Source organism: Nicotiana tabacum, chromosome 20, assembly GCF_000715075.1.
Source record: "Nicotiana tabacum cultivar K326 chromosome 20, ASM71507v2, whole genome shotgun sequence".
NCBI classification, from domain to species: domain Eukaryota; kingdom Viridiplantae; phylum Streptophyta; class Magnoliopsida; order Solanales; family Solanaceae; genus Nicotiana; species Nicotiana tabacum.
In genome coordinates, this window is record NC_134099.1 from 7,219,180 (window position 1) to 7,291,268 (window position 72,089).

Consider the following 72,089-nt stretch of genomic DNA (forward strand, 5'->3'; position numbering starts at 1 on the left):
CGTTAAAAGGCTGTGTTTGCAATATTGACTTTTCTAATTTGAAAACGATAAAAAGAGTTATAAATAAGTTAGGTGATGCTGTTTTGTCATAAATAGCCGAATGTTCCCGAAAGGGACGCCGGAAGGCTGACTTGGCATAAACAGCCACCTTTGGGTCATTTTGAGATATGGACCCACACAGCCTTAAAAATCTTCGTCCCCGAGGCGCTGAAGGGCCGTGTTTGCAACACCAGGTTTTTATTATAATTTGAAGAAAAAAAACAAAGAGTCGGCGGTCAGGTGAATACCGTTTGAATTTTGTCATAATAAGCCGAGCTAGCTTCGGCCGCGTCTTAAACCGTTCTTGCCGAAACAGCCTTAGAATATCTTTCAGTTGTCGAAAGGTTGTTTTCGTAAAAGAATGGACAAGTTGGTAAAAGTGTCATAAAATAATCCTCCCCGGCCTCAAAATTCATATGAGAATTGGAAGGGGCCACATTTGCAAAAATAACCATTTGGTTAAAATTAGCAAACGGAGGAAGGAAGTTGGCCATTTGTTTTGAAGTTTACAAATCTTTTAATAAAAACACCACTAATAATAATAAATAAATAAAGGAAAGTGTGGGAGAATTTTCGGAGGGGCACAATTGCCTAACTGCTTAGGTGCACTGTATTTCTGACATATGATTGTCTGTCAAATGCCCTAACACTAACGTGATGCCTTCCCTTTGCTGTGTTCATATATAGAAAAGTGGTTGGTTGTGGTAACTCCTCCCTGCAATGCAAAGTCAAAGGACGATGACTCAGAACCACAGCACCGAGTGGGTCGGTACTGATGACCGACAACAATTGGTCGAACGGAACAACGAGTTGGTAAAAGAAGTGAAAATGCTGAGACAGCACGTGACCGACATGTATCAGGCATGGACGACTGGGAGCGCACCACCCCCTCCACCGCCAAGCTTCTTGAACTCTGTCTTTACCCAAGCACCCAATACCATAACGGAGGATCCCCCATACTCTCCATACCAACCCACTTATGGCAGTTTTTCCAGCTACCCGAGTAGCTCCATCACTCGTCAACACTGCTATCCTCCCCAACGCTACTATTCTCCACGAGATTCCCAAGAACGGACTTTACTGTACAAATACCCAACTCCACAAAAGGCCTATCCACCCTCACAAGCCTACCGAAAGCCCCCGGGATCTGGTTTCCGGCCCAATAAAGCATTTAGGAATGAGAGGTTGCTGAAACGAGAAAAGGCTATCACCCCTATCGGAGTATCTTATGCAAGTCTGTTCGAAAGGCTAAATCATATTGGCCTGATGGAGCCGCTCCCCGCATATACTCTAGATCCACGTGCAAGAAACTTTGATCTGGCAGCACGATGTGCATACCACTCCAATGTCAGAGGGCACAACATTGAGAGCTGTCGTAATCTGAAAAGGGAAGTAGAAAAATTGATCCAAAAGGGGCGGATTGTGATCGATAACAGTGACATAGAGCACTCGAACCCTATCGATAACTCGTTGACGGAGGTTGATGGTATTGAAGTTGGTAGTGGTCTTGGCAGTATTGAGGCAAAGCTCAGTGGCTAAGATGCCAGTTTTTGATAAAATGGGAGGCCGCTCCGTTCCTTGGTTAGCAAAAGAGAAGCTGTTGGTGGCTTATTTTGTTGTCATTTCTGTTGTCCGGATTATTCTTAGGGTTGTAATCCGAATATTGTCTTATGTCAAACCTTCCTATCTTTCCATTTTGTCATATAAGTTTGTTTAAGTTTCGTCGAGGCTGTGTTAGAATTTTATTCTGGTTGTTTTGTTTGTCTTGTCATTCAAACCATTTCACCAGTAATCTAATGCAAAATCCCGTCCTTGTTAGTTCCAGTCGTCTTTTTGTTTAGTCCTTTTATCATTTCATTCAATGCCGATTCTAGGGACATGACATGCGCACCCAGTTTGGGCCTAATCTTAAAAGTTAATCATAAAATCCTGGAAAGGCGATTCAGACCATTTAAAGGAAATAAGGACGGTTGAGATTATTCAGAGCTCGAGTCATATGGAACTGGGGCAAGTGAAACACAAAGAAAAACCGTTAAAAGCAAGATTCGCCAAATTGGCATGAGGGTCGCCCAACGGTGCTTTAGAAGTGACAAATGAACAAACAAATGTTGAATATAATTGTCAAGTCCAGCACCACCAGAAGAGACTACGAATTTAAACTGTATTGTTTGCACTTGGCATGTTTTGAAGACCGGAATGACGAAGGCATTTTGTTCTGCTACCCAAACACTTTATCCTTCGTTAACCCCTTTTGAGCCTTATTTATTTTCCTTTCATACCCCACGTTCGGAATTAGTAGCAACGAATAGAATACGCAAGCGCGGCAGGTAAACAAAAGAAAAAAAAAGAGAGAAAGAAAGAAAACAACAACGAAAAAAAAAGAGAAAAAAAAAGAAAAGAAAAGAAAAGAAAAATGATAACAAAAACAAAAAGAAAGCCACAAGAAAAAGAGGAATTGGGAACTACGTTTGACCTGATTCCTCAAAGAGGATACGTAGGCGCTTCACGGCTCGGTCATAGTTTTGAAAAATGAAAAAAAATCAATTAATATATCCCCAAGCAAGAAACTGGGGCAAAGGTTGTGTTTGTTGTAAATAAATCTAATGCCGAAGGTTGTAACTAATAACCCAAAATTAATGTATTTTTGAGCCTTTTTATACCCTTTCTTTCTAGCCCTATCCAAAAACCCACATTACGGTCCAAAGAAAGACCTTCCGATCAGTCTTCAAAAGATGCCAAGTCAGACAAATGAAGAGTCTTACCGGCGAACCTAACATTCTGTTCCACAACAGAAAAGACTCTAATCTCCAGCAGAGGGAGTCATACCGGCAACACTCCAAATCCCCAGCTGGAAAGTGACACAAATGAGAGAGTCTTATTGGTGAAAACCTTCACAGGCACCGTAAGGCGATGAAAGCTGAGAGAAAACCAGAAATGAGAGAGGCTTGATAGTGAAAACCCTTTGGGCACTACAAGTCGAATAGGATTGAGAATCAGATGGGGAATTGCCAATTCAAGATCCGGAAAGATGATTAACGGCGGAGGATAGACCACATATGCATGTCATGACCATTAGAGTCGGTATCTGCGTTTGATAGGTTTTTATTTATAGTTTCTTTTGTTAAAAGGTCGTCTTTTTCCTTTTGTCCTTTTATTCTGTTCCCTTTTTATCTTTTACCTTTCATAGAAAAATCCCCAATAGAGTCTGCTTGGTCAGAACAAGTGTGAATTGACTTCAAAATAGGCTATCAGCTTTCCAAAATGAGATCTGACTAGTACATCCAAGTGGTTTAGTCAGCAAGGAACAAACGCGAGGCTAGTGTCAACAAAAATATCCCCAGCAAAAGGGAATTGACAAAAGGATTGACGAGTGTCAAGAGGGATACCCTTGCCAAAACCAAGGTTATAAACCTCAAGGCCAAGGCCCGTGAACAAAGCAAGGAAAGCAGTGAGCATGAATTTGTGGGAAATTCATACAAGACTAAAAGTCGGGGAAATGCCAGTTTCCGAGCTATGCCACAAAAGAAGAGGGATACCCCCAGCACATAATATCATCCCCAACAAGTTGTTGAACGCAGAGCAAGGAAGGAGAAAGGGAAAGCTATCCCAGTAGGGGTATCACAACCAACCACCATGTTTTAAACTAACAAAATTTTGTTTGATTTGAAGCAGGTAACGGAAATGGCATTGATGCCAGAATTGCATGCCACAAGGGATATTATCAAACTGGGGCAGAAAATTTTCCTTCCATTTAGAAAATTTTCTGGAAGTCAGGTACCCCCAGCTGATAACATTTTACCCCCCAACAGGTAAGTAAATAATTCCCCAACAGTGTTATCCCTAGCAGTTGCGAGGAGTCCAACACAAGGTTGGAAAGTCGGTATCCTCAGCGGTTCCTTTCGGGGAAAGGCAAAACGACTCTCAAGGGAGGTAGTCTTCGAAGGAAGAAGCTATGCAAAAACAAAACAAAAAAAAGAATAATAAAAAAAAAGAATAAAAAAAAAGAAAAAAAAAGTAAAAAGATAATAATGAAAAAAAGGGGGAAAAGTCATCCCCATCTAAATAATCCCCAACAGTTTCGAGGGAAGACAACACAGGTAAGTAAACAATTCAAAAAAAAAAAAAGCGAAGGTTTCATTAATAGGAGACGCCCTTCCTAGTTTGAAATCATTTAAGTTTTACCCATAGGAGACACATTTCCTCCTAGGTTTGTTTAGTTTCACCCATAGGAGATGCATTTCCTCCTAAGTTTAAGTTTTACCCATAGGAGACGCATTTCCTCCTAAGTTTAAGTTTTACCCATAGGAGACGTATTTCCTCCTAAGTTTAAGTTTTACCCCCTAGGAGACGCATTTCCTCCTACGTTCGTTTTAGTTCCACCCATAGGAGATGCATTTCCTCCTAAGTGGTTGTTAAAAATATATAAAAAAAAAAAACAAGACCTAGTCTAATGAACCTCCTCCTAGGATCAAAATCTTAGTCCGATGAATCTTTTTCCTAAGATAGAGACCTAGTCCGATGAACCTTCTCCTAGGATCCAAATCTTAGTCTGATGAATCTTTCTCCTAAGATACCAAAAAACAAGACCTAGTCCAATGAGCCTTCTCCTAGGATCAAAATCTTAGTCTGACGAATTTTTCTCCTAAGATAGAAACCTAGTCTGATGAACCTTCTCCTAGGATCGAAATCTTAGTCTGATGAATCTTTCTCCTAAGATACCAAAAACCAAGACCTAGTCCGATGAGCCTTCTCCTAGGATCAAAATCTTAGTCTGACGAATTTTTCTCCTAAGATAGAGACCTAGTCTGATGAACCTTCTCCTAGGATCGAAATCATAGTCTGATGAATCTTTCTCCTAAGATACCAAAAAGAAAAAAAACCTAGTCTGATGAACCTTCTCCTAGGATCAAAATCTTAGTCCGATGAATCTTTCTCCTAAGATACACAAAAAAAAACGTTTGAATTTGAAAAAAAAACAACGATTGAAAAAGAAAAAGAAAAAAAGAGAGTCATTTTTAGTTTTCTTAAAATTATCAATGTTTAGTTTTCCTAAAACCAAGAGCCCGCCTGAAGAGAGGAGTGGCGCTTATTTTTAAAGTTGTTTAAATCTCGCAAACCTAAAGAAAGGAATGGCATTTTATTTTCAAAGTTGTTAAAATCAGGAGCCCGCCTGAAGAGAGGAGTGGCGTTTATTTTAAAAGTTGTTGTTGAAATCAGGAGCCCGCCTGAAGAGAGGAGTGACGTTTATTTTAAAAGTTGTTGAAATCAGGAGCCCGCCTGAAGAGAGGAGTGGCGTTTATTTTAAAAGTTGTTGTTGAAATCAGGAGCCCGCCTGAAGAGAGGAGTGGCGTTTATTTTTAAAGTTGTTTAAATCTCGCCAACCTAAAGAAAGGAATGGCATTTTATTTTCAAAGTTGTTGAAATCAGGAGCCCGCCTGAAGAGAGGAGTGGCGTTTATTTTTAAAGTTGTTGTGAAAATCAGGAGCCCGCCTGAAGAGAGGAGTGGCATTTATTTTTAAAGTTGTTGTTAAAATCAGGAGCCCGCCTGAAGAGAGGAATGGCGTTTATTTTAAAAGTTGTTGTTGAAATCAGGAGCCCGCCTGAAGAGAGGAGTGGCGTTTATTTTTAAAGTTGTTTAAATCTCGCCAACCTAAAGAAAAGAATGGCATTTTATTTTCAAAGTTGTTGAAATCAGGAGCCCGCCTGAAGAGAGGAGTGGCGTTTATTTTTAAAGTTGTTGTGAAAATCAGGAGCCCGCCTGAAGAGAGGAGTGGCGTTTATTCTAAAAGTTGTTGTTGAAATCAGGAGCCCGCCTGAAGAGAGGAGTGGCGTTTATTTTTAAAGTTGTTTAAATCTCGCCAACCTAAAAAGAGGAATGACATTTTATTTTCAAAGTTGTTAAAATCAGGAGCCCGCCTGAAGAGAGGAATGGCGTTTATTTTAAAAGTTGTTGAAATCAGGAGCCCGCCTGAAGAGAGGAATGACGTTTATTTTAAAGGTTGTTGTTAAAATCAGGAGCCCGCCTGAAGAGAGGAGTGGCGTTTATTTTAAAAGTTGTTGTTGAAATCAGGAGCCCGCCTGAAGAGAGGAGTGACGTTTATTTTTAAAGTTGTTTAAATCTCGCCAACCTAAAGAAATGAATGGCATTTTATTTTCAAAGTTGTTGAAATCAGGAGCCCGCCTGAAGAGAGGAGTGGCGTTTATTTTTAAAGTTGTTGTTAAAATCAGGAGCCCGCCTGAAGAGAGGAGTGGCGTTTATTTTTAAAGTTGTTGTTAAAATCAGGAACCCGCCTGAAGAGAGGAATGACGTTTATTTTCATCAAGAGTTGTTGAAATCAGGAGCCCGCCTGAAGAGAGGAGTGACGTTTATTTTTAAAGTTGTTTAAATCTCGCCAACCTAAAGAAAGGAATGGCATTTTATTTTCAAAGTTGTTGAAATCAGGAGCCCGCCTGAAGAGAGGAGTGGCGTTTATTTTTAAAGTTGTTTAAATCTCGCCAACCTAAAGAAAGGAATGACATTTTATTTTCAAAGTTGTTGAAATCAGGAGCCCGCCTGAAGAGAGGAGTGGCGTTTATTTTTAAAGTTGTTGTGAAAATCAGGAGCCCGCCTGAAGAGAGGAGTGGCGTTTATTCTAAAAGTTGTTGTTGAAATCAGGAGCCCGCCTGAAGAGAGGAGTGACGTTTATTTTTAAAGTTGTTTAAATCTCGCCAACCTAAAAAGAGGAATGGCATTTTATTTTCAAAGTTGTTGAAATCAGGAGCCCGCCTGAAGAAAGGAATGGCGTTTATTTTAAAAGTGTTGAAATTGGGAGCCCGCCCATAATAACAGAGGAATACATTCAGTCTTTACTTTCAAGTGTTGAAATTGGGAGCCCGCCCATAATAACAGAGGAATACATTCAGTCTTTACTTTCAAGTGTTGAAATTGGGAGCCCGCCCAGATAACAGAGGCATACATTTCAGTCTTTACTTTTCAAGTGTTGAAATTGGGAGCCCGCCCATAATAACAGAGGAATACATTCAGTCTTTACTTTCAAGTGTTGAAATTGGGAGCCCGCCCATAGAACAGAGGCATACATTCCAGTCTTTAAATTTCTTGACAGGCGCCCACCTACATAACGAGGCATACATTCCAGTCTTTAAATTTCTTGACAGGCGCCCACCTACATAACGAGTGGAATACTTTTAAGTCTTTAAATTTCTTGTCAGGCGCCCACCTACATAACGAGTGGAATACTTTTCAGTCTTTAAATTTCTTTTCAGGCGCCCACCTGTATAACAAGAGGAATACTTTTTAGTCTTATACTGCAGATTTTGGAAATCAGTAACCCCACCAGAAGGTAGAAGGTTACAACAGGAATCCCCAGCTCCGGGAAGCAGAAGGCTACAACAAAAATCCCCAGCATTCAACCAAGTTATAAATAGCAGAAGCTCGCCTCAAGAATGCGAGTCAACATCTGAGATGGTCAACAAAAGCTAGTCACAAAAACAAAAAGAAAAAAAAAGAAGAAAAAGAAAAAATGAATGAATCCGAAGCACGGAAGTGGAGAACGGATGGGATCTGCTCAAGAACTAGCGCCTACAACTAGCAAGTATCAAGGTTCAAATCCAAAGTCTGTATGAAGCACCATTCAAGACTCAAGACCAAGTTTCAGAAGACTTGAAGATAGGAATCCTTGTAACTAGTAGCTGATAGGCTTAGTTAGTCTTTTTCAGTTTTCATTTTTTGTTGTAATGATAGGATCGCGGACCGGAACCTCAACGGAACGGCACCTCGATCGGCTCTTCACCTCGGTACACTTCACCATCTCTCTCATTCCCGAACTACACGTGGCCTGATTCCTGTATAACCAAGGATATGTAGGCAGCTCAGATACCAGGGCTCGGTCACATTCCCTTCCTTGCCTTAGTGTAGTCCGTCCAAATAATGGTCGGGTCAAAAACATGTCTAGTCGTTCTTTGTCGGAAAACTCTTCGTGTTTCCAGTCAAAGAGGGGCAGTTGTAAGCACGTGATTTTTGACCCTCCCCGAGGATTTTCACATTTTTTTAGCATAAATATGTAATTGGGTCCAATATAGCCATTTTTACTATTTTTACTTTATTTCGTTGCAAAAAGAAAAAATCACAAAATACATATATAAATTTTAGTTTATGTATTTCTCATAAACTTGAAAAAATACAAAAATTGTACTTTATTTTGGTACTTCATATAAATTCGAAAATTACAAAAATATATAGTTCTATTAATGTTTGCAGTCATTATAATTTTGAAAAATACAAAAAAATATTACTTCATATTTTATCTTTATATATAAAAAACGAAAATTACAAAAATAGTTTTATTAATATTTTGTAGCTATTTTAAATCTTGAAAAAATATTTAAAAAAAGATATAGTGTTGTTTAAATATTAGTCTTATTTTTGGTAGTTGTTTTGCTTACATAGGGCTAGTTAAGCAACGTTTCCTATTTCTCGGGTCCGGGCAAAAGAATAATATTCGGGTTCAAACTACCCGGTTTTAGGCCTAATTTCGGACCTAGCCCATAATAAACCGAGTCCAGGACACATGGGGAATCCCACCACGCGTGGGGGACACAAACCTTGAACCCCACCACGCATGGGGCTCATTTTTCTTGGCAAAGGTTATAAAATACACGGACAAGGCAAATGGTTAAGAGGAGGACTTTGGAGATTTTGAAAAAACTGGACTTGGAAAATTTTTGGTGGGGAAGGGACTACTGTACATCTCCTTCCTCCTTTGAAAGAACGAGAAAACAAAAACCCTACTGCCTCACGTAAAACCACCATCAAACCCTAGAAAACTACCATCCGCAACCACCACCACCCCCCCTCGTCGGAGCTCCAGCTCCAGTCCGTCGCACCCCTCGTCGTCACGCTCAACACCACCTGCCCCAACGCCATAACCACCAATCTTCGAGGAAAAACCAGTCCCACCCCCGTCGCAGCCCCAGTCCCGTCGACCTCAACCAAAAACCTAGCAGACCCGTCAGCCACCCCCTTGTCGGAACTCCAGCTCCACCAGTCCGTCGACCACCAAGCCTCCCCAACAACCTCTGCTGTTCGTCGTTCAGCTCCATCGACCACTGTCCAAACGACCTTCCACAGCCTGCTTCTTCCTCATACCCGAACGACCCCTTCTGTTGCATTCTCTCGAGCCAACATGCTGCGTTGAGAAAATCCAGCAGCCAACATCTCGTGCGTTGACTGTTTTTGCCGAGCTTTCCGTATCCATTGAGGTCGCCGTTGTTCGTCGAGGTCCGGTATGTCGAGGTTGTCCCCAGGTTTCTTCGTTGTTCCTCGTGCAGTGAGGTTCGGCTTGAGTCCCATCGGGGTCGTGTTTGTCGCCCTGAGTTTGCCGAGGTTCAAAGGTTAGTAGACCTTAAGTATTAGATAAGAAAATGTTACGTTAAATGTTCGAAGATGCAATATAGAAATTGGTATGATAATTTTCTGCTTATGTTTTCATCGTATGCATTTTTGCTCATTTTGTGTCATGTGATTCTTGTTTATTCGATGTCATTCAATTAAGTTGGACTACTTGTTTTAGGACACAAGTTTGACGTTAATTTTTCGTCCTTTCCTTCGCTTAGTTCATTCGGACAAAATTATTATTAGTACATGCTCTTACTACTCCCGAAACACTCATTCACTAGACTCATTTTATTAAATTTTGACAAGTTATGAGATTTTAGTTGTAAAGAAGCCGGAGGGTTTAGTATTGTTAAAGGCGTAAAAATGGCATCCCTTTAAAAATATAAAAAATAAAAAATAAATAATAATAAAAAATAAAATGAGACGAGCCTCGCCAAATAAAAGGGACAAATTGCGGGGCCCTCACAAAATATATGTATTAAATACTTAGATTCTGGAATGGGCCGTTTAACAAATTTCACGGCCCTGCCCCAAAATAATAATGCGTTAGTTGCTTTAGGCGCGTCTTAATAATTTATTTTTCCTAATTCGGGTGCACATTGATGTGACCCAAATCCAAATCTAAACGGAGTCAAAGTGTGTCGACGACCACGGGTACATTGATTGTAACGTGGTTCGAGATACATTTTTATAACGTTGCAATTCTTGATAAAAATAACAGTAAATGATAAAAGCGGTTAAAAGATAAAATTTGCACATAAGTTCACATTGTATTTAAAATCAGATAAATAAGCCAAATATAACAGTTGAGCGACCGTGCTAGAACCACGGAACTCGTGAATGCCTAACACCTTCTCCCGGGTTAACAGAATTCCTTATCCGGATTTCTGGTACGCAGACTGTAATATAGAGTCATTCTTTTCCTCGATTCGGGATTAAAATTGGTGACTTGGGACACCCTAAATCTCCCAAGTGGCGACTCTGAAATAAATAAACCAATCCCGTTTCGATTGTTCTTTCATTGGAAAAAACTCCCGTGCGCCCTCTTGGGTGCGGAAAAAGGAGGTGTGACACCACCCAAGGTAAGTTCTAATGGTGATTTTAAGTTCATTTCAATTCCTTAACATCTTATTAACATGGGTAAACCCTCCATATCATTAGATATTCGATTGGGGCATCATTGTTGAGGGAAAGAATCCTAGAAATCGAATTCAAGGGGATTGAATGTCAAAAAGGTAATATCTTCACCCTCTAATTGATTGTAGCATTGGATTCGTAATTATAGACTCTAGTTCATGAGATATGATTTGATGAGTTTGATAGAAAAGCATGAACGATTATAGGTTTAGAGTGTTAATTGTTGATTATTGGTTAAGGGTATTGTTTACCTTATGGGTGATAAAGAATGATGTTGATTATAACAATTTGAGACTTTAGAATTTATCTAGGAGCAAGAGAATAGGTTATTGGGTGTAGAGACACTATTAATAAGGACTATGAAGCTTTATGCCACCAAGTGTTTGAGAAAATGCCTAAGTGACCAAAACATGAGTATTATTGCTAATATGAAATCCTTTTGACTTGTATTGATATAGATTGAAGTTGAAAGGGTTGTCGAATGTTGTATTACGCTCAAGAGCAGGAAGTTAAGGTATATGAGGCTAACTCTTTATGTTTGGGAATGTTAATGATTCTCCCTACACTACGTTTCTTTTACTACGTTAACAATTCCCTCAGAAATATAGTTAAGCCTAGTTCCTTGAATATTTTTAGAACTTATATTCTCTAACTTCATATCTCGTTCACCACTTTCATTCTGAACGTTATGAGCTCAGTGCGTATTCAATATAGACTTGTGTTTGATGCCCCTGAGTCTTAGTATAGATTACTTAGTATACCATAAACAACTAAAATTTCAGTGTTCATAATCAATTCAAAAATACATGTCTCAGTCTATTCCTATTCAGTATTCCAGTATTGTGTAATTCAGTGTGATCCAGCATTCCAGTATCATGTAATTCAGTGTGATTCAATATTTCACTATCATGTATTGCAGTTTGATTCTCAGTTCCTGAATGTTAAACACCTGTATTTGGGCCTGAGGTCGTAGTTTATATGCTTTATCATACTTGGGCCTGAGGCCATAGTTTATGTTTTACGCATGTTTGGACCTGAGGCCGTAGTTTATGCTTTATGCATTTTGGTCCTGAGACCGTAGTTATGTATAAGTATACTTGGGCCTGAGGCCGTAGCTTGTGCACATATATATTGGGCCTGAGGCCGTAGCTTATTCAGATAAACAGGTTGTTCATCATTCAGAAGTGGGAGTATTCATATCCTTACTTCTTTTATCATTTCAGTTATCAGTTCTGTTACCAGTTATCAATTCAGTTATCAATTATCAGTTCAGTTATCCGATATCAGTTATCATTTCAGTTTCAGTTTCAATAGTTATCATTTCAGTTATCAATTATCAATTCTCAGTTATCAGCTTAGTTTCAGTTTCAACATTTTTAATTCTTTCTTTCAGTTGCTTTACATACCAGTGCAATTCAAATATACTGACGTCCCTTTTGCCCGGGGCTTGCATCTCACAATGCAGATAATGATTTACAGGTTGATGATTCAGAGCGCTAGGACTCTCGTATCAGCTATTTGGTGATCCCCAATTCTTTCGGGGAATTATAATTATCTTATAGTTTTCAGTATTTTCAGACAATCAATGTTTTCAGTACTTCATTAGAGGCTTTATAGACTAGAGTAACAGTTAGATAGAGTTTCGGTCTTTTCATGTTAAGCTATGTTGGCTACAAATATGTTTCAGAATGGTATTAGTATTTCCGCACTTTGATTTATATCATCCATACTTTCAGTATATCAGCATGTATTAGTTTATCTTCCGTATTCAGTATGTTATGATATCACATGTTGATTCAACCAGGCAGTTGGTTTGCTCGGTCACATGTAGTTAGGCACCGAGTGTCATGTTACGTCCAAGCCCAGGTTCGGTGCGTGACAAAACTTGCTATCAGAGCGCTAGGTTCAAGAGTCCTAGGGAGTCTATGAAGCCGTGTCCAGTGAAGTTTCCTTTATATGTGTGTTCCAGCTACTCATATAAATGGTTAACTACCAAGACATCCAGGATTGTCTCATTTTTTTCTACTCTAGATTGTGCCATGAAGCTTAGAGCAAAAGGTAACCTTCTCTTCCTATCGAATTCCAAACTTATTGGATTCCCAAGCAACGCGCAGGAGAAACGTAAGATCCTAGAGAGGATAATTATCGATTGAGGTATAATCATGGAGTATAGGTTGGTAAATATGAGACTTTAGAGGATGTTAAAAGTGGGATGCAATGGATAGTATTACAGATTAGAGCATAACCTTATCAGATTGTACAAAAGCAGTTATCATATCTTATAGTTATCCGTTTACCTCAGTTACCAGTTATACAGTCTTTCAGTTAACAAGTTTATGGTTATTCAGTACGCCAGTATTCAGTTATATGTTTACCAAATATTAAATTTTCAGTGTATTAAATTTCTAGGTGACTTGTGAGTAGGCAGTGATGCATATGGGTTCTCAAAGAAAATGTAAGTAACAGTGATTATAGAGAAACCTTTGCATATTTTAGGTCTGGATTAAAACTCAAGACTCATCGGACGGTACATGAAGTGATTTATTTGATGATGGTATACTCTGAAGGACAAGTTTGTGTATGGTAGTGTATTCATATGTGTTTTACCTCATTAAACAATCTCATTTCTAATTCTTGGAAATAGAGCCACAAGTTGGATGATGATAGTTCAGATGTCAGACCCTAACATTGGTCACTGTAGTTTTGGACAGAAAAGAGCCTAAGGGTAAAATACCTAGGAGTCAGAAACATTTGTTATTACCAAAGATGTGATTTCGTACAACTCATGCAAATGACTAGAAGATATGATGTATGCAATGAGGACCAAGAGCAGCCAATAGTGAATTTTAGGAAACGGTTTTAAGTTGTTTAGATTTATTCAAATCAGAATTTGAAAGTACCATGTTAGTGAATTGCTATACGAAGCAGCTATTATTGTGAGATAAAGGATATGACAATTCCCCTTAAGTTATGTGACTAAGTGTTTACCCCGAATGTTTATAATCTGATATGATTTTGAAGTGTATAGAAAGTTTGGGGTTAGATATTCTAATTTTGTTTAAGACAAATGAAATTTCCCTAGGTATGATCCATGTACATAGTTCAAAAAGAATGATAGTGTGCGAAAAAAGAATATGATCAGATGATGGGGGAAGTTAGGAGTAACCTTATGATTCACTTTAGTTATTCAAAGAAGGAGAAGAAAATATGATGCTAGCAAGTGGTTAGTGAAAGGATATTAAGTAAGTTTTGATTAGATACAATAAATTAGCAATTTTAGCAGAGCTAGTAGAGGTAAGATTTGATCCACTTAGCCAGGTTATCTCTAGTGAGTGGATGATAGTTTGAAATACCAAATGCATGTGTTAGAACCCAAAGAGTTTAAGTTAAACCCGAAGTACAATGGCAGTGGAAACAAAATCAGCTAGCAGTGAGAGAGAAAACTATAGAAGAATACCCTTTAAGAGTTATCGAAAAGGGGTTTCCCCAAGATTAGCAGTGTGGGCAGAGTTAAGTTATTACGATTATGTATGATAGTTATGAAGCTTTCCGTTTATGCAAAGAATTTAGTTTTTTCCTAGTAATAAAGATTTCTTAGAGGCAAGTTGGGAGATGAGTCATCATTAACGTAAAGTGCAAAGAGTTGCAGAAGATAAAGAAAATTGTTAGAATCCCAACAAGAAAAAAAGGAAGGATCCGGAATTATAAGATATTTGGTCTAAGGGGTGATGTGAAAACCATCAGTAAGTCCAGATGGAGAATTAAAACTCGAATAGTAGCATGGGATATGAAAAAAAAAATCAGTTCGGTAATGAGGAAAAATTGTATAATTACCACACGGATTATGTCTAGTATGTGTAAGAAAAACAAAGTGAGTACAATGATCACCGAGTTTAGTTATTGATGGTAAAGTGATCACAGAAAAGCTATAAAATCATGCCCAGTTATGTATCACGAGGGTAGTACCATTGCACGAGACTCTAGTCCTTGGGGTACTGGTTAAAGACTTAGCTTACAACAATTCTATAAGTATTTTCAGGAAACTCTTAAGAAGATAATGTGTGGGAAGTATAACTCGTGATTGAGGTAGATAAGAGAACTCTGGTAAAAGAAGTTCACCAGCCAAGATAGGAGTTCGACTTCGGACTCTAAAGATGACGGAGTTGTTGTCTATAACAGGACTTGTTCCCCCTTAGTAGCCATTGAGAAGGAGAAACAATTTGATGATCCCTACGTGTTACAGTTGAAAGAGGAGATTCACAAGTATAAGACGATGACTTTTGAATAAGGGGGAGATGATAGTACTTTGAGGTACTAGGACAGATTGTGTGTCCCAGACATATATGGACTTAAAGAGGGAAGATCATCTTAAAAGTCCATAATTCTAGGTATTCTTTCTATCCATGTTCCCAAATATGCATCATGACCAAAGAGATTTATTGGTTGAACGACATGAAAAAGAACGTCGTAAACTTTATGGCCAGGTGAAGCATTTTATTTAAACAGTTGAGGACATGTCCTTGATGTTAAAAGTAATTGGGATGATCACATACCTCTCATTGACCTCGCTAAGAATAACACCTAACGTTTCAGTACAAAGATGGCACCGTACGAAACCCTGTATGAGAGAAGGTGTAGATCGCCAATTGGTTGGTTCAAGTAGGTGATTGGGTGTTTCTGAAAGTTTCGCCTATGAAAGGCATTATGAGATTTGGGAAGAAGGGAAAGCATAGTCCCTACTATATTGGTCCATATAGAATCTTGCGAAGGATCGGTCAATTAGCTTATGAGTTGGAGTTACGACCAGAGTTAACGGTGGTACAACCAGTATTTCATGTGTCATGTTATAACATTCAAGTTTCCAGCACTCAACTACTCATGTCAGTTCAGTACTTAGATACTCATGCTAGTTCAGTACTCAGATACTCATGTCAGTTCATTACTCAGACACTCATGTCAGTTCAGTACTCAGATACTCATGTCAGTTCAGTACTCAGATACTCATGTCAGCTCAATACCCAGCTACTCATGTTAGTCCAATACTTAGACATTCATGTTAGCTTAGTACTCTGATATTGATATTAGTTCAATACTCGAGTATTCGTGCCAGTTTAATATTCATATATCCATGTAAGTTCAATATTTACGCATCCATGGCAGACCAATATTCAGTCAATGTGGTGTTCATTCAGTTCACGATCTCAAAAGTTCAATATCCATGTATTCATTCAGTTTAGTATGCAAGTGTTTATGAAAGTTCATGTTTGCACCAGACTCGTTTCAGGTCCGGAGTTAGCGGAAGTTACAGCCAAGATAATCATTCGAGGATGAATGATCCCAAGGGGGAGATAATGTAACACCCCGTACATTTGGCTTAAGTATGAATGAGTTAAAGGAGTATTAAGGTTATATTTTTGACGTGTAAAGTCCCATCGGGATGATTATGGGTGAAAATAGTTGTTTCAAAATCAAGATGGAAAGTGAGGTGCATAAGATTTGACAAAATCGACTAAGTTTGCAGAAAGTCTGTGTTCCAGCAGGTTTTAGTGAAACTGCATAAGGAAGTTGGGAAAAATCAAAGCATGAAAGTTGTAGGCCTTTGAAATAGCTTTCCAACATATATTGTGGAGCCCAAACGGCGCTCTGTGCAAAAAGTTATGCCCGTTTTACAGAATGGTGCATAACCACCACGTTCGGCCGTGTTTTACCGCGACCGCGGTCGTGAGGTAGTGTACCAACTATTTACCGCGGTCGGGACCACGGTGGACGACTTGGGAAGTTGTTTTTTAGCCTTATTTCGTCTCCCACTGCCCCCAAAACATAAAAACTTGCTCTAGGAAGAAAAACTCTCAAAACCTAACTTCTTAAGGGTCCCTCCACCAACCAAGGTAAGTTCTAATGGTGATTCTAAGTTTATTTCAATTCCCAACATCCTATTAACATGGGTAAACCCTCCATATCATTAGATATTCGATTGGGGCATCATTGTTGAGGGAAGGAATCCTAGAACTCAAATTAAAGGGGATTAAACGTCAAAAAGTAATATCTTCACCCTCTAATTGATTGTAGCATTGGATTAATGATTATAGACTCTAGTTCATGAGATATGATTTGATAAGTTTGATAGAAAAGCATGAACGATTATAGGTTTGGGGTGTTGATTGTTGATTATTGGTTAAGGGTATTGTTTACCTTATGGGTGATAAAGAATGGTGTTGATTATGACCATTTGAGACTTTAGAATTTATCTAGGAGCAAGAGAATGAGTTATTGGGTGTAGAGACACCATTAATAAGGACTATGAAGCTTAACGCCACCAAGTGTTTGAGAAAATGCCTAAGTGACTAAAACATGAGTATTATTGCTAATATGGAATTCTTTTGACTTGTATTGATATAGATTGAAGTTGAAAGGGTTGGTGAATATTGTATTACGCTCAAGAGCAGGAAGTTAAGGTATGTGAGGCTAACTCTCTATGTTTGGGAATGTTAATGATTCTCCCAACACTACGTTTCTTTTCTTACGTTACCAATTGCCTCAAAAATATAGTTAAGCCTAGTTCCTTGAATAGTTGTAGATCTTATATTCTCCAGCTTCATCACTCGTTCACCACTTTCATTCTGAATATTGTGAGCTCAGTGCGTATTCAATATAGACTTGGGTTTGATGCCCCCGAGTCTTAGTATAGATTACTTAGTATACCATAAACAAACTGAAGTTTCAGTGTTCATAATCAATTCAAGAATACATGTCTCAGTCTAATCCTATTCAATATTCCAGTATTGTGTAATTCAGTGTGATCCAACATTCCAGTATCATGTAATTCAGTGTGATTCAGTATTTCACTATCATGTATTGCAGTTTGATTCTCAGTTCCTGAATGTTGAACACCTGTATTTGGGCCTGATGCCGTAGTTTATATGTTTTATGCATACTTGGCCTGAGGCCGTAGTTTATTCTTTACGCATGTTTGGGCCCAAGGCCGTAGTTTATGCTTTATGCATTTTGGGCCTGAGACCGTAGTTATGTATACGTATACTTGGGCCTGAGGCTGTAGTTTGTGCATATATATATTGGGACTGAGGTCGTAGCTTATTCAGATAAACATGTTGTTCATCATTCAGAAAAGGGAGTATTCATATCCTTACTTCCTTTATCATTTCAGTTATCAGTTCCGTTACAATTTATCAGTTATCAGTCCAGTTATCCGCTATCAGTTATCATTTCAGTTTCAGTTTCAATAGTTATCATTTCAGTTATCAATTATCAATTCTCAGTTATCAGCTTAGTTTCAGTTTCAGCATTTTTAATTCTTTCTTTCAGTTACTTTACATGCAGTACAATTTAAATGTACTGACTTCCCTTTTGCCCGGGGCTTGCATCTCACAATGCATGTAACGATTTATAGGTTGACGATTTAGCGCGCTAGGACTCTCGTATCAGCTGTTTGGTGATCCCCAGTTCTTTCAGGGAATTATAATTATCTTATAGTCTTCAGTATTTTCAGATAGTCAATATTTTCAGTACTTCATTAGAGGCTTCATAGACTAGAGTAACAGTTAGACAGAGTCTCAGGCTTTTCATGTTAAGCTATGTTGGCTATAAATATGTTTCAGAATGGTATTAGTATTTCCGCACTTTGATTTATATCATTCACACTTTCAGTATATCAGCATGTGTTAGTTTATCTTTCGTATTCAGTATGTTATGATATCACATGTTGATTCAGCCAACCAGTTGGTTCGCTCGGTCACATATAATTAGGCACCGAGTGTCGTGTTACATCTAGACTCAGGTTCGGGGCATGACATATAGATACGGCCATAACTAAATTGTCATAGTTGACTCAAAATTTGCTATTCAATGGATTACAATGGCGATTTGCACAAATAGAATCATTTGGTGCCGCCGTGTAGATTTTGATTCTGGTAAGAAAAGTTTTGGAGAAATAGCATTTGACCAGAATATTTGAAATCACTCCTAAAAATCGCCAGAATTTTATGGTGATTATTTACAATAAAAATATGGCAATCTTCAAAATATTCCATATGGTGATCACTAGGATTTACCTTAAAATATGACAATAGCAAGAAAAATTCTCGCGACTGGCAGGAGCTGTTCAAAATTCTGACTAGAGATTATTTTTTCAAGGCTTTTTATTCCGGGGTCAAAATTCAAACTAGTCCTAAAAAGGTCAAAATAGAAAGGACTAGCCAGTTTTCGGACGGGTCATTGAAAAATAGCCACCATTTGTAAAGTCATTGAAAAATAGCCACTATTTTATTACAATACGGAAAGTTCTAGCATAATATACCGGAGATTGGTGCACTTGTGTATGAACTTATAGCATATTATGTTGGAACTCCAACACGCGAAAAGTTCCAGCATAATATACTAGAGATTGGAGCACCTGTGTATGAACTTCCAGCATATTATTTTGGACCGACAAATTATACTGGAACTCGAGTATATTATGCTGGAAGTCGAGTATATTATATTGGAATATTTTTCCGATTTTGAACAATGTTTTCGTTCAGATTTATCTTTACATGAAAAGTAGCTAAATTTCGATTACTTTTGAAGCTGTGGTTATTTTTGAATAATCACTTGTAAATCTGGCTATTTTTGAATTTCTCTCCTTAAAAAGGTTCACCCAGCGTAATTTCTTGATTTACTATGGGCTCTCAAAAACTATTTGCTTTAAGTTTGAGCCCAAACCCATCCATCCCGCCCAACCCACCCAGAGATTAATGGGTAGGGCTACAAGCATATTAGCTCATGGGTCAATTTGGGTTGAGCCCAAGTTAACCCATTATTTTTTATAGCTCATTCTGGCCAATTAAGCAGCCCAAATATAACCCGTGAAACTCACCCAAAACAAAAGGGATCTCAACCTAACTTATCTAGAAAATTTACCTAGTTGCCCCTATTTTACTTTTTTTTTTTTTTGTATTTTTAATTTTTTGTTCTTTCATTTTTCTGCACCACCCACCTACCCTACCCCTAACCCCCTTCCAAACCGCCTAAAAAAATTTACATTTTTTTTGGTATTTTTAATTTTGTTTTTTTTTTGTTTTTCGGCAGTAATACACCCCCCCCCCCCCCCCCGGCGCGCGCGTAAACCCCCTAAAAGAATTATTTTTTACTTTTTTTTTGTATTTTTTTCTGCACCACCCCCCTCCCCTCACAAACCCCCTCAATTTTTTTTTTACTTTTTTATTATTTTTTTGTTTTTCTGCACCACCCATCCACTCCAACCCCCACCCGTAAAATATTTTTCAACTTACACATTTTAAGGTACAAAGTTTTTTTTATGCAAGATGGGCATGGTTCTAAAATATGGATCAAGTTGGGCGTGTTGGGCTATGACCCATTGTTTAGCGCATCTTGACCCAGCCCATCTTAGCCTAAGTACGCTTTGGGCTGAGTTGCGCAATGACCTATTTATGGGGGATTTGCATCTATACCCCCTTTTTGGGTTACGCTTTAACGTATGCCCGCTTTGCAAAAATAATTGCAAGTGTAACCAATTTTTCGCGTAATTTCAGTATACGAGACTGAAGTAGCAAAGGCAATCACGCAAAACTTCAGCATTATAGTAGACGGGCCTAAAGTAGCAAAGGCAATACGCTGAATTTTTTTTTGTCCTGGATAAGAAGCTGAAGTTATTTAGTTCATTTGTAAGAACTTCAGCACTAAAATAGCTGAAGTTTTTTTGTCCTAGATTCATTAGTTTTGTCATAAAGTTTTTTCAAAAACTTCAGCAGAAGATATTGAAATTATTTAGTTCATTTGTAAAAACTTCAGCACTAAATAAACTGAAGTTTTTTTTATCCTGGATAAGCCTTTTCAAAAATTTCAGCAGAAGATGCTGAAGGCATTTAGTTCATTTGTAAAAACTTCAGTACTATATAAGCTGAAGTTTTTTTGTCATGAATTCATTAGTTTTGTCATAAAGTTTTTTCAAAAATTTCAGCAGAAGATGCTGAAGTTATTTAGTTCATTTGTAAAATCTTTAGCACTATATAAGCTGAAATTTTTGAAAAAGCTTTCTAACATACTAGATAAATAATCACCTTATTCTTTCATAGTGTATTACTACTATAAAATAATCAAATTGCCAACAATATCCAAATCATAAATTTTGGAAACAATAAACTTGAAAAGAACAGAATTATGTAGAAATATTCACAAATTATTGTCTACTAACTTACGTAATTATTTATAATTTATTTTGAAATAATCTGATAAACATACTTATGACAACCATCCCCTGAACTGAAGTTTCATAGTAGCACCAATAGCAGCAGAAGAAAGAAGAAAAAGAAGAAGAAGAAGAGGAAGAAGAAGAAAATGAATGAGGAGAAGGAGGAGGAGAAAGAGGGCTGAAGCTGTTTAAAAAGTGGGTACAAGTTAAAACTTTTTTTTAAAAATGGGTATAGGTTAAATGGGGCGACCAAATAGAGCGCCCCGTGTAAATTTTACCTTATTTATTGACATAACCCATCTTGACCCACTCAAATTCAGCCCAACTCGCCCATTTACCACCCCACTTTAAGGGCCTTTGAACATGATTACAATTCTGATAGTCATGGACTTTAGACGAGAACTCAAGATCCATTCATTTAAGAGACCGGCCCAATGTTCATCTCATTCAAGACTTTTATCTCTTCAAAGTTCAATTTGATGCACCAATTAATAAATACAAGCAACATTTTGATAATTTTATTTTATATTTTTCTTGGGTAGACTGATCCATGAATATAAACAGGAGAAACGAAGACATGAATACCCTCCCCCCTCCCAACACCCCAAACATTTTTGTTTTATTAATACAAGATGAAAATTGTGTGGACATTTTATGGCTAATTTTTTAATATAAAAGCTCATTGGCATAAGGTCATAAGACTACTAAGGAAACCCGCAACCGTTACCCTTCAGGTGTGCATTGTACAATAACTCGTAAAACACACAGGAAATGTAAAATCGCACTAGGCAAGCTCGGTGCGACAAGCTCTGACTGAGGAGGTTGCTGGTGAGGGGAACCAATCTCAGGTCTTCCATATAGGAAACCACTCAACCAACCAACTCAGCCAATCCTTATGGGCATTTTGATCTAATTTTGACACTCCTAATAACAACCATTTCGTGATATCCTTTTATTTTTTGTGAGGGTAGGAATATCAAGAGGATCGAATATTACAAGTGTGTTAGTGTCAGTGGAATAAAATGCACAATAGAGGGCCATGCGATTAATTTCCCAATGATAACCTTGGGCCTGCAATATAATCTGACCGACAATCAATAGTTTACGTAGAAATGACACTAGGTAGCCACCGTAAGAGGCTGTTATTTAGGAATTAGTCAGTATATCTTGAATTTTAGTTTTTTTCAATTTAAATTGTCAGGACAAAAAATTTCTGAATCGACTGTAAAAATTTCAGGAAAAATAGTATTAGCTAATATCTAAATAGCATACCTAAAAATGGCTATTTGTGCACTTGTCCCTTAGTTTACGAGGTTTGTTATGGGCCGGTCTATGATGGGCTTACTGAAATCACGTTCATCTGCATAAGAGGCATTTGCATCTATACCCGCTTTTTGGGTCACGTTTTAACTTGTGTCCGTTTTGTAAAAATATTGCAAGCATACCCACTTTTTCGCGTAACTTCAGCATACGGGGTTGAAGTAGCAAAGACAATCACGCAAAACATCAGCATTCTAGTAGAGGGGACTAAAGTAGCAAGTGTGCTGAACCAAGTGTGCTGAAGTTTTTGTTTGTAATTGCTGAAGTTTTTGTTTTTGTAACTGGCAAACTAGAGCTGAAGTTTTTGTTTTGTAACTAGCGAACTCCAGCACTATAGCTGAAGTTTTGTTTTTGTAACTGGCGAACTTCAGCTCTAGAGAGCTGAAGTTTTTTTTTTGTAACTGGCGAACTTCAGCTCTAGAGCTGAAGTTTTTGTTTGTAACTGGCGAACTTCAGCTCTAGAGCTAAAGTTTTTGTTTTTGTAACTGGCGAACTTTAGCTCTTTGTAACTAGTGAACCTCAGCTCTAGAGTTTTCTTACCTTCATAATGATAGTGTCACGGAAACATGAAAATAGCTGCTTTACTGTCGCATAAAGCATTCAATAGCAAAGATACTTCATCTTATAACTCTCTAATCGGATCAATTATTTAGATGATTAGTTCAACAACTAAACCATCCAAAGGAACCGTTAATCTATATTTGATAAAGCAAAAAACTTTTTAACAATTTACATAAACCAATATGCTGCTGCTAATGCCATGCATTATCAAATAGGATCTGTAGCTTCGTCATTTAACAGATTATCTATTGCCACCATTCAATCAAGCAAGGACCTTTAGTCACGGACTTCTGAAAGAGGTTGAGGGCGGATATAACTTTGAGGAGTAGAAGGAGGAGGAGAAATGAGGCTGAAATTGTATGAAAGGTAGGTACAAGTTAAAAGTTTTTAAAAAAAAATGGATATAGGTTAAATGGGGCGACCAAATAGGGCGCCCCGTGCAATTTTTACTCTGCATAAGTATGAAACACTTCTATAAGTTAGCAATACGGCCATAACAAAATGGCCATAGTTGACTCAAAATTTGCTATTTAATGGATTACAATGGCGATTTGCACAAATAGAATCATTCGATGCCGCCATGTAGATTTTGATTCTGGTAAGAAAAGTTTTGGAGAAATAGCATTTGACAAGAATTTTTGAAATCACTCCTAAAAATCGCCAGAATTTTATAGTGATTACAGGGATTTACTACAAAATATGGCAATCTCCAAAAAATTTCATATGGTGATCACTAATATATTTGCCACAAAATATGGCAATAGCCAGAATTTTTCATATGGGAAATTTCTTGTGATTGCTAGGAGGGCTTATCAAAATTCTGATTGGAGACTATTTTTTTACGGCTTTTCCTATCGGGGTTAAAATTCAAACTATAGTCCTAAAAAGGTCCACCCAGTGTAATTTCTGGATTTGTTATGGACTCTCAAAAACTGTTTACTTGAAAGGCTTTTGAAGTGAATTTTTACACCCTATAGAAAATCTTAGTACCCTATTTATTTTAAATAAATACCATTTTAAAATATTATATCCTATAAATACCTTTTATCCTTTATAGCAAAAAATTTAAATATAGTTACATCCTACAATTAAGGCACCATATATGCTAAATATTATTTTTTTCTCTCCTTTTTTGTATTTTCTCTCACATAATTATCGCGTATCTGCAAACCCCAATACAATCTCTCTCTGTTTGCATACAACCAGACTCTCTTCTCCCAAAAACCTTAGTTTCTTAACTCTTCTCCCACCCAAATTCTCAATTTTATGCTCCGTGTCACCAACGTTATCATCAGAAAACCTTAAATAAGTCATAACAAGGCTGAGGAATGAAAGTGGAGAAGAAAAAAAGAAGGATTTTAAAGAAGTTTGTTTGTAAATCTACGACTTACTGTAGGCGCCATAGCTGCAGAAGTAGAAAGGGAAAAGAGGATAGTCCACTGTCCGACGGGTTCCATTTTGAGAAAGTCTTCCAATGCTTTATGCATCCCTTGAAAACCTAAACCCATCAAAGGGTTTTTGTAGATGTGTTACGGGGCTGACCAGCCGGAATTAATGACTGGCCGCCGGCCGGCGAAGCCATTGGCTTGTTTCTCTCTCTAGATCGCCCAAATCGCCTATTTTTATTCAGTTGTATTCGAATGTATTCTTCAGCTGTATTCACTTGTATTCAGGTTTAATCAGTTGTATTTAACTATTTTATTCAGCAGTAGTTAGTTGTATTCAAGTGTTTTATACAACTGTATTCAGTTGTAGTTAGTTATATTCAACTATTTTATTCAGCAGAAGTTAGTTGTATTTTGTTGCATTCAAGAGTTTATTCAGCTGTATTCAGTTGTATTCAAGTGTTTTATTCAGATGAATTAAGGCGTATTTTGTTGTATTCAACTGTATTATTCATATGCATTTCTCTTTATTCAGCTATAATCTTTATTATGTATCTTTCAAATACAGATTAATGAGGGATCGTTTTAGTTCGTTGAGTTAAATTAGGAGAATATCATGTGATTTTATTTCCTTCCGTTTTTAGCGCAGATACGTTACTGTATTTAATGTTAATGTCGCTTGAATACAGCTAAATACATGTCAAACTTAGCTGAAATTCCAGATTTTACGCCTATATTTTTGGTTGTATTAATGAATACAACAGCCTAAATACATGAAATACATTGTATAAAAATATGAAAGATATCTATAACACGTAATATAGTAAAGGGTATCCATAAATGGCTAATTAGACCAAAAAGATAGTACTTTATGAAAAATTCTCTTATTTATATTGGTAAAGATTAACTCTAGAATGAGAACTCAAGATCCATTCATTTAAGTGATCGGCCCAATGTTCATCTCATTCAAGACTTTATGTCTCTTCAAAGTTCAATTTGACACACCAATTAATAAATACAAGCAACATTTTAATAATTTTATTTTTATATTTTTCTTGGGTGGAGATTGATATCCATGAATATAAACAGGAGAAACGAAGACATGAATACCCTCCCCCCCCCCCCCAAAAAAAAAAAAACCTTTTTGGTTTATTAATACAAGATGACAATTGTGTGGACATTTTATGGCTAATTTTTGAATATAAAAGTTCATTGGCATAAGGTCATAAGACTATTAAGTTATGAAAAAAAGGTTACTTAGACAAGTAATTTCATGGCAGTCAAAATAGCACGGTATAACCAGTTTTCGGACTGATCATTCAAAAATAGCCGGCGTTTACAAGTCAATGAAAAATAGCCACTATTTTGCTGTAACAGAGACCGGTCCAGCATAATATACTGGAGTTTGGTGCACCTGTATATGAACTCCGACATATTATGCTGGACCGATATACTTTGCTGACTCCAGTATAATATACTGGAGACTGGAGCACCGATGCTCCAAACTCCAGTATATTATACTGGACAATTATACTTGTTGGAACTCCAGTATATTATGCTGGAGTTCTAGTGTATTTATGCTGGAACTCCATCATATTATGCTGGAGTTCCAGCATACTTATCCTGGAACTCCAGTATAACATGTTGGAGTTCAAGCATACTTGTGATGGAACTCCAGTATAATATACTGGTGTATTTTTCGGGTTTTGAACAATATTTTCGCTCAGATTTATCTTCACATGAAAAGTGGCTAGATTTCGATTACTTTTGAAATTGGGCTATTTTTGAACGACCAGTTGTAAATCTGGCTATTTTTGAATTTCTCCCAATTTTTAGCGTCATATTTCACCTAATCTTTTAAAAATTATACAGTATATATAGTTACTTATCAATTTAAGGTGAAATGGCAAGATGTATGAATTACTAATATATCAGTATTTCCTCCGTAATTTTCAGTGTTAGGTATATGAGTTGCATTTTTTCATTTGTATTTTTCACATTGCATCATTTCCATCCTGTTGAACTTTCACTAGAAAATGGTTGAGTAAACTTTCAAGTTAATTGAATTTATCAAACTGAAATTTGGAAACAATTCCGATTGTTCTTAAACACAAAAAGGAATAAATAAATAAATAGCCACTATAAAGGCTCGGATGACAAATACTATCACTAAATATCGTAAAAATAGTACAGGCTAGTCAGTTTTCGGACTGGTCATTCAAAAATAGTTAACGTTTGCAAAGTCATTGAAAAATAGTCATTATTTTGCTGCAATACGGAAAGTTCCAGCATAATATACTGGAGATCGGTGCACATATGTGTGAACTTTCCAGCATATTATGCTAGAACTCCAACACGCAGAAAGTTCCAGTATAATATATTGGATATTGGAGCACCGGTGCTCCAATCTCCAATATATTATACTGGATCAGTATATTATACTGGAACTCCAGTATATTATATTGGAGTTCCAGCATAATTTACTTGAATTCCAGTATATTATATTGGAGTAATTTTTCGGATTTTGAATAGTGTTTTCGTTCAGATTTATCTTTACATGAAAAGTGGCTAAATTTTTATTACTTTTAAAATTGTGGCTATTTTTGAATGACCACTTGTAAATCTGGTTATTTTTGAATTTCTCCCCTAATTATCTTGTGGTTGTACCAGCCAAGCCCATGTATCCTACAACAAGAGTCGGTTTTGAAATAGTCATTTCTCACAAATCACTAATAGAGTCGTGTAAATGTTTTATTTTTGAGAAATTTTTATAAAACACTATCGTTTAGTAGTAATTAGTCATCTATAGATACTGTTTGCTATATTACGGATTATAGATACCTTTTCTGTGGTTATAAGATGTATTTGATGTATTTAAGTTATTGTATTCATGAATACAGTAGCAAAAATAGGCGTGAATCATGGAAGTCCAGCTAATCAGTTGTTGTATTCGAGTGTATTCATGGAGTGAAACATGAGATTACAGCTGGACAAATTATTGTATTCGATTGTATCCATGGCGTGAAATAGGGGATTACATTGTTTTTAAAACGGAAAGTGAATCAATTAACATAATAGACTCCTAATATAACTCAACAAACTCAATTATAACACACAAATTTTGTATTTTTCAGTTATAAAAAAGATTCTCTACCGTAAAATACCCGAAAAACATAGCAATCTTCAGAGAAATTATACAATACATCTGAATACATAAATTATATTAATTAAAAAAACATATGAATACATTCACGACATATAGCGAGACAATGAATACAATGAAATAGATTGAATACAGAGGGATACATTGAAATACAATGAGAAAAAAAATCATTGAATACAATGAAATACATGGAACACAACGAGATACATTGAATTACAATGAAAAAAAAAGATAGTGAATACAATGAAATACTTAGAAATACACCGAGATACATTGAAATGCTCTTTAAAAAAAAAGGCAACAGAATCTTCAAATTGCTCAACCCCAAACTTCAGACGACCTATTTTAATCAACAAGTAGCGATGAGAGAAAGAAGAAGAAAATGAGAAATCACAGAAATCAGAAATCAGAGATTCCGATTTTGATATTCGTGGACATGAATAGTACGCCAACTCCAGTATGTTTCTTCTTCTTCTTCTTGATTTTGATTGTTTTCGTAAAATTTCGATTTTGATAAACTCCAAGGCTGTGATTTCTCCTTACACCAAAATTTAGGCTTTTGTCTTCTTCGTCTTCAATTGCTTTGTTTGTGCATATTTGCAAGCTGGCTTATTAAGATTTTGATGGATTTTTGTTTCGTACTAAAATATTGTTGCAATAATCAATATTAGTATTGCCTTTATTGGAGTTATTTTGGTTAAGAGGAAGAGGTCCACGAAATTTTGGGAGAATGGAATGTATCAAAATAGAGAGAGAAAGAAAAAAGTGTAACTGATTAGCGTATTTAGTAGCTTAGGGCTGGGAGGAAACCAAAATTAAATATTTTACTATAAATCTTAAAATGTATCTATAGAATATAATTTTTTTAAATGATATTTATTTAAAATAAATATGATGTTAACCTTTGCTATAGGATGTAAAAATTCCTTTATTTTTCCACACCGCTCTTTAATCCAAATAAATTTTGTCTAAAAAACATGTGGAGAATTGTCCTCAAGTGTATATTTTCAATAACTCCCACTAAATGATAGGAGTTATTTTTCATGACCTCTCACTTGAGTAGGGTATTACATAAGAAAATTATCTAATCACATTATTAACTTGGATAAGTTAAAGGCCAGCCAAGTAGTGGTAAAATGGTTAAAAGAAAATAGTTATCTATTCATATTATCCATTAAAAATGAATTAGATAATAAATTTTTTAAAAATGGGTCAAATATGGATAAAAGTCATATTATCCACTTAAAAAATGAATAACTAATGAGTTTAATTTTACATTTGTAAATTCCTCAAATTGGGGCCGGGTTCTTCAAATTTATGAGACTATAAATTCTTCAAAAAGTATTTATATTTAAAAAGTCATGGATGATATGAATATTTATATTATCCGTCGGTTATCTATTTTCTACCCGTTTGCCACCCTAGGCCAGACCATCATGATTATACCTGATTCCATATTCCAACAAAGTAAATTCCCAGTAATTGTTGAAACAGAAAAAGCCGAAGAAGAATATGTCAATTACCTCAGAATTCAGAATGTGCCAAAAAGAAGAAGAAACAAGGTCGGTCATAAAATAAATGAGATGGAGACAATGATCTAACTTGCAATATTCCTAAACCAACTCAAGATAACGATTGCTAATACTATTAAAGATATTTGTTTCTATTTCTAAAAGTCTTTATAAAAATTAAAAATAGAAGTAGCACTTCAACGAAAACATGCAATTGAGATCGTTGAAATTCGAACTCGTGTACTCCCTCTCGCCCAAATTTATTTGATGTATTTTTCTTTCTAGTCTTTCACAAAAATAATGATATCTTTATATATTTAAAAAATAATTTAATTTTAAATTTTTATTTGATTCGTAATAAGATAATTTATAGTCATATAAGTATTTATGGTTTATATTAGACTATAAGCCCGTTTGGATTAACTAATTTAAAGTAGCTGATAAGCATTAGGTGCTAAAAAGTATTTTTAAGTGCTGAAACTGATTTAGTAATAAATAAGCAGTTACGTGTTTGATTACAAGTGCTAAAATTGATAATAAACTGCCGCAATGTTTGGTAGAAAAGTGATGATAAGCTCTTTTTTTAATTATTAAAATGACTTAAATAACCTTACTACTGTTTACACTTATAAGGACGTAATTTCTTAAGATTTGAGATTTCAAATACAAAATAATCTATTTGTCATTTTATTTTAAATATAAATGTGATTAGATAAAATAATTTTATGATAAATATAATTTATTTTATAATAAAATATAATTTTAAACTATATGATAATAAAATTAATAAATTGACAAAACTTTCTTAGTAGAAATAAATCTAAATAGGACAACAACTATTTGAAGAGAAAAAATAAACACTTAATGCGTATTGTTTGTGGCAAAAAAGCAATACACCAAAAAATTAATATGTCCTCATTTATTACTTACAGTTCAAAGATTAATACACAATCACTTAGATACAAAATACGCAATAGAGTAGAGAATTTGTTTACTTCAAATATTGTCAACGAGAATTACAAACTTGAAGAGACGGACGATTTAGGTTTGAAAAAATATGAGACAACGATCGATATATAGGAATTTTGCTTTCAAACGGAATAGTTTAGGGATAATAGTAAAAATTTTGGTCAAACCTAAAGTGCTTATAAGCTAGAAAATTATAAGCTATGGATGACCAGATTATGACTTTTGGCTTATAAGCACATGTCTTGTAAGCACTTTAACTTTACCAGACACATAGATAAATCGAAAAGTGCTTATAACCAGCTTATAAGCTTCTCTATAAGTTTTAAACGTCTTTATTTCTTTCAAACTCCGAATATAATCAAAGTGCATTAGAGGATATATACAAAATTGTTACACAAATATACGGCTAAATTTGTTATACATGAATTTTATATATATATATATATATATATATATATATATATATATATATATATATATATATATATATATATATTATATACTCCAATGGCTATTTTTAATTTTAGAGATTATGCGGGCGGCTATTTGTATTAATTCTTCTTAAGTGAAGCTGTGATTCTTTATTTACTTCAATCAGTTGTGTCATTAACTCACCGAATACACTGGTTAGACTGTCATAATCCACTCTTCAACCCATCGAATCACTTCGGATTTATTTTTTTTAAATTCAATTTTTTGACACAAAACATAAAAGGAAATAAAAGCCAAAAAGAAAATCCCTCAATCCACATATAGAAATTTATGAACAAGTTACACATGCGAGAGGTAGTTATAACTTCTTCTACATCGAATACCTTTACAATATTAGCCAAAAAAAAGGAATACCTTTACAAAGTTGTTTATAATAATTAGTCATACTTTGTAATTTTGGTGTTGATGCACAAATTCTTTCACAAGAAACAAGTGCATATTTTTTTTATTTAAACAACTAAACAAGTCGACCATTAGTAAACGAAACAAAAAATATTTAAGAAGATAATTAAACATAATTTGCTAATCTGATTCCTTTTATTTTTTTGGCACCAATTTCTTGGTTTGTAAGAAGATAATTAATTTGCTAATTAATGATTTCTTCCCGTGGGTTTGATTTGGACTATAGGGTACAAGAAACTTTATGGTCGGTGCATAAGAGTATCATAGCTCTATTGAATATAAGAGAAAAATATACTAACATGTGGTTATAAATAGCTTATATTAAATTTAATAAATAAAAAAAGAACCTAATTTTATATGGTCCTATAGCTATTTTATTTAAGGGCTGTCAATATCTTTCTCTGTCAAACTCACACAGAGACACCTACATTTTTGTCTCTGCAAATTCTTGCCAATCTAGGGAGATTCTAAGGTCCCATACATAAGTTTTGAGAATTATTTATTTTTCTCGTTTGACTAATTCACAAGATATTAAAATTGTTACAATATTGCATTATAAGTCCAATATTTCAACTTTTCGGAGTGACCGCGTTGGTTGAGCCGAAGACTTTCCAAATGAGAAATCTAAGGTTCGAAATCCACTTACATAACTTCGGTCGAGCTCATCGCACAAGGCTTACCTAGTGCAGATTAACTTCCTGTATGATTTTGCAGTCTATTATATAAGAGCGATATTTATCATATGCGTACCTAGAATAACAATTGTAGGTTCCCTTGTTAACAAAACAAAACAAAAAATGCAATTTCATAGTGAAAAGCTTTTTGATAATACCCACAAGCTTTAATTGATTCGCGAATCCGAATATTATGGGGCTCCAATGCAAGTACCGGACATCGGGTGGGAACCAAAAAAAGAAAGATTTATTCTGTTTTAATCAATCTTTTTCATTTTGTGTCATATAATGTGATTTCTTTATATATATATAGAAATCACATTATATAAGCCTTATATGTTTTCTCAGAATCATATACATCTTCCTAGAAATTTTATTATGTACAATTGTTCATCTAACCGTTTTCAGAGGCGAATGTAGCATTAAAAGTACATGTGCAATTGAACTTCTAAGTTTCAACGCGGAACATAAAATAAAATCGGTTAAAATTAGAATAAATAGTAGATATGAATTCATAACTTTAAAAATATAAATAATTTCATGCTAAAAAATCATAAAAGTTAAACTCATAGGGTTTAAATCCTCGATTCTCCTCGAACTGTTTTAGGTTTAAAAGCGAAAAATTTGAAGTCGACACAAAAATACATTCATCTGAACTTATACAACTCGGGTCAAACGTGCATAATACTTTCTTGAGAGCAATTGATATATACTTTTGAGGTCCTACACACATTAAAAAGTATTTAAGTTTCATATATTTTTGTGTCCTACAAATTAAAACTATTTAAGTTACATAATTAAGAAAGTTTGACAAGGAGAAAACGATTTTTTATGAGGACAACGTACTCTTCAGTCTAACTGTTTTAGATTTATTTATTGCTTCTGAAAAGCAATTCTTATTTCTTATAATGAGGCAATTCAATCACTACCCCAATTAATATCTAAGAATTAATATTAGGTGATTTAAGAACGCGCAACGAATTGTGTGGATTTGAAGCATCATCACTCGCTCATTTTGAAGTAGTGACGAAATTAGGAGTTTTACTAATGATATTAATATATACGTATAAAAATTAATATTAAACTTGTATATATAGTATTGCTTTTCGATGAAGAATGTTTAACTAATAATTCTTCCTCGCATGTATTGAAAAGCCTATAGTGAAATGTATATAGTATATTGGATGGATTAAACATTTAAACTGTAAAAACTTTCGTTCTCGTGTAGTCTTTAGGTTCTTTAGATGATCAGTACAAAACAATTTTGATTTTGGAAGATTAGTGCCGATCATACCTTGTGTTCAATCTTAATTTGCTAGTTAGGTACTCCATCCGTCTTATTTTATGTGGCAGTTGACTCGACAAAGAGTTTAAGAATGAAAGAATTTTTTTAGAATTTATGATCTTAAATATGCTATAAATTTTTGTGGCTATATTTACGAGACAAAATTGTACTCCCTCTGTTTCAAATTAGATGAGATATTATCCTTTTTAGTCTGTTCCAAAATAAATGATACATTTCTAAATTTAGAAATAATTCAACTTTAAACTCTTTATTTTACCTATTTTACCCTTAATGAAAATCTTTATAACCTCACAAATGTCATGGCTCTGCAAAGTTTTTACTCTTTAAGCTTTTAATACTACAAGTTTTAAAAGTCTTCTTTTCTTTTTTTAAACTTTGTGCCGAGTCAAACTACCTCATCTAAATTGAATGGAGAGAGTATTAAATTATTTTAAAATAAATATAAAACTATATCATTCTTTTTTAAATAAACTGTGACACCTAGGTGAACTTATTGACAAAATACGGGAGAGACTATGTATATCAGTACACAAGCCTTAGACTCTAGACACACATTTTAAAGTTTTGTGGGCCTAAGTCCAAAGCGGGCAACATCGCTAGTGGGCCGGGCAGTCACATATGGTATTAGATCCACGTATAACCTTGAACAATGATGGCAAAACTCAGCGAGGATGCTGAGTCCCTAGCTAAGAGGGGGTGTATGTGATACCCCAGTGTTAGGTGTTGTTCTAATTTTCTTACCACATTTGTTCTTCCTATCTCTCGAAGTAAAAGACAACACATTTACCATAATTGGATTTTCTTTCTTATAGAAGGAAATTATAAATTCTCTTATACTTGGCTAGTCCTTTTTCTTGTAGGAAAAGGTTTGGACTTCTATAAATTGAGGATCCTTCCTTCTCATTTAGTAGCATCCACAATGTAGCCATATGGGGTTTGAGAGTCGTGTTTAGGGGGAGAATTTTACGGGACAAGTGTTAGTGTGTCACTTGTGTTTGCGTCTTCATGAGGTTGTTATCTCGATATTTTGTACTCTCTTTTATAGAGTGGATTGCTCATCTCCGACATGGACGTAGGTCAATTGCCCGAACCACGTTAAATATTTGAGTTTCTCTTGGTAGATTTCTCTTTTGTTGAGGCATTTATCGTCGTTCAAGGTTTGCTTTACTAGCTTTCGCATGACACCTCATTATTTTGGTCTCAACAAGGCAAAACAAACATGATCAACCTTTCCTTCAAGAGATAGGAGAATTTTACATCAAATGTATACGAGAAAAATGTTGGGTATATAAGTAAATAAGCGTTAAACTCTAATACGTTTTAAAACTGTGCGAACCTAGGTTCAGAGCGAACAATAACACTAGGTCGAACGGTTACAAAAACTAACAAGAAAGACCTTAGTGTTAGTCGAAAACTTAAGAGATTTAGAAGTGAAAGTGACATATAGACAGGTAGTCAAAGAGCAAGGTCTTCAAAGTTCCATAGGTGCTAAAAGCAAACAAGTTTTGATATTGCTTGATTTAATAATTGTCCTTCACTCTTTAGCTTTCATAGCTATACCAATAGGTTTGGGCAACATCTACCCCCTTTTACTCCCTAATTTCTTAGATCTCTATCCAAAAGGCCCACAAAAAAAAAGGGTTTTTAATATATTAGTTAGTCAAAAATAATCACAGCCAATTAAATACATAAAAAAATATATACTAATTATGTATATAAAAAAATAAAAATAGTATATATACATATATATTTATCGACTATTATTTGGACGCTACAATACTATGTAAATTTCCCCCAAAAAAATCACCTACATCATGCCTGAGCTAGGTCCAGTTACTATCAGTATCTCACCTGCTATCACGTGGCAGTTTCACATACTCACATTCAGTCTACTCTCTTATCCACTTGCTCTAAAACTTAAAAGCAAAAAAAAAAAGAAAAAAAAAAGAAAGAAGGTTTATTGTTTAAATTCAGTGCGTCGACAAAACAAAAAATATTTACACGATAAAATTACTTACACATTTTTTACGAGAAAACTTAATTGATTACTTGATAAAAATTATATATATTATTACGTAAAGTTTTCTTATGTCTTTAGTATAACTTGAATATAAATAAAATATATCACTTCTAGTTCACCATTCACGCTAAATTCAATGAGGTTAATTTTTATATGATGATATTTAATAGAATTTTTATTTTTCAAGTCATCTACTCTTATCGAAGTAATCACAAGATAACTGTTTGTAAAAGCGGGATTAGTAATATGAAAAATAATTAAGGCAATTGAACTGCTAGAATATGTTAAAGTATAGTGTAAAGATTCCTTATACCCTAACCAAATTTAATTTGTTGACAAAATCCCATATATAAATAGGTAACTTTTTTTCTCACTTTCCAATATGATCTATTCCTGATTCCACAACTATTTTTCCACCATCATTCCATTTCTTTCTTTCTTCCTCCACTGCTTTAGTCATTCAAATGTGTTATTAGTCAAGCCCTAGTCTCTACCCTATCCCTCTCCTACAACTTCATCTTTTCCTGCTTTATTCCTCTCACCAAATACATATTCAATATTATGGAATAAAGATCACCTAAAGTTTCTTGATAACTTGCAAATATAACCAAAACCCTAGCTTGATTGACCAACTTTTTGACACTTTGCTACTTAAAAAACCTTATACATGTTTCCCAAAAGCAACATCAATGACCCTTTTTCCTACTCCTCACAAGAATTGCTTAAACATTCTTATACACATGATGCTTATCATCAAAACCCTAGTTCAACTTCAATAATAGTAGAAGATCATCCATTTTTCTTGAATAACTTTCCTTCTCCATTTCTTGATGAACATGAATCCCCATTAAGCCAAATCTTTTCCCATCAACAACAACAACAACAACAAGAGCTAGAGGCTAGTGATCACTATCATGACACTGAAGGTGATCCTAACACTTCAAGATTTGGACGTGCTAACGTGAAAATCATAGAAGACCAGAGTTCAAATCCCAGTGCTGAGCATGTATCGCCATCATCAAAGAAGAGAAAACTAAGTGCAAAGCCTCGAAGGAGAACAGGAAAAAAGGATAGGCATAGCAAGATTTGCACAGCTCAAGGTGTGAGAGATCGAAGAATGAGATTATCACTTCAAATAGCGCGTAAATTCTTCGATCTACAAGACATGTTAGGGTTTGATAAGGCAAGTAAAACTATAGAATGGTTATTTTCCAAGTCCAAGAATGCCATCAAAGAGCTCTCAAGAAACATACCACAAGAGATCAATAATAGTATAGGTGATCAAAACAACATAATGAGTGAGTCCCATATATTGGAATGTGAAGATCATCGAAAATTGAGAAAAATGGAGTTAAAGGAGAAGCCTAGAGCAAAGGCAAGGGAGAACACCAAAGGAAAAATGATGATCAAAGGCCACAAAAAGGGCAAAGAAATGTATGAGGCAAACCCTAAAAATGTCAATAAATTAGGGTCAAACTCTCAATCTCTTGAAAATAAATTTGCTAATGTTGGGATCATGGAAAGTTATTTAGGGGGTACAAGTTCTTCAATTAGTTCTATATTTGATTATCAGAATAGTGGAGTCAGAGGAGGCAATATAGATTATTTTGACAATTGTTACATGGGATTTCTTGAAAATTGGGACAACAAAAATTCCAACATCAGCTGCAGTACTACAACAACAAACGAGGTACAAATCCCATTTGCAGGTAATAACAACACTAGCTCAATTTATTTGGACAATTCCAGGTATCAATTTCAGTTTCTGGACCAAGAAAATCATTTCTCCTGCAGACATTAGGACTGGAATAAACTGTAATTTCATACTCTAGATTTTATTGTGTTACTATATCTTATGTTACAACCTGTTTTTTCTCCTCTTTTTTTTTGTTGATTTATGGAATATGGCAAAGTCTGGTATTTTGAACTTTGCTGCTTGAATGTAGAAAGACAGTGTGCTGAAAATTAATAAAAAAAATTATCTTTGATTAAATTGGATATTTTAATTTCTTCTGTTTCCAGATTTAATATGTACTACTAGTAGTCTAGTACTATACCATTTGTTTATAGTCGGTACATTTTTTCACATATCTAGGTGGATTTAATTAGGTCAAGCACGGCTCTCAAAGTTGGAGATTTTTCTCTAGTATTTTTGAATTTTGTCAGAATAGGATATCCTCCTATATTGTTAGTAGCTTAGCTGTAAGAAATGATTGAAGACTTTGAACTTCATAAACTTTGAACACTCAAGACGAATTAATTACGCCTCAATCTCAAACTAGTTAAGCACAACTATATGAATATTCCATTTTGCTTAGATCCATTTATTATTCAAAAGATTCATTAAAGTTAGATTATATTTACTTTGATTGTCAAATTACGGCAAAACTTATCCTTAACCTGGATTTGGGACCATTAATTTAAACTTTGCAAAGCTCATGCAGATGGAAACTAAATTAAGCTAAGGATTTTGCTAATGTAAGTCAACTAGGGGAGGATGTAGCTTATAATTAGCTATGAACGGATTCAACTGAACATATTATTTTTTACATACATAATGTGTGTGTGTATATATATATATATATATATATATATATATATATATATACACACACACATATATATGTGTATATACTGAAATTTAACAAAATATAGTATTCTGAACTCATTATTTCAAAAGTGTAACAAGATCGTGCTAAAAGCATTAATGATTGAACCCATCAAGTTTAAATCCTGAATTCGCCTCTGACTACAATAAAAAAAATAAAAGGCTTTTTCATGCTGAAATTCGTAGATTTTAGGATCATGATTAGATTTGGTCTAATCCTATTTGCAATTTAGTTGCTCAGATCCAACTTATGTTTGATCTTTGTCCCAAACTAACACTAATTAAGCTACCTTAATTTTTCCTAGTAATGCATGTACCAAGATAAAGGCTTTTTCATGCTGTAGGTTTAGCTTGTCATTTTAATTTCTATGGGAAATTGCTGGTTAATTAAGGGTTGTTATGTAACTTATGATCAAGATTAGATTTTATCTAATTCTATTTGTAATTTAGTTACTTAGATCCAATTTGTGTTTGATCTTTGTCCCAAACTAACACTAATTAAGCTAGCTTAATTTTTCCTAGTATAGAACATGTCTCAGATATATATCTTTTCCTAGTATATAATATACGCGAATCGTGAAAGCAACCACTAATGCTTGCAATATGGTAGACTCTTTATATAATACTCATTAAGGTGCGACCCTTTCCCAAACCTTGCATGAACGCGGAATACTTTATGCACCGAGCTGTCTTTTTATATAATATATGTCTCATATTCCATGATCACTTCTTATTCAAACTGCTGTAAGAAGTAAATCTATACAGCAGAGTGGTATTAATGCGTGGTTTATTATTGCTTGAGTGGGACTTCAAGATTTTCTAACTAGTCTCTTTGTTTCAACAAGTCAAATGCAATTTCTACCCTATGAATTGAAGAGACATTAATGTTTCCTTGTGGTATATTTATTGCCTGGGTCAGGTCCCCTACATTATTTAACATTGACTTTTTTCTGTACCCTCAACGTCCTGCAGTATCTTAATTATTGAGTTGTTAACTTGTTATATTGCCAAAGTAAAAGACACATAGCTCAAAATAATATAAGCAACATATATAAGAGAGGATACAATATATTGAATGAAACTTTATGTGCAACTTTCACTCTTTAATTTCTTGATTAATTAGAGTAAGATGTGCCATCCTTGTGATAAAAAATTTCAAATGAGTGGGTATTGGGAATGCTTGCAACTTTTCTTTGTGTTTTATATCTATTTTAGAGTACTTACAACTGAACGAACGGAGACAATTGGGGCAACGGTAAAGTTGTTTCTGTATGACCTATAGGTCATGGGTTCGAGCCATAGATGCTTGCATTAAGATAAGTTGTCTACATCGCATCCATTGGGGTACGGCCCTTCCCTGAACCCTACGGGAACACAAGATACCTTGTGCACCGAGCTTTCCTTTCCTTGTATTTTTCTGTTTTGACACAACAATTGCTTAATAGTATGAGTTTTGGATTTAAGTTATCTACGTTGACAGCACAAAGAATATTTACATTATTGATGTAAATTAAATATGTTGTCGAGGGTCTTCCAGAAATAACCTCTCTGCATTACTAAAGGTATGGGTAAGGTTTACGTATATACTACCCTCTTCAGACCCCACTTGTGAAATTACACTGGGTCTGTTGTTCAGTAGCCACATAGAGTGAACACCCTTTATCGGAAAATTATACTAAGTATATAAAAGTTATACTACAACGTATATAGGTCAAAAATTACTTTTTGAAAATATATATTAAATTTCGAACATCCTTCGTAAAATTCATGTCTTCGCCACTGTTGTTTGTTGTTGTTGTTATGTAATTTAACATGTTATAACATATTATTTAATTTACTCAATTACTCTACTCTCCAGATTATTAGATTATGTTTGTTATAAACAATTACCTGCTATTGCCGGTAAATTTCTCAAGTGAAAACTCAATATGTATATCAACCATAGCAGTGAAAAGAAATAAATTACAAATACTGTTGCATTCAATAATATGCTGAATAGAAGTATGCAGAAGAACTGACATATTGATCTTACTAGAGGGAAAACTTGTTCCATCCAATTTTTCACCCTTATTTCTTTTGTTGTTCTGATTAAATGACTCTAGTTTTCTGCTATTCTAGTTACTGTACCTCTGAGTTTATACATAGAAATTTTACAGAATGAGGATTGACGGAAATACTTTAGTTCTGCATTGTTATATCCACTGATGTGCACAACAATCAAATACTGTTATTACTACATATATAGAGTTTGTCTTCAAATCTGCAAAATGAAACCTTGATTGTACTTTTGTTTCTCCACTAGCTGCTGATAATTTAGGTTTAAATCTTGAATTAATGGGGATTAAACCTAACAAGCTGTCTAAACTAATACACCTAGTTGGACTTAAGATGTTATAGTACTACTTTGTTTAAGGGGTCGTTTGGTTTGAACACAAGTTATGCTGAGATTAATTATACTGAAATTAGTTATGCTGCTATTATTTTTTATTGACTGTTTGGTATTATTATTGACTTTTTGGTATATTGTATTAATCATGGGGATTATCAATTTTACTGTTTTATCCTGGGATTAGTATTCTATCCTCTAACAGGTATAAGTTATTTGGGTACTATTTTTAATCTTGGAATAATTTTTCCAGGATTAGTAACCAAACAAGGAATAAAACGGTATTAAATTTTTATCCCAAGATTATTTTGCTTATTCATCATACCAAACGACCCCTAAGAGTTCAACTACTATTCACTGACGGTATAAACAATTTTTACACTATCGGATTACTTTTTATTTCTTGTAACAACAACAACATATCCAATATTATCCCACACTATGGAGTCTAGGGCGAATAGTGTGTATGTAGAAATTACCCCTACTTTTGTGAAGAGAGAGAGGTTGTTTCTAATAGACCAACCACTCAGGAAAACATAAGCACCACACTTTTTATAACTTCTTGTAGCAGACAATATATCTTATTTTCATATTATAAATCCCATTTTATATTAAGGTTGTCCTAATGTTATAGATATCTTTTGGTTGATTTGATAGTGTAAAATATTCTTTACACTATCAAAGTATATAACTTAAAACTCTTTTTTTTTTGTTACTTTGTGGCAATAGTTTTCCGAGCTACCTGATGATATATCTGTCAGTAGTACTAAATTATTGGCAGTGTACAACAAGAAAAGGACAATACTATTGCATTAGAAACTAACATTTATTGCAACATTTTGTAAAAAGGAAAAACAAAAAACAAAAGTACTACAAAAAAGAATAGAGAGAATTTTCATACTAAAAGTCAATCTATTGAGTTGACTGTAGTAAATTGAGGTGACCAACTCATTAAATTCATTCAGGTAGAGTCAAAGATCATACCATGTCTTTCAGCAGCAAAATATTAATAATCCCTATACAATTCCTTCTTTGCTGCAGATGCTTTAAATTACTTCTGCAGGCTTCTTACATTCACTTGATGACCTATATCCAATAGAGTATACTATTCTAGATTTATTAGGAAGGATTTGAAATGGAATAATATCGATTCGTATAGAAAAAGTTGGCTTGAGAGGTGAAATTGATAACTAGAAAATTTTCAATTTTATTGACATTTTTTTATAAATAAAAATCTATTGACATTTAATTCAAAGTTTCATTGAGGAATTTCCATTTATGAGCATAGGCAAGTCAATCTAAGTCCTTTTTCATTCTCTAAAGAGCCCGTTTGGATTGACTTAAAAAAAGTAACTTTTCAGCATAAATAGTTTTTAAGTTAAAAAGTAATAAGTTGAGGTTGCCCAGTTTATTACTTTTTGCTTGTTTTAAGCTGTTTTTAACTTATTTTAAGCAGATTTAGTTTGGCCAAACATTGGGGTAAAAAAGCTAAAAAGAGCTTAAAATTTGATTCGACATCTCAAAAGGCAATCCAAACACCCTCTAAAACTAGATCCTGCACGGTCTTAAAGAATCCCTTTATATTGTGACACCGATTAATATCCAGATACATATAACGAATCCTTATTTATATTGTCGCGCCAACTAATATTCCGTGTAAGGCTCATTTAAAAGAGACGTGCTCCATTTTGGTATTTTTTTTATACCTAGAATTTGAATTCGAGACATCTGATCAAGGGTAGATGGTGAAAGTCTAACATGGGAAATGGGATATCATGTTCAGCTTGTCCTACACACATTGTAGTTTTTGCTTACTACTTAATTCCCCTGAACAAGGACAAAAAATTTGATGGACCAAGAAAGGCCAAAAACCTCTTTTTAACTCCACCAACCAATATAAAACACTTTTATTTTAACTTTGTGCATTTTTTCTTCAAAAAAGTTTCACCTTCTGACACTTTGGACTCGAAAAAGTATAACAAGAAAAAGTAGTGTACATTCAGTCTGCAACCTGCTTTAAATGCAATAATTGATAGGAGTAGATGAGTTTAAGTTTTATAAATGGACAGTATAAAATATTTGCAGATAGGGGTACTTATCGGACGGATAATTACGCTTAACGGTTCGGCTTAATGGTTATTTGGGTTATAAATATAGTAATCCGCTAGTCATCCAATAAGATAATAGGGTATTGATATCGGATTAACAATTATTGAGCGGCTTATCGATTAAACCAAATAGAAATTTTTTGAATAATCATTCAATCAATGCCAAACAGTTTCAAATCAATTCCAAATTTTTAATACCATCTAAGATCTAACCAAACGATATTTTTGAATTGAAGAGTCTTCATGACTACTCATACTGTCATATACGGATTAACCAAAATTTTAATACCATCAAGACTACTCATACAGACATACACGTATTAATCATTCAGATTTCGATTTTTGGACTTCTCAGTTCTCAGTTCAAGAGAGAGATGAGACTGGCGACTTCTTTACCTCTAGTGGCGGCAGACAATTGAGAATTAGAAAATAGAAATTAGGGATTTAGCTATTTAGGGTTTTAATAGTACTTTATATACATAGGGGTAAAAGTATAAATATAAAAATTCTTAACGGGTTAACGGTTTACCCGATAAGAAAATTGAGTAATCCGTCCCCAAACCCTTAAACGGTTAATTATAAAATCTCAATCCATTCATTATCCATTACCCCGATAATCCGATACCATGGTCATCGTTTCGGTTTGGTTCGGTTAACGATTTCGATTCGGTTTTGAACAATCCTACAATCAGGGGCCGAAATAAGATAATTACATGTACTCTCTATGATAAACACTAATTAGGGACGTAGTAACGCAAGCACAACTAATATGATATAACAGGTTAAATTACAGTTAGTGTAAAAAACATTTTATTTTCGGTATATATAATTTAAATTCCTAATATAATTATGAATCATTTATGCAGGGGCGGATTTATAGGAAACATTATGGGGCATGTGTACCCGTGACCTTTTCGCAAAATTAAATATTTAATGTACATATTTTCGAAAATTGATAGTATAATATTAACTGTTGGCACCCACACTCTAAAAAGGTTAAACGTTGCGCTTGGTTGGAGGTTGAGTTATTTATCAAGAGGAATATGGATCAATTCTCACTTAGTATATTTTTTTCTCATTTTTTTAGTAGTGCACTCATGTACTGAAAATCCTAGATCCGCATTTGTATTTATGTATTTCACCAAAATGGATTCTGCTTGGAACAACTATTCTAATTCTTAAAGTTGATATTTGGTAGAATATAGAAGCAAATTATAACTGCTGCAACATGTTCTATCAAAGGTTGTTACTACAATTGGTGAAACTCAAGAATCTGTATTATTTGTATGTGTTTGAATATACTCTTTAAGCTCATCATTTAATAACGTTTCCACTGTTCTGTCACATATTGTAGTGAAGAAATATAGCTGTTTTTCTTATTCATGTGTTATCTTAAGGAAAGTAACTTTCTATTTTTATCCTTTACTGTTTCAGACTTGAGTAAAAGTATTCTTGAAAAATTGCTGGGGCCAGATAATTATTTATTAACTTGTTGGAAAAATTCTAGAGAAGTCATTGAAGAGAGTAAAATCTTTAGCTGAGATGATTGTTGGCCTACTTTGTCTATATGGTCGTAATCTTATAGCAGTAAAATGCATTTTTACTTTTCTTTTTTTTTTTTTTTTTTTTTACTGTGGGTGAAATGAATGATGAATCGTCCATATATAGATTATAGAGATGCACATGACAAGCCTACTCAGTCGGAGCACGTCATATCGGGCTTGCCTAGTGTGATTTATATTTTTTGTGACATTTACGAGCTATTGCACAGTGAGCAGATTACTCAGTGCGCACCTGAAAGGTAGCAATTACAGGTTTCCTTGAGTATTTTTCCAGAAAAATGTAACGGGACAAATTAATTAGTCACAAAGCGTTGTCACACCCGTGACATACTTAATTAGTGGAGGTGTATTATTATGGATTTAAGTTATATCAACTGATAGTATAACATTTAACACTAATGTCTAATGAAAACTAAAAAAAAAGGTCATGTTTCTGAAAAAGAACTCACGAGAGAAGAATGTGGTGGCTTCAAATTTACACATCCACAACTGAAAATTGGAAGGTTAAATATCAGAAGCACCAAATATAGATACGGTAACGCACTATGTGAAAGTTCTATACTAGCATGTATTTATATTTATCACATACTAATAGTAGACAAAAAGAGTGTACACATATAGGGAAGTGTAGTATGATAGATAATGATGAAGATAATAGTCTTGAGCTTATCTAGAAAGGAGGAAAAAAGAACACTTGCCCTTTCCTACTTTTCACTAGTGACACATAATAACAACATACCTAGTCTGGGATCAAGAATAGTGTATACGTAAATTTTACACTTATTTTATAAAGGTAGAAAAACTATTTTTAATAAACCTCGACTCAGGATCATTACTGTCACATGTGATCAATATTTTATTTAGCCAACCCTTAGAAACGATCAGGATATATTTTCTTGTACAAATTGGTAAACCTTTTGGAGAAAGTTTTTTTATGAAAAAAACGTGAAGTGACACCAAATGAGCATAGAGTGTTCGAAAATGGTTCTTAATCAAGGTTGCGTGGTGACTTGGAAGTGTCAGCTACGTGGCTTAGACTTTTTGGATAGGCCTTTAAATAAAATTTAGAAACTAGTATAGGTGAAATATACAATACAATTGTGCAGAAGTGGATTTTTTACAGAAGAAAGATCTCAAGAGATCCAAATAAGTACATAAAACGTATAGCAAAGATATTCACGCTTGTCTCCTAATTCTGAAACCGGTCCCTGATTTCACGACCTTCCCTGTCATATTTACTGATACTGAAGAAATGGAAATAAAGGAATTTTTTTTCTTCTTTTACTACTATCCAAATCATACTTTTCAGTCCTATAAATGTACATTTTTTCAATCAGTCAAAACACAAAATAACTTTACCTAAAAGCATTCTTGATACAAGGTCTAGTACTGTAGATAGAATTAACATAACTTTGTATAGTTCTTTAAAAATCAAGCAAAATATGATGCTTGGATCCCAAATCGATTCACTAAATTACAGAAATCAACTTTCAAGCATTTCGGGCAATCTCAGGATGCTGAAAGCTACAACAAGATTTACACCTCTAGCTTGCTGTGATGGATACAGATTCTCTTTTATTCAAATTGACAAATACAAGCACAGTTAGAAACAGAAGGAGAAACACTCGAAAATCAATAACTCTGTACACGTAACTCAGCTGCCTACCGGACGATTAACAAAGTAAAAACTAACTATAAGTAGAAGGCAACAAATTTTAAACTCAATTCTCGACCGGAGGCTAACCAAGGAGGAAAGCGCTGCGAAGCGTTCTATTAGATTCTCCTTTGTTTCTTAGATGAAGCAGCAGTTTCAGACCATGACGAGGGCTTAAAACCTCCAACCAGCAACTTTGATGCAGCAGAAGCGTTTATTTTTCTCCTCTTAGATTCTAGCTCTGACCGCTTAGAAGAACCCGACGATTCAGAAAAGATTGAACCAGAGTAAATAATGGCTCGTTTATCCCTTCTATTCCTATCAAACTTATGAGCAAATTTAACACTTGCAGCAGTTGCAGCATCCTCTGCAGATGGCGGTAATAACCTAATACCAAGTCCAATTTTCTTAGAAGCAGCCTCTTCTTCGGCAACTCTTTTCTTTTGAGTCTATACACATGCAAAAGAGGATGATAAGGACACAAGTTTAGGGTATAAAGGAATAGAGAAGTGCACAAAACCAACAATAAACAAAATCATACCCTAAGCTTGGCTCGAAGAGCCCTGTTCATGGCATAATCGTCTGAATGTCTACTATCAGACACTCGCTGAAGACGAACAAGTAAAGGCTCAGCTTCTTTCTTCTTCTTCAAGTCTTCCTCCTGGTGCTCTAGCCGATAAAAAGGATCCACTAGCTTACTTTTATCTGGAACGAAAAGCAGATCAGTTATCAAAAAACTCCTCTGCTCCTAATCACTATAGTGCATTACAATAAAGCACTGTACAGAATTGCAGAGACTTCTATTCACCCGTCAACGCAATAGCTTCTCTAAGTGACAATAGCAACATGAATTCATCATGAAGAAAATGCACTAAGCACTTCTTGTATAATGCTTACCTTCATCTACTGGAAGTACTAAGGTTTCAGCATCTTCAGCGTCATAATCTTCGATCTTCTTTCGAGCTCCACTTATAATTACATACTCACAGTTCTTTGGATCCGTTTGAATGACAATTTCATGCTTGCAGCATGCACTTTTCATACTAAAGCTCCATATCTAACACGAGTATAATTACAATTAGCAAACAGAAAACCAAGAGTCATTTGATTTAGCACAGTTGGCTACAAGTGAGGATTTTCAGTCTCATTTACTACATCATGACAAAATCATACCTTTGTGGAGTAATAGTTTCCTACTTGCTTTTTCTCAGCATTGAACCTCACACCCTTGGCAATCATCGACTCACATCCTCCACACCAGATATTGTATGGCATCTCGAACCTATAAAAAAAGATATTATTGGGTAGTGAGTGACGATGCTCATAACAGCAGAGCTAGAAAATAAAGAACGCATGAGAAAACTAATCAAGAAATAATGCATCAGCAAGACAAACAATTTATTTTTCCTTCTTTTTGAAAATGCATAGATTTCTACCTTTGTCATATCCAAATATTGAACTTAGTGAACTAACAATGTTTTCAAGCAGGATACATCAAAAAAATTGGGTTCTAAGTATGCATTTTGAATCGCCATGCTTGCCAATATCAATTTAGGTATGAAAGGACATCAAGCTTAAGTCACAATGTGTTAAATAATTCCTAATATTTAACTCAGTTAAGCAATAAAATCATGCTAATAAATTGTCCAGGTTTAGCAATTACAAGGCTAACGTAGCAAGTCCGACTGAGCCTCTCTTTTTTTTTTTTTTTTTTTTTTGTCGATTTAAATAAGTAATATGCAATCAAAGCTTGATGCTTCAAACTCGATCTTTCAAATTCCCAGGTGTGAATATGAATGCTTTTCTGAAAAATGAGTTCAATCTGTGAGATGTTCCCTAAAGTTGAAGTTGACAAGGAGGAAAACCTCAGTTTTTTATTTGGATAAAGTGAAGAAAAATTAAGATATCTGGAAGGTCCATTCGACACCAAGGCAATAGGTATCAGATGCAATGCGACGGTAAACATTACTTTAACTTCTTCTATCCAAAAACACACATGCAAATTTTCTCCTCATCCAGATTATCTCATGGCTAAACTGGCTCACAACATTAAGAACTAATTCTGCCATTATAGTGCGGCTTGGCATCAGCATCCCAAAGGACAAGTAAAATACAGAATTTTCATAGTTCAGTACCTTATAATTAAAATGCCCTGGTCTATCTTTCTTGCTCTCTCTCGGAGAGCATGTTGACCATTGAATTTGTTCAGTGAACCCTGGAAAGAAACCTGAATTAGTAACTAGAACTCTTTTCTGAATCCAACATTCCAACAGATACAGAGACTTTTGTCTGTAGCTATCTTCTCCTATTATAAGCCCTTCAAAGGAATTTATTCTATTTCTTCTTAAGTATCACCCAAGCAACAGTGTTTATATCTACTTACCTTCTTGGGAGACCATTCTGGAGGATAGTAAAAGTTGTCCGCCCTAGCAGCTGCAAGTGAAGACTGGAACAGAAAAACAAATGACATCTTAGCACCAACATTTAGAGAGTTAAAAGGAAAACTGACAAATGAAACTCAAGCTGAAAGTTTATTAGGAGATTAGGTGCAGGGTTGCACTGTAAATTATGTTACTGCACCTATGATAAAGCTAGTAAAAAATCAGCCTTTCAAACACTTATTTATCACACAACCGCTAATTATAGAGCATAAAGAAAAAAAAAAATACACAGAGCTTACTTGCTAATTATAGAGTATTTCACAATATTTAATTGGATGGAAACAAAATGAAAAGGTAAGAAAGGGCAAGTAAAGAGGAGAGATATGTCCGTCTCCCACACAGTTAAGGAAGACAGGAAGGCCAGAGACGCCCTCCATATTAGCTTTCCTCTACCTCTCAAAAATTCGACCCAAAAATAAAAAGAGTAAAACTTTCTCAGACCTCTTAAAATCTCACACACACACACACAAAAAAAAAAAAAAAGAAGAGGACAACAACAATAAAATAAATCTCTGGAGGGTAAACTGCCAGACAGATGCTTGCCCTTGCCCATGAACCAAACATATAATTAGGAGGGATCAAAAATTCAGCCTATGTCATAGGTTTTGACATATTCACAAAACATATAAGAGCTCATATTCATCTGTGAAGATATTATACTGAAAGACCCCTCTAAACCTCAACAACAACAAACCCAGCGTACACAAACCTTACCCCTACCTTGAGAAGGTAGAGGAATTGTTTCCTATAGACCCTCGGCCAAGGAAAGAAGAAAAAGAAGCAATAGCAAAAGACCCCTCTAAATCCCATTTCTTAGAATTAAATACTACCTTTTTTTTTGATGAAGTAGAATTAAATACTACCTCTTAAACTAAAAATAATTTGGAAGATGGAGACCATAATCAAATCAATCAATCGAACAACTAAACACACCTCAATCTCAAACTAGTTGCAGCGAGATATATGAATCCTCTATTAGACTCATTAAAAAACTGGATTCCCAAGGGCTCACTATAATTAGACATAACCATCCTCCTTTATCCAGGCTTACGACCTGCTTTGTGAAACTTACACAACCAGATAGAACCAGATCCAGGATCTGAACTTTATGGGTTCGAGTTCGGGATACTACCACAACCTAATTAATTTGGTAAATCCAAAATCAATTATTTCTACTTAATGAACTTTTTTACACATTCAGGGTCTGCGCCAGAAGCTGAACCCATCGGTTAAAATCTACATCCGCCATTGTAGCCAGAGCTGGATACCTTAATCAAATAACATCTCAATATTGTTTTCCAAAATGAAAATTGGTTCATCACAATTTTACACAATATATCAATAGCCAAATTGAACATAAACCCATCCCCACCATGACGATGTTGTGCTTAAATAGATATACAAAGAGACTTTTTGTAATTAAATTCTCAATATTTATTACTACATAGCCAAACTGGAATCCTAATCTTATAGTAACAGCTCAAAAAACTTTTTTTACGGGCACACCGTATAGTGTGTATTTTACAATATTTACACACAACTGTGAGCAACTCAAAGTCAAAACAATCAAGACCAAAATAATGAACACATAAAATTGAACACTAATATAAACCCTAGATGATGTACAAAAAATTAAATTAATGAATGAAAATTATAAATATGAAGAATAAATCGTAATTACCGAAAATTTGTAAGATCAACGTACCATATTTTGATCTTCAAAGCTTCGGTTATTTGATCGGTTTTTGGATCCTCAAAGGTTAAGGGAAATTCGCGTTTTGATTGCAGTTTGGGAATGTCTGATGCTTTTATGCATAAACAAAACGGTACCGTTAAGGGAATGGATTCAGGCGGCAAAAGCCCGTAGTCGGCAGTGCACTTTGATTGATGGGCCTGGACTAAATATAGTCCAGTTAAAAATTGGGCTTTGACAAAAATGTAAGAAGAATTAACCCAAATAGCCGTCTACCCAACCACTTAAATTAAAAATAGCCGGTGAAAATATATTATATGCATAATTTTTGTATTATATGTGTATAATCTATGTATATGCAGGGGCGGTTCAACGGTATTCGGGGCCTAAAGTCAAACTTCAACGAGGGGCCTAAGTTTTAACATATTTAAAAACACATTTAATAAAATTTTATTTTGAAGTTTATTTTTCTAGCTTTTTGAGATTTAAAATTTTTAATAATTGATTTATAATCGATTTCTTAACTAGCATTATATATATTTCTACTTTCTAGGATTATTATTCAATTCTTTTAGGATTTTTTGATTTTCTAAAAGATCTTTGTTAAACTCTCATCAACTTCTTCTCCTTCTTCTCAGATTCCATTCTCTTCTAGCTCAATTATATTAGTGATTTGTTTATCTACCATAAATTCTTCCTATTTTGGGGGATTGTATTAAAGTTTCAATTCTTCTCTTTTTTGGGCATTTTTAATATGAGGATTCATATTTTCTTATTGACATATTAAAATTCTAATAACTTAAAAAAGTTAATACATATACTTACAAGCAAAAGATATAAAAAAATAGTAAATATTAGATGCAAAGTAATAAGAAAAGTATAGAACAATTGAATTTTGTTTAACAAATAGTCATAGATAACTTAATATTACTTTTGCTGTTTCAATATTTTTGGTGTAATGCCGGTAAAGCTTGACAAAAAAAGAGTTCACAATTGTTTTCTGCTATCATATTTGACAGAATATTTTATGAGACGGTGGACTTAAAAGTCTGGAAAGGCTAAAAAGAATATAAAAGATAAAATAAAAATCAGTTTAAAGAGAAAGCAATAAAAGTAATGTGGGTCCTGTGATAATAATGATAATATATAAAGAAGGGAAGAAATATATTCACACGTAAGTTATTATTCTTATTCCCAAATTATCTCTATCGGTCTCATAGTTTCCTTATTTATGAAAGATATACTTTTTTTTTGATATACTAAATATTTTTAAAAAAAATCATCAAATACAAATACATCTATTTAATACAGTATCAGAAAAATTTGGGGCCCCCTAGATGTGGGGCCTTGCTTGAGGCCCTTTACCACTAAGCTGCCCCTGTGTATATGGCTAGAAAATGTTAAAAGTAAATATAACCAGCTATTTATGCAAAGATCCCAAAATGTAACTCAATTCTGAATTGATGAAGGAAAAAAAAGTGACACGTCAAATATTTATACTGTGTTTATCGTTTGTAACTATACTTTCAGCAAATTTACTATTCGTTATAACAATAACCACCCTGTATAATTCCACCAGTGGGGTCTGGGAGGGTAGTGTGTACGCAGATCTTATCCCTACCCTGGGGATAGAGAGGCTGTTTCCGAACCATCCGTAACTATATTTGAATTCTATAGCAAACCCATGAAATAAGAGATTAATTATTTTGAACTAAGATAAGATAGTAATAAGCTCTCGTAGCTCAGTTGGTTATTTCTGTATTTTTCCTTAGTTGTATTCATTGCGAGAACAAATACAGTCGTACAAGTTGTACCATTTGTATAAACCCTTGTATTTCGCTTTGGTTATATTTGTTGCACGAATTAACACAATTGTGCGAACAAATACAGTTGAAACACATTGTATTCGTTGTATAAAGATGCATTTTGAAATTTTTCGAAAATTTGAAAAACTCCAAAAAGCTGTTTTTTAAAATTTTCACTTAGATCACTCACAAAACTTAAAAAACAACCCAAAATTATATTCATGTCGAAACACAACTCTAATTTTCAAATATCATTTTCACTTGAAATTTTTTTCACTTTTTTGTTGGAATTTTACAATTTTTATGTCCAAACACCCACTAAATAGCCACCCAAAAATACCAACTAGAAAAAATAAACAGAAAATCCGATCGGCTATATATTTTAAAGTGTCCAAATATAAATACGACATTCTTGTGATACGAAATTAAATTTTATATAAGAAAAAAATATATCTATCGTGTAATATGAATCCATCCACCATCATTTAATAACAAAAAATTTTAATCGCTGATGCAAATCATCGATACTGAAGTAAAGACTTAAAAGCATTATTTAATAGCATTATTTAATGCAATGTAAAAATTGGGAGACTATTGTGGTAAAAATGTTAGAATTGAATCAGACTCTACATAACTTTCTTCTCCTAAGTGCTCACGTAACATAAGTCATACATAACTTCAGTTACTATTAGTTTGATCATTTGATACACTTCTCTAAGTTTCTTTGTCAAAAACACATATATATCACATGTATTTTTCGTTTTTTTATCTTGTTCTTTAATACTATAATGGAGATTTGGTGATTGTCCTAACCTTTAGTATAGTCCACATAAGGTGGTACACAATAGTGAAAATTATATGAACGAAAATAGCTATTCAAGATAAATCCCACTAAAAATGCACTTTTATTATTGCTTACTATTTCTTTCCCATATACCCCTATTTGACACCATCAATACAGCATAACTAGCTTCACTAGATTGCTTGGTAGAATGATAAATATGGATTACACTTGTTCCCCACCTTACGGCAAAAACACTTTGCAATTTACCCAAAACAGTAAGAACTTCTCTTATTGTACCAACATGCATGTTCTCCCTAGAGAGAAAGAGAGGAGAGAGAGAGAGTTGACTTTTATTAAAAAAAATATTTAACTTAAATATACTGACAGTGTAAATAATTTCTTGTATTATCAATATAATTTAAGTTGTCGTATTTAAATTTTTGATATAATTTAACTTGTCATAACAGATTGACTATCTCATTTTTCAGGTAATTAGTTTTACTTATGGCAGTTCATGTAGTAATCTTATAGACAATCGGAACGTGTAAATATTGTTTTATATTATCTGTGTACATAATTAAACTATTATCGAAATTTATAATATAATAATACCGGTGGGAGTACTCTTCCACACAATAAGAGTGGGTTTGATTCCCGTTCGATCCCCCTTTCCTTCCCTTCTCGTCCCCGATCACCTAATATAATTAACGAAAAAGGGCCAAATATATTCTCGTATTATCAGAAAAGGTTTAAATATACTCTTCGTTATACTTTGAGTTCATATATACCCTTGTCGTTATATTATTGGTTCAAATATAATCATTTTCCGTTAAGTTTATCCAAAGTGAACATCCAATCCTACGTGACATTGACATTTGATGTGATGGATGTCGCATGACTTGCCACCTCAACGCTCCTAATCCATTTTACCCCTCCCTTCTACTTTTTTTTTTTCACTACTAAAATTTCCTTTCCCTCTACACTATTGCCGACCGCTACCATAAAAAATATTGATTTTAAATTTTAGTCTTTTATATATGTATTAGGGGTGCTGAGGTGGCATGCCATGTGGCATCCACCTCATCAAATATCAGTACTACGTAGGATTAGATGTCTACCTTGAACAAACTTAACAAAAGAAGAGTATATTTGAACCAATAGTATTACGGCATGGGTATATTTAGACCCAAAGTTTAACTAATGGTATATTTAAACCTTTTCCCATAATAAATGGATATATTTGACCATTTGCCGTATAATTAATGAGAAAACATATACTGCGTATACGTAGAAGATAAACTCATAAAATATACTTGCATTTAATACTTTTAGTTTATCTCGAAGATCCAGGTGACCTATAGATTATAAATTAGAACCGTGTATAAATTCGAATCGTGTAATTAATTACTAATATATCAGGGTAGGCTACTTACATCATACCCGTTGGAATGTGATCTTTTTCCGAAGCCTACGTCAATGCGAGATGCTTTGTACATGAAAGTTTTTTTTTTATAAAGTTACTCTCGAAGATATACCAAAGTTCCAATAATGCTTGGTGATTTCAAAATCTATATGGTATAATTTTAGGGGTTTGACAATCCACATAATGACCTCTTTTTTATTCCTTGATATCTAAGGAACATTTATTGGAAAAAGGGTCTACCGCCCCCATTTCTTTCTTTCCACCCAACAGAACTCTCCACCTTCTTTCTTACCCACATTAAATTACTACTACTCTTATCTTTTAATGTTTATTCACAAGTCTAACATGTAAGCAAAGCTCCTTTTCTTTCCTAAAATTCATCTCTTCCCTTCTTCTACTTTCTTAAGATATGTGTTTAGACGTGTTTGTACATTAGATTCAAGCTGTCAACCTTCAAATTTTCTCAATCTCCAAGAAGAAATATATATTTGATCCTTTTATTTCTCTCCTTATAATTTCTTTGATCCATGTTTCCTCTTGTGACTATTCTCTTTCAATATGAGCTTAAAGGTTCCTCATGTAATGTGTTTCATTCTTTGGCTCTCTCTACTTGTTCTCCTCTTTCAAGAATTCAAATTCTTGAAAACCAACCACAAAATCATAACATACTCTCCATCTAATAATCACCCTTTGTTTACTCAAAGAAAAGCACTTATAGCAAGTAATTTTGACTTCACACCATTTGTCAAAAATCGTCACCACCACCACCGGAAACATTCCCCGGTCGACGTTCACGAGCGGCCGGAGCCAGCCGGAAGTGAGATTGATCCACGATACGGTGTCGAAAAACGGCTCGTCCCGACCGGTCCAAACCCATTGCACCATTAGGGTTGGAGGAAAATTTCATACAAAAAAATAACAAAAACCAAGCTTTCCTATTGTTTTATTCTTGATGAGCATGGTGTATGATCTAGTAAGTACCTTTGTTTTTTGTACATGTACTAATGAAAAAGCTTGATAAATTACAACATGAGTAGATTTTTTTTAGTTATTTATTGTAGCTTTTTAAAGCATATATGAGAATGTCATTATAATTAAACTTACATTGATGTATAACTCTTGCTTGAACACTAATAAATTGCTTGAATTAAGTTTGGTGAATGTTGTTGTTGTAATATGTGAGTTGTGAAAGAATTAAAGTTAAGGGAAGAAAATGAGTAGCTGTGACGGCACGGCAATGGAGGGTAAATATAGGGTACTTACTAGTTATTAGCTAACGCCATAATTATTAGTATGAAATTAATTGATGTTAGTTGGTCAGTATAGTTGAAGGCTAAAAATGCAAATAAGTGTGCAATGCACGTGAGAAGTTGGGTTATATCTAGCAATTTAATTAAAGCCAACCATACCTAAAGCTATATATATATATATATATATATCTCCAAATATAAACTTTTTTTCTCCCTTTGTAATTATGTGTTAATTTTTTTTTGTTGGTATCGACTATATATGCGCCAAATACCCTAATTCAATTAAATTTTGTGTGTATATATGGTTGTGTGTGTCACACGATACAAATACATGTGTGCTGGCAGGAAATAGCACATTTTAAACGAAAACATCGCCACAAAAGGCTAATACTTTAGTGACAGCGTGAGAACCTCCATATATAAGATGTGGGGTTCAATTATGTAATAGAAAACAATTCCAATTAAAAAGAAAACAATCTAAAACATTCTTTGCATTCTTAGTTAAATCATCAATTAGATAAGTACATTAATAAGTGTAGTGGTTTAGTTGTGAGTCATGTCCTTAAGAAAACGGAGTTGTGGTTTGGGGTTACGATTAAGTAGAGTGTATACGGATCGGGTTGGTTTGATTTTAATTATTAAACTAAATCAAACCAACTATATTGATTTGGACTAGTTCGATTTTGTCTGATTTTTTGGGTTTTTCGGGATTTTTTTTGTTATATAAATAATATGTCAATCTTACTTTGTTAAATTTTTTATAAGTAAATATATGTTTTAAATTGAAAAAATTGAAAAACATATGATCTACTAAAATATTCTTATGGAAGAATTTTCTTAATTAGTAGCATATGATAGTTATTTTTGTAGTTGTCTGACGATAACTTTTCGTTGATGTATACTTTCAAGTCAACCGAATTTAATAATTAAATTATAAAAATTAATATGTTATCTAAATAATGATATGTTCTATTTAATTTTCAACTATCGAAATACCATTTTAAATTCAAAAAAAATATAAGAATTTAATAGATCTTGACATATGAATATGGAAAACAAAAATATTGACGCATTTCAATAACACTTGATAAGAAGGTGATCATACAACACATTATTTAAAGCTAATAAAAATGGAATACTTCATATTTTATTATATATTACATCCCATAAGAGAATTCCAAATATTTTTAGATATTTTTTAAAGAAAATTCTATTTAAAGTCTATAGAAAATTATATGTTTATATGTTGGTTTGGTTCAGATTTCTATATTTAGTATCAAACAAAATCAAACCAAACTTTTTTTAATCGATTTGATTTGACCTTTTGATTTGATGCGATTTTCCTGTTTCGTTCTGTACACCTCTACTATTAAGTAGCGGGTATCTCTGAAATAAAAAACCATAGTAAGATTTCTGAATCAAAAGGATAAGAAGGTAACATGATGAGAATTAATAGCTTGAGAACTAATGCATAAACCATCCATTGCAAAAATATATGCAATTATAGCTGAATCTACAAAAGTTAGAAAAGTGACATTGAACTTTAGACATTTCACTTTTGAGCTACTAATTTTTATTATTCTTGACTGTGATGTTTGTCAGAATTTACTTTCCTTCTTGAAAAATATTAGATGATTAGCGGAAGGTAATATTATACTATAGTTGCTTTATGTTTTTGTATCAAATGTTTGAAAATCTAATATAATTCTCATTAATTTTACTGTGAACATCTCCATGACTCCATCATTGGTTAAAGCAAAAAAACCCCATTGGGTTTTATTTTAGTTAAGGTTTTAACGAGACACATTATCTGTTGAATAGACATTCAGGGGGAGTGTTATAAATAGAATTTTATTTGTGGTGAATGTCTATATTTAGAGAGATTTTAGGGTTTATTACTTGAAAGCTAAGTCACTCTCTCCCTATAAATAGAGGATTCTATTCCATTATAATTTATCCCAAAATTCAATAAGAATTTCCTTTCTCTCTCTCTTTCTCTTCAATATTGCTCTTCTTCTTTTATTGTTTTATTACACGTTATCAGCACGAGACTCTAACCAATTGAGTAGAAGCTTTGGGATTGAGTATAATGATTGTCAATTGTTCTATGAACTTCCTTCATGATTAAATTCTGGATTTAAGGTAAGTATTTTACTTTATATTTCTCTTTTAAATTCTTCAAATTCTATAATTTGATTTTAAATACAAGCAAAGACAATGAAATTTTGATTATAACTCTAATGGAGTTTGAAAGAAATTATAACCACCCAAAGTGGTAAAATTTCTATGTCTTGCCATGATCAAATTTATGTATGATTGTGGGCAAAGAATTGAAAACCCGTCCCATTGAATTTGCTCTATTCTCATTCCCTTAAGAGAATATGATAGCAATATGTGTTAAGTCTGAAAGAAGATAAAATTATTACCGTGAAGGTATCAATGGATGTGGACGTGGTAATAGACGAAATTATAATAGTCATCATTGTGATAATGAGAATATTAAGGATTCTCAAAATAATTCTTCACTCTGTGAAAGTAATATTTGTCATCGATTTGACATGAGATTTTATAAAGCACACACAGATGATTATGGTTCATTCATGATGTGAATGTGACAATATCTGATTTATGAATACATATTCATTCTTAGAAGAATATGAACGTGGTAGTGGTAGTGAATATACCACACTCACCTCTAGAGGGGTGTTTGAAAGGAAATAAGAAAATAATGTCATTATTATGGCATAGATGGTCATTGGTCACGTATTTATTGTATGCCAAAATATTTTGGCAATATGATTATTAAAAGACAACGGTAATGCAAGAAATAGATTTTACATATAATTGTGACCATAACCATAATGGTAAAACTTTCTCTTTAAAAAAGATTTTCACCATATGGATGTTGATGAATATATGGTACTACAAAATTAATTGAGAACTCTGCAAGAGCCAATTACACTATTTTGGAGAAACACAATTGATTACCAATAAGGAATTATGTTATAGTAAGTCTCAAAGAAACTTATTCAGTTTCCAAAGTATACACGAAAGCGGTTGATTATATTGAGACTATAAATAAAGGAAAGATTTAATATCTTCTATTACTACGACTTATAGCGGGGTAATACGTATGTGAAAAGCTACCCATATCTGATACAATATAAATCTAGAAAATGCGGAAAAGAACAAGATAAGAAGGAGAAAACAGGGTTGCGGACGCCATGCAGCTACCTTGTAATCTCCAGCAACCTCTAGATCAGCTGAGGACCCTCACTTTGCCACTCGGGCATCTGGATCTGCACACAAGGTGCAGGGAGTAACGTGAGTATGCCAACTCAGTAAGTAACTAAAGTAAATAAGGTCTGAAAGCAGTGACGAGCAGTTAAAAATCATATAACTGAATAAACAACAGGATAATAGGTCAACTTCACCATTTAAAACCAGTTTCATCGTAAAATCATCAATTTCAGTTTAAACAGAGGCTATTTCAAAAGTCATATAACTGAATATACTTAGTAATTTTTCCAATAGAGGCTATTTCAAAAGAAGAGTGAAATCAGTAAAAGTATCATAACTGGGCCCCTCGGGCAAGAATCACTCAGAATATGGCCTCTCTGGCAGCCTCTCAATCACTTGTGACTCGCTCTCGTCACTCAGTACTTGCTCTCATCACTCAGGCTCATTAATATCTCATAATAATAGAAATCATAGTAACCGCTGCGGCATGCAGCCTGATCCGTAATTCATAGTCGACTACGCTCACTGGGGGTGTACAGACTCCGGAGGGGATCCTACAGCCCAAACGTCATATCGCTGCGGCGCGCAGCCTGATCCAATATATCTATCACTACGGCGTGCAACCCGATCCAATATATATGTCGCTGCGGCGTACAACCCGATCCAGTATATATATCGCTGCGGCGTGTAGCCCGATCCATATAAGTATCACTGCGGCGTGCAGCCCGATCCATAATATATACATATAATATCCTCACTATTAGGTTCTCGACCTCTCTCATTCATTAACCTCACAGCCTCTCGGGCACAACAATAGCAAATAGGAAACTCAGCCCAAACAGTCCTCACAATTAGAAGTGGAGTGATAAAACCAGTTTTAAATATTTAACCAGGTAAAACATGACTGAGGATATGCTTTCAACAAGTAGAGTGAGGAAAAATAGTAAAAATGCCCCTAAGGGTCTCAATAGGTCGGCACAAGGCCCCAAACACGGCATACAACCCATAATATAGTATGAATAGCTAAAGTACGGAATATCATAAGGTTCCAAATCAAATACGCGGCTTAATAGTCGCTACGGGATGGACCAAGTCACAATCCCTACCGGTACACGTCCACACACTCGTCACCTAGCATATGTGTCACCGCATTTATCAAAATAAGTCAAATACCGGGGTTTGTACCCTCAGTTCCAGATTTTTAATGGTTACTTATCTCAAACCGGTGAAAATACTACTCCGTGACGCCTTTACCCCTAGAATCAGCCTCCACTCGCGTCGAATCTATCCAAAATCAGAATTACGGCGTCACAATATGCTAAGGGAACGAAACTCAAGCAAAAATAATCAAATAATACCAAAAACCTTGAAATTGGCAAAAACCCGACCCCCAGGCCCATGTCTCATAACTCGATAAAAATCACATTAACGGAATCCTTATCCTCCTACGAGTCTATACATATCAAGAACACTGAAATCGGAGTCCAAATGACCCCACAAATCCCCATTTAAAGGTCTCTTAATCTCAAGCTCTAATCCCCAATTTTTCTTCCTTAATTTCCACTAAAACCATGATTAAACAATGGAAAAGTGATCTTAAACCCAAGTAATTAAGCTAAGGGAACTTACCCAACTGATATCCTTTGATTCCTCTCGAAATCCTATGTCTTAGCCTCTTTCCCGTCTCTAAAAATGGAGTATTTTGCAAAAATTTGCGTAGAAAGCAATATATACCTTCTGGCCAGGGATTTTCGCATCTGCGATCCCATAGCCACTTCTGCGGTACCAGATATGCGGTTATTCCTCCGCTTCTGCGGAAATCACTTAACTGGCCATTATCGCACCTTCGATACTTTTCCCGCATCTGCCCCTTCGCAGGTGCGGTCCCCCAACCGCATCTGCGGTTCCTGACAACTCCTCAAAATCCGCTTCTACGACTCCTCTTCCGCATGTGCGGCATCGCACATGCTGTCCCCAATCCGCAGGTGCGGAAATACCAGAAGCAGCAAATGTTCAGCAGCTGCAAACATTCCTCACACTCCCCGTCAACCATCCGAAATCACTCCAGGCCCCCGGGACCTCAACCAAAAGCACCAATGTATCCCAAAACCTTATTCAAACTTGTACCAATCTTCAAAACACCTCAAACAACATCAAACCAACCAAAGCACACCGGATTCAAGCCTAAGTTCCCAAAATCTTCCGGATTCCGCTTTTGATCAAAAACCCAACCGAACCACGTCCGAATGACCTGAAATTTTGCACACACATCCCAAATGACACAACGGTACTACTGCAATTCTCAAAATTCCATTCTGACCCTTATATCAAAATCTCGCCTACCAACCGGAAATCGCCAAAATATCAACTTCGCCAATTCAAGCCTAAATCTACTCCGAACCTCCAAAACTCATTTCGATCGCACTCCTAAGTCCCAAATCACCTCCTGAAGCTAACCGAACCGTCGGAACTCACATCTGAGCCCTGTAACACACAAGTCAACATATAGTTGACTTTTCCAACTTAAACTCACTCTGACTAAGTGCCTCAAACCTTACCAAATCCTTTCTGAACTCGATCCGACCAATCCGATACCACATAATACGGATAAACAAAGCATAAAGAAGCAGAAATGGAGAAAACGGAGCGGCAACTCATGAGACGACTGGCCGGGTCGTCACAGTAAATATTGAAGAACTAGAAAGTTTTTTATGAATTCTTTTATATTGTTTGTTCTCATTAATTAATTGACCAACTAAAATTGGGATTGAATCTCATGAATCTTATAAATATCAAAGGTGAATATGGGCGCATTCACCTTTCATGTATACCACATAAGATGCATCTATGAGATGGTTACATGTGCAATTATTATTAACCCGCAACATGATGTTTTGCGAGGTAACTTGCTCAATAATTTAATTTCGAGCATAATTTCTAGATTTTCTATTCAAAAAGTTCATCTTGATAAGTTGGTTTACATCACAGTTGGTTTAGCAAAATAATTTATTGATTGCCTCCACTTAATAGCTAAACTATTGCTTATGAGAACAAAGTTATCTATATCAGTTTGATATAAGTTATATACGAAATATATTACATCCTCCCCTCACAAATGGTTCAGGGCCAGGAACCAAATAATTCCATCTTATTATTATTGATGTGCGGTGTACATTTTGATTAACACCATAACGCACAAAGGTGGATTCTCAAAGTTGAGGAAACAAGTTAGTTTTTCTAACATGACGGGGAGATATAATAAACAGTTGAGAAAAAGTTACGTGGAATAAATTATCATTTGTATATCTAGATCCTCGAATACAATAATATGAAATTGGAGTTCATAAAAAGATAATTCGTTTGCAATATATTGCAAAGCATGCCAGACGCATTTGCTGATCCAACGAAAGTAACTATATTCTCATTGCAAATGTTCATATTAAGTCCTAGAAGGACAAAGTCTATGGTATGCTTAAGCGTATAGACAGATCGGTTTCAAATAAACTTCTTGATAAGGAAGATGAGGAAATGATTAAAATGATCTTAATAAGGAGGCAAGTGATCTAGAAGATCACATGCCATAATACTTTATAAAATCTTAGGAGAGGTTCAAGTACCTGAATATATGAATGAAGAGATCTCTATGTTATGTCTTTATGAAAAATTATTGGAACCGATATAAATGTTCGTCGACGACATCTATCATAGCGCTAAGTATAGATAAGGATCTTAAGGCTGTCGAGACAGACACAAAAAAATTGGCCAAATAGACGATACACAATTCAAATAGAATTGGTTTAATATGAAAGACATGTAGTTTTGGACATGTAGTTCAAACACTTGAAAGTATAAAGTCAATGGTATGCGCAATCAGTTTTTGATATCTTATATGTCTAGCATGACATGAAAACTTGATATGCATCTAAAGTCTATTATATGGCTTATATGACTTAACTTATATGACAATCCATGACGGATTTAAGTTGCTTGAAGCATCTACAATTCTTGATCTTGAGGTACCACTTCCTCAGTGCAATTTGTGCACAAATATATCTTGCTATAACTATAAGCATGATAATATGATAGCAAGAGTTTTCACCTCTATGTGAAGATATTGAACTGACGATTCCAACAAGATCATATGAAGATAATACATCTATTAGGGATGATGATTTCAAAGTGAAACAAATTCGTTCAATTTAATATGGCTGATTTGTTTATCAAATCTCTACCAAAGATCTTTTGAAGATGGTGCACAAGATTGGAATGCAAGTGCTTAAGGATGTGAATTGATGCTCTCATCAGGGGGAGTTAATGTGCGTTGCACTACTTTTCCCTTACAAGGTTTTGTCCCATTAGGTTTTCCTTGCAAGGTTTTTAACGAGGCAACCAAAAGGAGTATTATTAGATATGTGTACTCTTTTTCCTGTTCTAGAATTTTTTTCCCATTGGGTTTTATTTTAGTTAAGATTTTAACGAGGCACATTATCTGTTGAATAGACATTTAGGGGGAGTGTTATAAATAGAATTTTATTTATGGTGAATGTCTATATTTAGAGAGATTCTATGGTTTATTACTTATGGCTAAGTCATTCTCTTCCTATAAATAGAGGGTTCTATTCCATTGTAATTTATCCCAAAATTCAATAAGAATTTTCTCTCTTTCTCTCCAATATTGTTCTTCTTCTTTTATTATTTCATTACGGTATCCGTTTTTTCTTTTTAGAGAATCAAAAAGCAAATGGAATTTTTTTTAAAGTTAAACACAATATTAAAAGTCTGCCGCCCATAGTTGGCAACATAAAACCATGAAAAATATTTATTTACATTTAATGTTTACGCCAAATTAAATAAGTTAATCTATGAAATTATATTTTATGCGAGAATATATCACATAACCGCGATTAATTGATTAAAAAATTTATGAGATCCAGTATTCCCCACTGGCGGAGCCACATTGAACCAAGGGGTGTCAAGCGATACCCCTTCGCCGAAAAATTACACTATATTGCTAGATAATTTTTTATATTTTATGTATATTTAATATACATTGACTCCCCTTGACTTTTCGATGTAGCTAATTATTTATTTTTGACACCCTTTGATGAAAATTCTGGCTCCGCCACCGGCTACAAACACACTTATATGTAAGTAATCTGTTTCAAAATAATTGATATTTTAGAACAAGAAGTCATTGATTCATTTTTTGTTGCAAATTTCTTAACCTACATATTGTTGTAGTTAGTAGAATGTTAGTTAAACGAACTATTTAAGAATAATTAGATGTGAAATCTGAGCTATTGGCTCATTCACTACGTTAAGCGGAGATTAACTACATGTCCGAATATATTGCAATGGCAGAAACTTTCTCTTATTGAAGTTATGAATCTAATATTGAGAAATTTACGACTATGACTTTTTTTGATAAAGGATAATTGAGATAATTACACCGATGATTATGGCTATTAAATTTTTTTTATTAAAACTTTAAAATACGGACAATATTACTGGAAGAAGTAGTAAACAACAACAACATATAAAATCTTACTAGTGGGGTCTGAGGAGGGTAGAGTATACGCAGACCTTACCTCTGCCCCGGAAGGATAGAGAGGCAGTTTCCGTGAGACCCCGGCTAAACTGACAAGACAATATGTGATGACCCAAAACGTCATCTTCTGTTTTAGAATCCGATTCCGTGTTCTGAGGTCTTGAAAACTTCATTTTATTTTTTTTTCGATTTGCGTGCGCAGTCGGGGCGTGTATCCGAAAAGTCATTATGTGAAAAATTTAAGAAATGATGATTTTTGGCTTAAAAAGATAATTTTTATTGACTTCGGTCAACGTTTTGGGTAAACAGACCCGTACCCGTGTTCCGACAGTCTCGAAGAGTCCGTAGTAAAATATGGAACTTAGGCGTATGCCCAAAATCGAATTCCGAGGTCCCTAACCTGAGAAGTGAATTTTTGAAGAAAATTGATAAAACTGAAAAAGTAATAATTCAAAAGATTTGATCTTGGTGGTATCGAACCCGTATTTTAGTTCTAGAACCCGGTACATGTCCGTTATGATATTTAAGCCTTATTTGTAAAATTTGGTGAAAAACGGAAGTGATTTGATGTGATTCAGACCTTTGGTTGAGAAATAGGAGTTTTGAACTATCTTGAAAATTTCATGTGTTTTGGTGTTAAATTCATAGTTCTAGGAGATATTTTGGCGATTCGATCGCGCGAACAAGTTCGTATGATGTTTTAAGACTTATGTGCATGTTTGGTTTGGAGTCTCGAGGGCTCGGGTGAGTTTTGGATAGGCTACGGAGTGAGTTTGAAACTTAAAAATTTGCTGCTGTATCTAGTATTTGTAGCAGGCCTCTGATATCGCAATTGGGAGATCAGGCTTCGCAAATGCGAGCATAGCAGGCATGGCAATTGCGACATCTTCAACTGTTCAAAATATGACTTAGATGAGATTTTCTCCTATTCTTCACATTTTTCAAATCCTAAAACTCTAGAGGCGATTCTCCCAAGATCAAATCTTCCCCAAAACTTTGGTAAGTGACCCTAACCCACTTTCCCGTCACATTTCATGAATTTCCAACCAAAAATCTAAGATTTCTATGGTAGAAATTGGGAATTTGGATAGAATTAGGAATTTTTATAAATTGGAGATTTAGACCTCCATTTGGGGTCGGATTCCAAAACTAATTGTATATCTAGGCTCGGGGTTGAATGGGTAATCGGGTTTTGGTCCAAATTTTGAGTTTGGACCAAGCGGGCTGGGGTCGGGTTTTGACATTTTGAAAACAATATTGGAAAACCTATAATTATGCATTAGAATTGATTTCTTTAGCATTTATTGATGTTATTAAGTTAATTACGACTAGATACGAGTGAATTGGTGGTGGAATCGAGAGGTAAAGCGGTGATTGAGCTTTGAAATACCTGTTAGCTCGAGGTTAGTGTTTGGTCTAACCTTGACTTGAGGAATTAGGGATCCTCGACTTGCTTGTTATGTGAAATACCATGTGTGTGGCGTATAGGTGTGGTGACGAGCACCTATGCGTGACCAAATTACTTGTTTAGCTTGTTCCCTTGCCCTGTTTCCCTATATTTTGCTTTCCTGTCTTACTTTCTATTTGCTTATTGATGTCCCCTTGTCTAATTACTTCTTGTTAAATATTGCTTCTCTATTGGTGTTGTTAATTGTTCCATTGTTCCATTATATCACACTGTTGGTTTATATTGGTTTATTGGTGCTTCATGGTACACTTTGGTTGGTTTCGCTGTGTAGTTTTAATTGGTGAAGTTTCATAATTGTAGTGATATTCCATTGTGTTGGATTGAGGTATAAGTGTTGTGGAGGATTTGAGTTAACTTGTAAAACACTTATCTTTATTTTGTGATTATATATATATATTGGGATCGGGCTACACGCCGCAGCAGGAGGAATAAAGGTGAATGTGATTGTCTGGTGGAATCGGGTTGCATGCCGCAACAGGACAAATAAGGGTGATATATATTGAGGAGTAATAACGGTGGACTGGTGGGATCGGGTTGCACACCGCAACAAGGAGTAATAAGGGTGAACTTTTATATAGTTATTGATTATATGGTGGGATCGGAATGCGCGACGCATCAATTGTTATTTATGTATTTATTTCTGCTGAGGCTCATTATTATGGAGTTGAAACTCCCTTAAGTATTGGTTATAGCTGAGTATTGGTAGAAGACTAAGTTCCGTATTAATTTAATGCCAATTACTGTTATATTTCATTCTATATTTTGTTTTTGTTTTGTATCAACTATTGCAGGTTATATATGTTGTTATGCCCCGCCGTAGCCTCATCACTACCTCTTCGAGGTTAGGCTCGGCACTTACCAGCACATGAGATCGGTTGTATTGATACTGCACTCTGCACTTCCTGTGCAGATTTTGAAGCTAGTGGCTGATCGAGAGGTTGGTTGTTGTTACTGCATTCAGGAGACCCAAGACAGTCATGCAGGCGCCCGCAGGCCCTGGCATCCCCTCCTATCTTTACTTTATTTATGTTCTACTTTCTCCGAGATAGATGTATTTTCTTTCATATCATTACTTCTAGTATTCGTAGACTGTTCGTGAGTTGTGACACCAGTTTCTGGGTGGTACTTACTTCTGTTTTCGTTGATAATATAAGAGTAATTAGTTAAATCATGTACTTTCGCTTTTATTTCCGCTGATTTAGTTTTATTAGGCCTTAATTTTAAATGAACAAAGAAAAAAGGTGTAAAATTCTGTAACGTTGGCTTGCCTAGCAAGTACAAATGTTAGGCGCCATTACGGTCCCGACGGTGGGAAAATTCGGATCGTGACACAATAATATCTAGAAAAAAATAAAAGAAAAAGATCTGTAACAACAAAAGAAGTCAGAGAAGTAATAATATCATCTTAAGAGACACCAAATAACTGAAAGGGAATGCAATACCACAATACTATGCAAAACAACAAAATAGTGTGAACACAATATAGACCGTTAACAGACATAGATAAAACTCTATCAAACTACCCGTACAAAAAAGGAAAAACTCTCTACTATCCTCTAACCTACAACTCTAATGGGCGACCGCCACACGTTCCTAAAGGAAATAAAATTGTTGTTGTACCACGAGAGATGAACCAAGGTGTTACCCGATACACAAATTGCTCGTCTAGTTGGTGCAGATCGGATTATCCCTCCAACAACTTAGAGACAATGAAAAGAAAAGAATGTTTATAGTATTTACCATTGAGTTCATAGTTTGTTTTAAATAATTAATTTCGCAATTAAATATTACTTCCTCTATTTTAATTTATGCGGCAATATTACTATTTGTGGAATCTAAGATATTCATCTTTAACCATGTTTTTCTTAAATATGTTATAAATAATTTGAAATATAAATTATCATGATTTATGTTACTTTGCATATAGCTTAAAACGTAAATTTGATTTTCAAAAATTTGAACCTACTTGAGTCATACATAATACATTAACTCCACCCCAAATTCATATCAGTGAAAAGGGATAAGAAAGGGAATAATAAATTAAAGGACCAAAACGGAAGATGATGTCTTCTGTCCCACCTTTCATCCTCATGATGGTTATGGTAGAAAGTTATTTAATTGACTCTTTAACCTTTTCATTGATGAAAATAAATTAAAGCAATATGTCATTTTCTTAGTGTTGATACCTCAGGAAATTACCTTTAGGAGATATGATGATCGTTGGTTTTGCCCTCTTAGGTTAGACAAAGACCACTACTTACTGTTCATCCCCCCCCCCCCCCCCCCCAAAAAAAAAAAAAAAAAGATTTCTTTAACCTAACGATTGAAAAAACAAATTATACTGTATAAAAAATTAATTTTTTTGTACGAAATTTTAAGTTATATATATTGAAAGTATAAAGTAAAATAATTATACACAAACAATATATTTTAACATCGTATACGGTGAAACATGGGCTAACACCCACCCCGATTTTCTGGTGGGTCAAACAAAGCAAGGGTATGAATACATGGGATCGAAATCGAAGCTGAAAACTTCTGTACCGAGACCCGAACGGAGTGCTCGCTATCGGACTTGATAATATGACTCATCCCGAACCCCGGATGAGTTCCTAGACTTCGGGAAGCGCATGAACGATTGTAGGCAACAGATAGGGGCCATGATATCCGGAACCAACCAGATATCATATCGTTGATCTCGCTCGATGGCAATTACAGATCAGTAATTAACAAGAGAGGAGGATTTTACCTTTTTAAGACTTGTATTAGGGGTGGAACTCTCCTACTATATAAATGGAAAGTTTTTTCTTTGATAACACACATTGTAACACGCAAACCAAGTTATACAAATCCATATTTCTGCTTTCCAACTAATGAAAAGTTCTTATTTTATTGTTGTTCTTCATATATATATTTGGCTTCGAACCAAGGGTTCGATCGAGGGCAAAATTACTATTCAGCTCAAATCCGAGCCCCACCATAATATCACAATTAGTTTGGTTACTCATTCTATATTTAACTCGTTTATCTAACATTCCTGATTATTTGTGTTGAATCAATACACATATCCTTAAAATCACGTATAAATTCAATTGTTATCCGTTTTAAAGGTAAACAGTTTGGTGCCCACTGCGAGGCTAAGGATAATAGTGGTGGTTTGAATCATAATATAACGGTAGGGACATAGATAGCCAAATAGTATAACGAGAGATATTTTTAAATCATTTTCGAAAGTACAGAGATATATTTAGACCTTTTTCGTTTGTTTTTTTAATTTTATAGTATAGAACTTTTACAAGATATAAAGCTTTTAAGTACTAGTTCACAACAAATATATGATAGTAATATCAAATATATATTACAAAGGGTTAATTCAGTTAATAAAATGCTAGCTATGTTTGCAATATTATTGTAAAACATATTACTACTATCTGATTAGTTTAATTCAAAATTCTAAAATATTTTTAGTGTTAAAAAGTAGGCAGTCCTTTTATCTTTCTTAATAGGGACTTTGCACTATTTTTTATGAATTTTAATATTATCTAAGCCAAAATAACATCAGAATATTAAGATTTTTTGATGGCCTAAGAGTTGGGTTCTAAAGCAAAAACTTTACTAGCCTCTCCCTTGAGCCATCCCACCTGCTTGTATTAACATGAAACGTTAAACTTCTGTTGTTGATAGATCAAACAAGAAGATCATGTGCAATTATTGGGGCCATACTGTAATGTTGTAGATTTCGAATGGGATGACAAAGTAAACTATTTTATTTTATTCTTTTTCGCATGTGATTTCACATTAATTAGTCAAGGAAATATTGTTTCTCTCCGAACTGATAACTTCTTACTTTTTACCATAACAATATCAATTCAAGTTTGTTCGGATGAATAACTTTTTGCAGTATATTCATGTATTTGAATAGCCCTTGCCTGATAATATTGCAATTTATAAGTCATCGCTCGTATATAGATAGCGTCATTAAAATAATCTATAGTAGTAAAATACTGGTGTTAATTAGTCTATTGTATTAAAATAATTTCTCCAGTATTGATATTTTAGTTTGTAGTAGAGATATGATAAAAAGTTTCTTCTTGTAGTCTACGGGGTGTGGTAGTGCTATAGGTTCTTTCTTTTGCTGTTGTTTATTGTTACATAAATAGCTGGCAAAATTTATTGTTTATCTTTTTTAGCCATTATACCTAGATTTTACATTGATTATAAACTGTACAACTTACTTGGCGATTAATAAAAATATTAGTTACCCAAAAAAAAATAGTTCTTGACTTTGGAAAAATTAAAATTCCACTGCCGGGATTTGAACCCGGATTCCTGAAAGATGGAATTGCCAGTGCTACAGCGGATTAACTTTTGGTTTTTATCTGCGGAAAGTATTTATTTAAACAAAATACAGTTCTACATCCACTCTATGTTTGTTCCTTGAAACGGCCGAATCTCAACACTATACAATACCAAAAGATACTGCTTCTACATTATAAATTCGTACTCATTTGATAAATTTTAAGTTTTTTCTACTCATTAGTTCTTAAATTAACTAGAAATATATACTCTAACTGTGGTAGTTCATATTATCTTATAGTTTTTTTCATTTCCTAGGGGATAATAAGGACGAAAGAGAATTGGATAACGACAATTAGGGGCAATTTTGGAGCTCTTGGGAGGGGATTTTCACCTAGCACTTTAAGGTAAGTAATTTCTATACAATATGAATTTAAAACATAGATTATAGGTAGATTTTAACATGTAAAATTGTCAAAATCATGGGTTTAGATGAAAAACCTAGGGTTTGATATAAAAAAATGGGATTTAAGCACGAAAATGATTATGGAATTGAGTGAAAATTATATAGTTGAGTTCGTGAGGTTATAACTAACAACTTCCTTCTAAATTTTTTGGAATCTGGGCACGTGGGCTCGGAGATAAATTTTAGGGACCTTTCAATTGGGGTTGGGTAATCACTCTAATAGTTAGAATATGAACTTTTGAACATATATTGATTAATTTATACAACATTTGACTAATTTCGGATTGTTCGGCACCGAGTTGGGGCTTTAGAGTGAATTTGAGGCCGGAAAGCGAGCTTTGAAATAAGGTAAGCCTCTTGCCTAACCTTGTAAGAAGAGAATTTACCCCATAGGTGATTTAAATTAATATTTGCTTCTAATTGTGGGGGCTACGTACGCACGAGGTGACGAGTGTCTATGCGTAGCTACTAATTTTGCTTATATCCTGGTAGCACTACAAGAAATTGGACTTTTAGCGGCAACTTATAGCGGCGACCCTATATGTTGCTACAATAATTATACTTTTAGCAGCGAATTTATTAGGTCGCCACTAAAAGTGATTATTTAGCAGCGATTTTTCTGAGGTCGCTTCTAATGTGGCTGAAATTTTCAATCCCGCTCAAACTAAAATTTTGGCTCCATATTATTTGTGGCGACTTTTAAGTTGTTGTCGTTAAAATCCTATTGGAGCGACTGGGTCGCTACTAGACCCCTTATACTTTAATTGAAAATAACAAAATAAACTACATAAAACTCTTCCTAATTAAAAGACACAAAACAGAGACGCTCAAACGCTTCTCTCTCTCTAAAATCTCTCCTCCCTCTCTCTAAAATCCCTTCTCTGCTAAAATTTTACCCAGCTCTAAATCTCTCAAATGAAGATGTGAATCTCATCTATCAGGTTTGTGGCCAAATCCCTAATTTTCCCTTTTTCTTTTAGGAAAAAAACTGATGTTCATAATAGAGTTTTGTGGAGAAAGAATCACACATCTGATTTCTCTCCCTAATCTCATATAGCCGCTGGTGACCTAATGCTTTCCCTAATCTCTGCAACTTTTCAGAGTTTTGTGCATATGTTTAACTGAAAACCCATATCAATTTATATATAAATTTATGTTTGGAGTATTTTTAATAAAGGATTCTGTATTCTGTAAGGTAAAATTTTCAATATGCAGTTAGGGATTATTATTATTTCAGTGATTTTACATTTGTATTCTCAGATTTCATCTCGAATTTCTCTGAACCATTTGATATTCTACAGGAATACAAAAAAATCATACATAAAGACTCATTTGAAGCCTATTTGGTGTTGTTATTGTTGATTTTTAGTCTTGACAGGACTCTCACCTATCTCTTTTTTGGGTAAGTTAATAGCTTCTTCTTGAGAGACCTATTGCATGTTGGTATTCCATGCTTATTTTTTCCTTTTATGACTATGTGCCTAAATCAGTAGATACATACTTTTAACTTTTATAAGACATATATATGTTACTATAAGGTTATAAGAAAACATAATACTTCTTTGGTAAATGCATGCATTTGGCCACTTAAAAAATAATTTGAATGTAATATGCTTTCTTGTCATCTGGAAAAGGAGTTTAGATGGACTATCAACTCCCAATCACACCCTAAAATCTAAATGCCTTCTGTTTTTATTTAGCTGGGAAAATATTTCCCCTATAGAATGCCCCGAAATCTTTTTGAACTTTGTTAGCTCTTTGTATCTGAGATAGCATATATGTAGTAAGCTAACAAGTTGTCTTTTTTGCTTTTTGAAGCTTCTAGGCTTCTGCTGCTTCTTGTAATATTTGCATCTTCTTGATGAAATCAATGAAGCCAATTATTTCATTAAAAAAGAAGTCTAGAGTAGGAAAAATAAGAGATGACTTGGTAGAATTTTTTGGGCAAGGATCCTATTTATCTATTATCTCAGTTTTTTAGTTTTTTTTCCTCAGATAAACATTCATGCCATTAGTACTATTACAACTTTTTAGTTAACTATCCTATAGAAGATTCAGCGTCGAATGATAATTGCTAATTGTAGAGCTCTTTCTTAATGTTATATAAAGAGGCTTACCCTGTGTTCCATTGGCATTACGTGAAGCTTTAAGGAGAATGGAACTTTGGCAAGAGACTCTTATGTTAGATTAAAGATTTGGGTTTTCTTAAAAATTAAAATGACAACTGGAAGTGTCTTTCTCTTATTATTTCTGCTACGAATAAGAGGCTTACCTTGTGTCTTTCCCTTATTGTATTCAAACAAGAGCATTTTATATTTGTAATTTATTTGTCAAACCAGTTAAGTATCTTTCCTTATTATTTCTGTTACATTGTTGCCATTTTAGTAATGTGAAAATGACTTGTGGTTGATACTGTACTAATTTGTGTTCACGTCGTAAAACTCAGCTTTTGGTATGTGTGTTAAATTCATTTTCCAAGTTTTTTGTTGCTTCTATTACTCTAATTTACGTTTTACTTCAGAGAAACTTTTTTCTTAGTTACTCTCTAAACTGTTGTTCTTGCTTTTAATTTAACAATAACTATCGATGTAGTGCAAGAACAGATTACCATTATCTTTGTTAATATAACAAATTAGGACCAGGAAGGAAAGACCCCTTTTTTTCCTATCATAACATAATTTATAGTTTAATGTGGTTAATCTATATGACTAAGTTGTTGTATCTTCCTCGAATTACTGTTTTTTCAAAACAACATGCACAATAAGGAAGATGATTTC

General features: G+C 34.4%; 2 protein-coding genes across 2 annotated transcripts; one reads left to right on the top strand and one right to left on the bottom strand.

The window, feature by feature from the left end:
• The first annotated feature begins 34,988 nt into the window (after nucleotides 1–34,988).
• Nucleotides 34,989–36,549, top strand: LOC107788052 (uncharacterized). Its single transcript, XM_016609701.2, has one exon. It carries the CDS (start codon nucleotides 35,248–35,250, stop codon nucleotides 36,379–36,381), a length of 1,134 nt encoding a protein of 377 aa, XP_016465187.1. The 5' UTR covers nucleotides 34,989–35,247; the 3' UTR covers nucleotides 36,382–36,549.
• An 8,244-nt stretch (nucleotides 36,550–44,793) lies between these two features.
• Nucleotides 44,794–49,181, bottom strand: LOC107788053 (uncharacterized). Its single transcript, XM_016609702.2, has 7 exons — nucleotides 49,045–49,181; nucleotides 47,282–47,344; nucleotides 47,034–47,113; nucleotides 46,072–46,180; nucleotides 45,796–45,955; nucleotides 45,440–45,603; nucleotides 44,794–45,347 (listed from the first exon to the last, which is right to left on the bottom strand). Exons 1-7 carry the CDS (start codon nucleotides 49,045–49,047, stop codon nucleotides 45,018–45,020), a joined length of 909 nt encoding a protein of 302 aa, XP_016465188.1. The 5' UTR covers nucleotides 49,048–49,181; the 3' UTR covers nucleotides 44,794–45,017.
• Nucleotides 49,182–72,089: the final 22,908 nt, after the last annotated feature.

Coding starts and splice junctions, on each gene's coding strand:
- LOC107788052 (XM_016609701.2), top strand. CDS start 35,248: ATGTTTCCCAAAAGCAACATCAATGACCCTTTTTCCTACTCCTCACAA.
- LOC107788053 (XM_016609702.2), bottom strand. Junction 46,181..47,033: donor CAGGGCATTTTAATTATAAG/GTACTGAACTAT, acceptor CTTTTTTTATAG/GTTCGAGATGCCATACAATA. Junction 45,348..45,439: donor CTCTTCGAGCCAAGCTTAGG/GTATGATTTTGT, acceptor GCATGTGTATAG/ACTCAAAAGAAAAGAGTTGC.